This window comes from Papaver somniferum, chromosome 8, assembly GCF_003573695.1.
Source record: "Papaver somniferum cultivar HN1 chromosome 8, ASM357369v1, whole genome shotgun sequence".
Taxonomy (NCBI): Eukaryota; Viridiplantae; Streptophyta; class Magnoliopsida; order Ranunculales; family Papaveraceae; genus Papaver; species Papaver somniferum.
The window spans coordinates 37732020-37804108 of record NC_039365.1 but is presented as its reverse complement, the minus strand read 5'-3'; the positions used below and the strand labels follow the sequence as shown (position 1 = coordinate 37804108).

General features: G+C 37.0%; 2 protein-coding genes, 1 long non-coding RNA gene and 1 other non-coding gene across 6 annotated transcripts; 2 read left to right on the top strand and 2 right to left on the bottom strand.

Moving 5' to 3' along the window:
- Nucleotides 1-45701: 45701 nt before the first annotated feature.
- TRNAI-AAU lies at nt 45702-45775 on the bottom strand. Its single transcript has one exon. It is a non-coding gene; the product is annotated as a tRNA-Ile (tRNA).
- Nucleotides 45776-46940: 1165 nt separating this feature from the next.
- On the top strand, nt 46941-49259 carry LOC113306576. Of its 3 annotated transcripts, none has more exons than XM_026555506.1 (3): nt 46941-46983; nt 48332-48807; nt 48894-49259. In XM_026555506.1, the coding sequence occupies exons 2-3, from the start codon at nt 48484-48486 to the stop codon at nt 49038-49040; spliced, it is 471 nt and encodes a 156-aa protein (XP_026411291.1). In that variant the 5' UTR covers nt 46941-46983; nt 48332-48483; the 3' UTR covers nt 49041-49259. The 3 variants fall into 3 exon arrangements, with proteins under 3 accessions (XP_026411291.1, XP_026411290.1, XP_026411289.1); XM_026555505.1 differs by lacking the exon at nt 46941-46983 and adding an exon at nt 47400-47600; XM_026555504.1 differs by lacking the exon at nt 46941-46983 and adding an exon at nt 47400-47651.
- A 75-nt stretch (nt 49260-49334) lies between these two features.
- LOC113306577 (39S ribosomal protein L47, mitochondrial-like) lies at nt 49335-52537 on the bottom strand. Its single transcript, XM_026555507.1, has 4 exons — nt 52417-52537; nt 52062-52260; nt 51344-51501; nt 49335-49670 (listed from the first exon to the last, which is right to left on the bottom strand). The coding sequence occupies exons 2-4, from the start codon at nt 52237-52239 to the stop codon at nt 49563-49565; spliced, it is 444 nt and encodes a 147-aa protein (XP_026411292.1). The 5' UTR covers nt 52240-52260; nt 52417-52537; the 3' UTR covers nt 49335-49562.
- Nucleotides 52538-55923: 3386 nt separating this feature from the next.
- On the top strand, nt 55924-57311 carry LOC113306941. Its single transcript, XR_003338924.1, has 2 exons — nt 55924-56647; nt 56806-57311. It is a non-coding gene; the product is annotated as an uncharacterized LOC113306941 (long non-coding RNA).
- The last annotated feature ends 14778 nt before the right edge of the window (nt 57312-72089 follow it).

Genomic DNA, 72089 nt, shown 5'->3' with positions numbered 1-72089 from the left:
CGTGAATTTCCTTGATTGTCATCATCTAGTGCCTACCCCGTAACAATATCACTGTTACGTGCTAGGCAGGGGACTTAATATTGATGGTGGTTTTCAGTTCAGGGTCGAAATTGTAAAAACATGTATTTAATACGTTGTCATCCTGCAAAGGAACAAAAGCCATCTGAAAGTGATGAGTGCAAAAATCCCTTCGCTCACGGATGTATTGAGAAATTCATTATATTTGGATATATAAAATTCACTCAGAATGGTGCATATAGCAATGATCCCAAATATTTTTATTCTCCACCAGCATTATTCACTAATACATGACATGTCTAGTATTTTCCTATGCTATGTTCCCAGACGAACTCTCAATATTGGCATGACATCACAGTTAATGTTCACTCGCAGCGGAGTAACATGAATCTACCAAGTGTCAGTATTGAGACTTGCATGAAAAGACTCACGTAGGCTACACCACTCTCTGATAAACAGATTTTCGTGTCAATGCGCTTTTAATTGAAAGTTAGCACAATCGACGCGCTTAAATTCCCCAAGGAAAACCTAGACTGTTCATGTCAGTCTTAAAGAGCAATCTTGGACGCACGATTTGGCCAAACAATTCAACAAGCTTAATGATCGATTGTCAACCGTCAAATATAATTTCACTTTCTTACTTAACTACAATAATATAGTAAGTGGTAGGAAAGAGTTCCTATCCACAGAGAGGCTTTTGTTGTTAAGTAATTTTCAATTTCTAAGATAACCAAGGGGGATTTTTATTTTAGCAAATATAATAAAATAAAGTAAAGCAAAGCAAATAGTTGGAATAATCAATAAGGAGAAGATATTTGTCATGGGATAGTATCATTCACAAACATGTATTTTCATCAATGACTAGAATTGATATTTTAATCTCTCATTTATTAAAATCCCTAGGATACCTTGATCGCAAGAATATCCCGCTAATTCCCTAATTTCATCACAACCACATTAAAAGATGCATATGTGAATTCTTCCTAGAAAGTAACCCAAAGTGTAAAAGCACAATTAAGTTTAACTCCCTAAAAGCTTTAAGATTTATGGAATAAGACTAATCAAAGCAATCAAACGTGTAAAAGAAATAATTCGATTTAACCAAGGTTTTGATTCATATGTGACTAGTAGGATATATCGGTACAAGCATTACCCACAATTATGCTACTTAAAATCAGGGACAAACAAATTTTCGTATTGAAAACCCTAATATAGCTTTAGAGATGAATGCAAATCGAATTGATTCCGGACTCAACCAATCAAACAATCAAATCCTATAACAATATAGACCATGAATCAAAAACAATAAAAAATTGAGACAAAACTAATCCATAGATTCAAATAACATATTTGAGAAATCAACTTTTATCCCATAACCAATAGTAGTATTTAGTTACTCATAATAATGGAGTTCATCAGAATCAAAATCAATAAAATAAAGAAGATGAAAACAAACGAAAGTAAACCCTAGAAGAAGTTCTCTCCAAAGCTCCAAGTAGAAAATAATACGTGATACCTCCAAGTTATAGAAAACTTTCTCTTTTTGTAGTTTTTCTCCCTTCCAAAACTAGGTCAAAACTTTAAAGCCCATTAGATAAAAATCCACGTGGACCAAAAGTGAGATAAACCCATGTAAAAGCTCTGCCAAATCGTCGCCGAAAAATGGACGGAAGTTGGTCGGAAAATAGCTCAGGTGACCGGCAAAGTCAAACCGGTCACCGATCAACGGGTCAGATCGGTCGGGTCAACTGAGTCGACCCAGTCAATCACCGAGTCAGGTGAAGTCAGGTTCTAACTAGCCTGACTGGGTTTGGCATGAGCCATTGCAGCTTGCACAGGCCATGCTTCAATCAAGCACAATAATTGCTCTTCATCATTCAGTGTTGCATCATTTTGATGCAAACTCTTGCAATCCTCCCATGTACCTTATGCATGCATCTATCATCATTCATTCAGTCACAGTTCAACCAATTCATTCTAACTGCATCCATCAGTAGCGCCAGCCAACACCAACACCTTGTTGCTCCTGCAATTTCCTATAATCTCCATGACTAGCTGCTGCTTCTCAGCTTCCTCCTTGATTATTAACTGCAACATTTCTTCTTCCATGTTAGTTCCCATCTCAACTCAACTCATATCTCCAGATTCTATGCAGGATCAAAGCTTCACTGAATTCCAGCTTATTGCAGGTTGTAAGCCTCAGCATTCTCCTTCCTAAATGACAGCAGCAACTTGAACTATCCCCACTATCTATAGCCAAGCAACCACCTAGCAATTCCATCTCCCTGCAGCTCAAATCCACCATTTCAATCTCAAGTTCTGCTCTCTCGTTTTCTGCATTGCACAATCACCTCTTCAGTTCACCTGCAACAATCAGAAATCATCTTCCTTATCTGCTTAAAGGATTCAGTTAAGTCATTCGCATCCGTGATACATAGCCAATAGAATCACCATCTACACAACCTGAACCTAACTGCAGAAACCCATTTGTGTCACTGCTTCACCTGTGCCTCATCACAAACTGCTACTCCATGTGCCTTCACTTCAAGCATCACCAGTAACTGAACTGCAGCTTCAACCACCTGCAACTTCATTAAAGATCAAATACCACAACAGACCCATTCTGCTAGATTCAAACTCCATCTCAACCCATTATTCACAGACTCCATCATCTCCTCAAATCTCCAAAAGTAGCAGCCATGGAAACTTGAGTTCATGATCATCTTCAGCTGCACCTAGCAGCACCAACTTCCATCTCTATAACCTGCAATGTCAGCTCTTCTCATCTCATTCATGGCATTTGCATCACCATCTTAGTCTTGCTGCTCCATTGCAGTTGCTTAGCTGCATAACAGTCCATCACATTCATTCTTAGCTTCATCTCAGTCCCATGTCCCTGCAACATCACCTGCAGTTCATGCATTCCTCATTTGCACCAATTATCTAGCCATTAGTAACAACTAAGACACTCCATCTCTACAGCTCCAACTTGAACTCTGATAGAAACCCATTCTCCATTTGTAATTGCTTGTAACTGCAACTGCATCACCTGCACATCAGGCTACATATCTGAATCAATCAACCTCAGGCTCTCAGTCGCAGCACCAACTTGAATTGCAGATCTATCATCCTCCCTGTATCTGCTCAGCCATGTCACTAATAACATCAGTTTCATACATTTGCAGCTTTCCACTCTCCTCATCAGTTCCACCTCTCAGACTCAGGCCATACTTCACACAAGTATTGCAGCACCCTTCAGCTCTATCTTCACTTGAATCATCAAGAACTTCTCCATCTCCACTTCATACGCAGAATCATCACAACCAATCCATTACTGCAAATACAGCCCTGCAATTCCAGCTTCAACTTCAGCAGCACAAAGCTCAACCAATTTCAGTAACCTTTCAGTCCATTACCATTCTTATTCACCACCAGCTGCAATTCTTAAATTTCAGCTCAATTTCACCATTTCAGTCAACACACATCACCCAATTGTTCTTCACATATTCACCTGATTGCAAACCAAATCTTCTCCCTGTAAAATCAACAACAACAATCTTTGTTCTATCCATCCATTTCAATAATCCACCAGGTCCAATTTCTCTTTTGCATTCAGAATCTCAGCTCATCCTGAAGCAACAACACAATGCCTTCCCCGCAGCTCATTACTCTCCCTTGTTGCTCAATAACATCTTCAGATCCCATGGCATCACACGAACCCTGAACTGCAATCTGAATCCATTTTTTATTCTCGTCTGAATTCATCAACAGCTCTTTACAGGAAACCCATCTCAGAATCGTGTATCACCAGCTATCGCTCAAGACTTATCATCAATCCATCTTCTTAGAACCCAATTCAACCACCTGAATCCATTAAAACCCTTGAACCTCAACAGACTCAAAACCCTAGCCTGCAGTCTCTTGTCACAGACCCACCAGTTACAAATTCGACCAATTCCTTCTAAATCTTCTTTAATCGCCATCTTCTCCACCTAATCCTGGTTGAATTCGAGCTCAGAAACACTCAATCTGCTCCATAACATCACAGATCCCCTTTTTCTTCCTTGAGTTCATCACCACCAACTTCCATCACTTGAGCAACAGTTCAACTCATTCACCAGAAGAACTGTTGAATCGTTCGATCTTCACGAATCACAAAATCTCCTCACTGTAATCTTCCCCTTAAATCAACAGCAGTAGCTGTTACTCCTTATTCTTCTCGATCCATCCTGTAATTTGAGAAACAGTACATCCTTTCCATCTTGATTTCTTGTTCATCTCAACCTCTCAAAACCCCCCTTTCTGATTCAGACAGCGAACTCAGCCGCATCTATCAAGTGAAAAGAGTGAAAGAGAGAAATGATTATTTCTCTGAAATTTTATGTCTTCATTGGGATGGATTTAGACGCCCCTGCTCTAGGAACCCCAGACTGTAGACACCCAGCAATCAGATTCAAGCCACAAACACTGATAGCCAATAAACACAACTCAGCAGGTTGTCCCGTAATCACCGAGCTCCCTATCATGCTTGCATACGACCCGACGCTTTCGCCTTTCTTCGAAATCTTCCACCAACAGCAGACGTCTCTTACATCTCATATCCACTTCTTCTCTTCAATTTCTCTTTATCACTAAAGTAGTCGTGCTTTTCAGACAGATAATCGCATCACTAAAGCCGACATGCTTTTCAGACAGAAATTAAGAAATAGAAGAAAATAATGATAAATAGTTCGTTTCCAACATCATTTGCACCTTTTTGCCTTTTAAGCGACGTTTCTTCTTCTTTTGTTCCAAATGACTCCAAAGTACCTAAACACTCAAAACCAAACATAAAATATATAATTTACAAGAAAAATAGCAAAGAAAGCATAAATACTAGATATAAAATTAGGTGTTTTAGACACCTATCAAATTCCCCCACACTTAGACTTTGCTAGTCCTCGAGCAAATCAAACAAAAGAATTATAAAACATACATACAACTTCGTCTCGCCGAGCCTATTGATAGACGCATTTATGTGTCTAATATAGCCCCATTGTATATTGTGTTAGTACCCATTTTTGTACTTATTATGGCTTTTTATGTCCCTGTAGGTATTTCCGGAGAAATAAGCTTTTGCGGCGAAATTGGCTAAGAAAGTGGTTTTTGCGCTCGTGGGAGAAAATTACTATACGGACTCTCACTTTGGATAAGGGGTAACCTAATTACTAAGGGGTGACCCATTTCCAGGCAGCTGCTAAAGGGACACCAGAACTGGATAGGGGGAGGTCTTCTTCAAATTTCAAGTACTGGTTTTTGGCGGGAAAGGCCATGCATATCGCTGTTGAATTTTGATCCGATTGTTGGAGCTGTTTTAGGGAGATTAAACACCGGAAATTGATTGGGCTGGACGTGATATGGATATAAAATTCTAGTATGGATGATTTCATGGGCTTAATTGGGCTAGAATATCCGGGAGAAGCAATCAAAGTTAAAACAGAGAGACGTGTCCTGTTGTGCACTTTCAAAGATTTTTGAGAGATTTCTGGAGGACTTTGACGATGGATTAACATGTACACGGTCTTATTCAAGTCTAGGGAAGAGTTTGGTAGCTATTTTATAGCTAACAACACGTGAAAAAGCTCAACAGAAGGGATTATTCTCTCAACAGCGCAGAGAAGAAAAAGAAAAGAAAAAGTCGGAATTTATACGAGATATTTGGGGTCTGTGGGATATATAAGAGTGGTTTCAAGTCATAAAAATGGTTAGAAAAGTTTAGAGAGAAATAGGAGAGAGTTCAGAGCCGAAACAAGGAAGATACCATTGATTGTTGCTGCTGCTGCTGCGAGGAGGAAGAACGTGAAGAACAGACTCTCCAAGGCCGTCGTTTATCAACAGTGACATCGACTGTCCACTGCGGGTCGTAGTTCTTCAACAGTGCAAACAGCGAGCTCTCTGTGTCGTTGTTATACAACACTTGTGTTCTATCGATTATTTTCAGCACTACCCCTTTGTAACAGTGACGCTGCAACAGTACAACAGCGTTACAAACTTCAATTATCAATTATTTTCATCAATAAAAACACTTATTTAGCCATGAATACATCTTGTGAGTGTGTTTTTGAGATGAGGAGCTAAACCCAATCCCAGGGGTGACAGAGGAAGCCATTCTCACAATAATTATGTGGTAATCTCTATTTTATTAATTTATGCAATATTTTTATATGATTAATTGCATTGATAAAAAATGATTTAAATGGTTTTTATTAATCAACTGTGTTTTCCCTTGATAATGCATGCTTAGTTTTAGACTCTTGATGCATTATACTTGTGATTAACATTTGATATTTTGGAAAATCTGCTCTTGGCAATATTTAGAATCAACCCAATTATTTAAATTGCATAGTAAAAAAAAATTTAGATCACATAAGTATTGTTGATTGGTGGAATCTTAACCCCTATTTCTCCATAAAATTTTACTTCAGTTTGCTATTTTTCCTAAATTTTATTTAAATCTAGAAATTGTGTTACCTTCACAAGTCTGAAAAGACCCTGTTTTTACCACTACTACAATCACTTTTGATAAACCATCACCTATGGTCACTTTTAGCATAAATAACAAGCCTTTGAACCCCTAGGTGTCCCTAGTGGACGAGTTATAGTCTCCAGAATGTTTACAAGAGGTTTGCCTACAAAACCTATTTTTCCAACTCCATCTACCTGTAACAAATCCATGAATGAATCCAAAATGGTTGCAAGAGGAGGTGCCTTGTTATGAATCCAATTAATATATATGAATAAGCTCCGTTAAGAAATTCGAACAAGCCACAATCTCGGAAACTAACAAACCACAATCACAAATGAATAGATAAAGAAGATGGAAATAGATATAGATGGTTGCGATGTTTACTAAAGTGATCGATGTTTCCCATATCTGTCTGAAAGTCGCTGCCAATGATGACCCTATGAATCATATTGGATTGAGCTACTGGTCTGAATTCTAATATCAACACACTGGCATATACAAGGGAACCAGCAGTCAATAAACTTAAATCTAGATCGACTCACTGGCATATACAAGGGAACCAGGAGTCGATTTTATTGCACCATAACAACTTTTTTTTTTTGAGACATCATGATTGGATCTTGTGGATCCAAGCGCATGTTTCTTGTCAGCAGATTACATGATAGTTCCCTTGGATCCTGCACTCCACGCTTGCTTAGGCGATGGAGACAGGAAGAACACACACATATTACTCTATCCAAGTGTCAAATTTATTCCGTTTGGTCAATTGGTCGGTCTCTTTTTTTTCTTTTCTTTTTTTGTAGTAACTCAATCACACTATTTCATCCTAACAGCAATAACAAGTCGATGTTAGTGACTCATCAGATCACATAGATATAACATAAAGGTTGTAAAAGTAAAAACAGAAAGTGATATGGTGATATTCCGAGTTATGGTAACAATTTTCATATTATTTCTAACACTTGAATAATTTTGTCCCTTGTAGTTAATGGGTTCCTCAACTCCCGCAACCAAAACGGTTTCATCCACATAGATTGGTAGTGTCATCCTAAAGGCACATATTTCTATGTTTTGGAGTATCATTTTTGTTCTTTTTTTTTTTTACTAAAAAACATCAAACTCTAAAAACATATAAATGCTCCCCCACACTTAAACTTTACATTGTCCTCAATGTAAATTAACTCATCCAAAGTGAAGTTCAAGGTGGAAAATTACGCAAATAATATGCAAAAAAAAAGATAAAAATACTTAAAAAAAAAGATAAAGGTAAAGATACAAAACCGGTGGGTTTCCTCCCACTTAGCGCTTGGCTTAAAGTCGTCAGCCCGACTATCTCCTTGCTTTCTATGACTCCTCCAGAGGGATTGCATCCACAAAATTAACTCCTTCCACCACTTCGGAAGAGAAGTTCTCAAAGTATGGTTTCAATCGGTGTCCATTAACTTTAAATTCCATGCCTGTAGCTGTGCTACGAATTTTGACTGCACCATGAGAAAACACATTAGTAAGAATGAAAGGTCCAGTCCAACGTGACCTTAATTTACCCGGAAATAATTGCAAGGGAGAATTAAACAAAAGCACTTTCTGCCCAACACAAAATTGTCTTCTAGAAATCATAGTATCATGAAATGCCTTCGTTTTCTCCTTGTAAATGCGTGAGATTTCAAATGCATCATTGCGAAGCTCCTCTAGATCTAGGAGTTGTAACTTCCTTTGCTTTCCAGCACCATCCACCTCCATATTGCATTGCTTAATAGCCCAAAACGCCTTATGCTAATCTCCACGGGTAAGTGACAAGGTTTACCATACACAAGCCTAAAAGGAGACATTCCAATAGGTGTCTTGTATGCGGTTCTATAAGCCCACAAATCATCATTAAGTCGCATGCTCCAATCCTTCCTTATTGGATTCACCGTTTTCTCAAGGATGGATTTCACCTCTCGGTTGGAAACCTCGGCTTGTCCATTTGTTTGGGGATGATAAGGTGTTGCAATCTTGTGCCACACATTGTACTTCTTCAACAATTTTTGTAAGAACATGTTTTTGAAGTGAGAACCCCCATCGCTAATTATGGCTCTTGGAATTCCAAACCTTGCAAAAATATTAGCTTGCACAAAATCTGAAACCACTTTAGAATCATTAGTTGGGGTGACCTTAGCTTCCACCCATTTAGAGACATAATCAACAACAAGTAAGATATAAAAATTCCCATGGGAGTTGACAAAAGGACCCATAAAATCAATACCCCATACATCGAAAACTTCAATAAATTGAATAAAAGTTTGTGGCATTTGATTTCGAGCACCTATATTGCATGTTCTTTGGCACCTATCACAAGTTGTACAAAATATATATGCATCCTTAAACAAGGTTGGCCAATAGAAACCGCTTTCAAGCACCTTGTGAACGGTTCTCTTACTCCCAAAATTTCCTCTGCAAGCATAAGAGTGACAAAAAGACAATATAGAATTAAATTCACATTCGGAAACACACCTTCTTATTACTTGGTCGCTGCAATGTTTCCACAAGTATGGATCATCCCATATGTATTGGTTTCCCAACTTCTTAAGTTTTTCCCTCTCAGCACGAGACAAGTTCTTTGGGATTTGTTTAGATACCAAGTAATTAACAATATCGGCATACCATGGTTCTCCAAAGGCAATTGAAAATAGTTGCTCATCCGGGAAGCTTTCACGAAATGGGATAACTTCCTTGTTCACAGCAAGACAGCTCAAGTGATCCGCAACGGTGTTCTCAATTCCTTTCTTATCTTTGATTTCAAGATCAAACTCTTGCAAGAGTAAAATCCATCGTATGAGCCTCGGTTTCGCTTCTTTCTTCATTAGCAAGTACCTAAGTGCTGCATGATCAGAAAAGACAACAACTTTTGTACAAATTAGATAAGAGCGAAACTTTTCCAAAGCAAAAACAATGGCTAACAACTCTTTTTCAGTGGTTTTGTAGTTTTGTTGGGCCTCATTTAACGTTCTAGAAGCATAATAAATAGCATGGGGTATCTTCTCCACACGCTGCCCAAGCACTGCACCAACCGCATAGTCACTGATGTATTTTCAAAGTTGTTGTAGGAATAAATAATAGAGTTCGTTCAAGACTTGTGAAGGTTGTGCTTTTAGATTTAAATTTTAAAACTAAAGAAAATAAAGCAAATTAAAACTGATTATATTAGAGAGACCGGGGTTAAGGATTTCACCATTCACCAAAATTCATGTAATTTAATGTTAATTTTTATCATGCAATTCTAGACAATATAACTCCAATCAAAAGAAATTGTGATTCTAATCATTGCCTAAATTAGATTTTCAAAACATCAATTGTTAATCGCAATAATGAAGTATCAAAAGCCCTAAATTAAGCATACTTCATCAAGAGAAAACACAACTAATTAATAAAAATCATTACTCAATTTTCATTCGGTGCAAATAATCATAAAAGAATTGCATAAATAAATTCAAATAAATTTTACCACATAAATTTTGGAAGAATGGCTTCCTCCATCACCCCAGAAGATTGGGTTTAGCTCATCATGTTGGAAACACACTCAAAATATGTATTCATGGCTCAAAAAGTGTTTACAAGAAGAGAAAATAGTGAAACAGGAAATCTGCAACAGCACATGCGCGTTGCAGACCGACTGTTTCAACTCTCAACTGTTATGATGAAGATAACCGTTACAAATATGAAGATAAATGTTGCAGAAGAGGATGAAGAAACTGTTACAATGAAGATAAATGTTGCAGAAGAGGATGAAAAATTGATACAATGAAGATAAATGTTGCAAACCAGTTGAAGAAACTGTTACAATGAAGATAAATGTTGCAAACTAGTTGAAGAAACTGTGACAAGCATTTGAAGAAACCATTACGACGGATGAAGAAACCGTCGTTGTTTCCTTGTTCTTCACGAGCAGCAGCAACAGAGTTCTGAAAACTCTTGATTCACGCTTCCTGAGCTCTCCTCTCGACCCCAAACTCTCCCCTCCCCTTCTATGTGATCCTAAGAACCTATTTATACATCATTGCGACATAGAATCTCCCAAAATCTCTTTATTTAATCCCATTATTTCTTTTATTCTCGAAAATATATTGTTTCCAAAAATCGTTTTCCTACGCATCCGCAGCTGTATTTCTTTCCTTCTATACCTTCTTCACGCTCCAGAATATCGATCAACTCTTCCAAACACGTGCAGTACACGTTTAAATTCCTCACAACTCGTGCAAGCTCATGTTTTTCCTCCAACTCCCTGTTTGGATTAAACCAAGTTATCCAGCCAAATTTGATCGAAACAAACACCCATACTAGCTTTGTTAGGACATATCACAACTACCCATGAAGTTTCAGCGATTGAATCACACAAAAACTCCTCCAAACATTCGATCGAAATTCTTCCAGTGAAGTGAAATGTTTTCCCGCCAAAACTGGTTTTGAATTTGAGAAGAAGATGTCCTCCCCCTAATCCTGTACGGGTTTCCCTTTAGCACTTGCCTTATGGGGTGCAAATAGTAATTTTTGGGCGTAAACAGTAATTTTTTTGGGGTTTCTCCGGCACATTTTTGGGGTGCTTCCGGTGCATTTCTGTGGCGCCTTTAGTACTTTATCCTGGGGTTTAAAACACCACTTTTCGTGCCAATTTTTGCTGCAAGAGCTTATTTCTCTATAAATACCTGCAAAGACATAAAATAACAAAATAAATACAAAATCGAGCACTAACAATACATACAATTGAGACATATTAGACACATAAATGCATCTATCAACACCCCCAAACTTATTATTTGCTAGTCCTCGAGCAAAAATAAATTAGAAATAAAATCCTAACTCACTGTCGCAAGCATCGTCGATTGCATTTAGCATATGCAATAAGCCTTTAAACCCCTAGCTGTCCCTAGTGACGGAGTGAAGTCTCCGGAGGGCTTACCAGAGGTATACCCACAAAACCTTTATACTCCAGACCCTAGCTATCTACACAGAACCTTGGAAGGCACTAAAGAATCTCCTTGGTTGGCATACTTATTGACTACAAGAGGAAGTACCCTGATGCGAAATTCCAATTGTTGTACACGAGTTTGCACTCAATCATACTAAAATGCATATGAAGTGACAGAGCTCTACTCAGATAATCGCACTATGAATATCAATATCCGGAGTCAAAACTAATCACATGGATAGATCAAGAAGATGGATATAGAAAAACATAGATGGTTTTGATGTTTACTAGGTGAACGGTGTTTCTCATATCTGTCTGAAGTCCTCTGCCAAAATGAACCTATCCTAATGGACTGAGATACCAGTCTGACTAATATCAGCACACTGGCATATACAAGGGTACCAGTGGTCGATAATCCTAACTCTAGGTCAACACAACTGGCATATACAAGGGTTCCAGTGGTCGACTTTATTGAATTTATTCCAGTTGGTCTAATGGTCTGGTCTTTTTTTTTTCTTCTTTTTTTTTCTTCTTTTTTTTTGAATCTCAATCACTCTAATTCTCCCTAGCATTGGTAACAACTTGAATCGTGAGCCCCACCTAATCACTTAGAGAAACATAGTTTAAAAACAAAATAAAGACAGAAGCGAAAAGGACTCAACGAGATATGGTGAAACTATCATGTTATTTCTAACGCCTGAGCTCTGTGCTTTTATGAATAGACTCTTTAGATGTTGCCATCTAGTCAGATTGGTTCCTCAACTCCTATAACCAAAATGCTTCCATCCACTTAGATTGGTTAGTGCCATCCTTAATAGGCATAAATTTCTAGGCTCTGGAGTTTATTTATTGCAAATAAAAGCTAACAAAAAGTTTCTTCCCTACCCCCAAACTTAAATCTAACATTGTCCTCAATGTTTCTAATGAAAGAGCAATACCAAACAGTAAAGTAACATGAGGAATTAGTAAAGAGAGAAGTCGGAAAGATAGTACCTGGGTGAAGAGAGAAATCAAAAACTAATATACAACAACATACAATCGCCTCGATGGTCAATCAAGGGTAAACAGGGTCCTCCAGAGGGACCTCCTCAATATCATCTGTAGGAAAGGGATCTAAAAAGGGTTTCAATCTCTGACCGTTAACCTTTGAAGAACTACTACCATCCGGTGTCTCGATCTCAACAGCTCCATGAGGAAAGACAGTGCGAACAATAAAAGGACCCGTCCACCGAGAACGTAACTTCCCAGGGAAAAGATGCAAGCGGGTATCATACAGAAGAACTTTTTGACCTGGAGAAAATGACTTTCTTAAGATATTTCTATCATGCAAAAGTTTCATTTTGTTCTTATACTCCTTAGCACTATCGTATGCATCTCTACGAATCTCTTCCAACTCATTGAGCTGGAGTTTCCTATGGGCTCCTGCCTTGTCAAGTGAAAAATTTAGCTGCTTAACAGCCCAATAAGATCTATGTTCTAACTCAACAGGTAAGTGATGAGTGCCAAATATTGTATATATCTATCCTTTTTGTTGGCATTTAACTCATCTTTTGTGCATTAATTCTACATTTTATCCCATATTCTGTATTTTCATTGTTTTCAAGAATAAATATTTTTATTAATTAATTTTGCATTTTTAGGTAATAAATAAAGTTCGGATGAGTCGCGGAGCGAAAAGAGCAGAAAAGTAGTGAAAAGCCGGGAGAAATCACGCAAGGAAGCCGCGAAGAATGGTGCGCACAACCTCATTTTCTACACACAAAAACGCCTCCGTTCTCAGCCATCAGATCAGTTCTCAGAAGCATCCGACGGTCGCTCCTTCATAGATCATCAAAATCTGAAGTCTCTGCCAAGCACCACAGCGCTGAAATTCCAAGCCTTCAGATTAGATGGTAGTTGAATCCAACGGTTGCTCCCTTGCTGTTCATCGAAGTTTGATATCTCCGCCCTACACTACAGTACCTAACCTAATCTAGCACCGTTCGTTTCGTTGTATCCCTTCATCCGACGGTCGCTCCTCGCTTGCCTCCGCATCACCATCCGATCTACCTACCATCTTCGCATCTCGCAGCTCAGAGTCACAGAACATCAAGACTCGATGGATTCGCTCAACACTCTAGCAACCTATACCTATACCCTAAACTCGACCCATTCTTCTCTTCTTTCTTCTTCTTTCTCTCGACCTCGTCTGCAACTCCACCAAACACCATGTCCACCACCTGCTCCACCATCTCTACCACCTCACCTCTGCAGCGCCATCACGTCTTCACCCTAAACATCACCTCCACACTTCCCCCTTTCCTTTCACTCTCTCTAGCCCTCTATTTTAATGATTTCACACCATAACCCTAGGTGATAAATCATTAAAACAGATGAGTCTAGAGAACAAAATTGATGCATGGAGGTGATACAGGAGAACAAATAGAAGCATGGGTCGACATCAAAATGGAGTGGTTGTGTCAAATTGGGTGAGTAATCACAAACCCTAGCCTACTGTTATTTTGGGAAAATGGGTAGAACCCTAATTGTGTTGTGGACTATAAATAGGAACTATGGGTGTGTTGTAAAAGTATGCTTGGAGTAGCCAACATCCAGGACTTTCATGTCCTGCTAAATGATAATGTGTTCTGCTTAATATTGTTTCCTGTTAATTGTTATGCTCCTGTTATGTTTGTTATGTTATGCTATATCCTGTTGTGTTCTGTGTGTGATTGTATTATCCATGTTATGTTTGTCTTAATTAGTTTGTGTGTTTGTTTCTACACATGAGCTTGTAAGTCCCCTGTTTAACTCACATGTTCTTATTCTGAGTTTTGATGCTTGACAACCATGAGGACTCTTAACTGCAACATGTTCTAATTCCCCACTAGGGTGAGAGAACAACTGAACCATGATGGTTAGCTATTAGGATGGTTTTTGCTGAGCTTAAAATAGCTTAGGCTAGTTAGACTCCTAAGTGCCCAACAGATTTGTGATTAGTGGTGCTGTAAGAAGACCACTAATGCTAGGGGTCAGTGGTGGCTCTAAGGAATTAATTAGCTACATTAGTTAGTAAACCACTTCCTAGTTAGTCTGTGATTGGTTGTGCCTTAAACAGACAGCCAATACTAGGGGTTAGCTAAGGCTGTAAGGTTGGTTAACTAGATATTTGACAAGAACTTAACCTAGGTGAACTGGCTAGGTAAAGGAAACTCTCATCCATCTCCCTGCACTTCCCATCCACAATTTCTTTTCTATGTTTGTTCTGTTAGCTTCACCACAACCCTGCCCTTGGCCTTATGCCTTGGTTCATTCTTGTTTTGTTTTGCTTTTGTTTTGTTTTTGCTGTTTAGTTCTTCCATTGCTTTTGCCTTGTTGTTTCTTCCCTGCCCTGCAACTCTGTTGCTTCTCTGGTTTGCTTCCAATTTGGCCTAGAGCCACTGTTTACCACTCCTTGTGCTGCTGTTGCTGTTGCACTTGCCCTGCAGCACTTCTCCTTTTGCTGTTGCTTTTGGCCTTGCTGTGCAGCTCTTGCTCCTGCTGCTGCTACTACCTGCTGTGCAGCTGCCCTACTGCTGCTACTGGTGCCTGCTGCTTCTTTGCCTCTGCCAAGACTTCTGCCAAGCTGCTGCTGCTGTTGTTGCTGCCAAGCCTGCTGCCAAGCTGCTGCCACTTCTTCTCCTGCAGCTGCTGTGCAGAACTTGCTGCTCCTGCAGCCAAGCAAAGGCCAATCCAACTGAGCCCAATTCACTTCAGTGAATCCTAAGACCCAGTCCTCAGTAACCAAGCCCAGTTTCTAAAACCAAAAGCCCAGAGCACAACTTGGGCTCATCAGAAGACCAAAACCAAAGCCCAAGTTCATTATTAAGGCCCAATCCAATTCAGGCTTAATCAAAAGCCTAAGTTTAAGGCCTAAGCCCATTTGCATTTCAAAGACTAACTGAGCCCAAGCTCAGTTCATTTTATTGTGAACAAACCCATTAGTACTCAAGCCCAATTTAAGCCAAAAGGCTTCTAAGCCCAAAGCAAATCTAGGAACCCAATTAGCTAAATCACTTCCAAAACACACCCGATCTCTGTGGATTGACCCGTACTTGCACGAGCTACAACCGACGACCGTGCACTTGCGGTATTACTGTAGGCCCCCGTTTTCATTGCGCTTAATTTATACACCCTTTCAAGGCCTGCCAGTAAGTGACATGCCTTTCCATACACAAGTCGATAAGGTGACATTCCAATGGGGGTCTTAAACGCAGTTTGGTAAGCCCATAAGGCATCAGTAAGCCTAGACGACCAGTCTTTCCGATTAGGATTGACTGTTTTCTCTAATATACGTTTTAACTCCCTATTGGAAACTTCTACCTGACCACTAGTCTGTGGATGATACGGGGTAGCTACCTTATGTGTAATACCATATTTCTTCATCAAAAGCCTAAAAGGTCCATTACAAAAGTGCGACCCTCCATCACTAATTATAGCTCGCGGTGTACCAAAACGAATAAGTATATTATTTTTCAAGAACTCAATCACAACCCTATGGTCATTGGTTTTACACGCAGCCGCCTCAATCCACTTAGAGACATAGTCTACAGCGACAAGGATGTATAAGTTACCAAAAGAATTAGGAAACGTACCCATAAAGTCAATACCCCACACATCAAATACCTCCACAACTAAAATAGGGTTCAAGGGCATCATGTTCCTACGGGAAATGGTTCCTAATTTCTGGCAACGTTCACAAGTCACACAGTAACTGTGGGAGTCTTTAAACAACGAAGGCCAATAGAATCCACACTACAATATCTTAGCAGCAGTTTTCCTAGCACTAAAGTGACCCCCACAAGCATGATCATGACAAAAGGAAATAATACTGGATTGGTCACTCTCAGGTATACATCTCCTAATAATCTGGTCTGGACAATACTTAAACAAATAAGGAAAATCCCAGAAGAAGTGCTTAACCTCAGCTAAAAACCTAGAACGATCTTGTTTACCCCAATGTTGGGGCATTCGACCAGTAACAAGATAGTTCACTATATTCGCATACCAAGGTAATTGGGTAACAAAGAACAATTGTTCATCAGGAAAGTTATCCTTTATAGGAAGGGAATCATCAGGGGAACTAACAACTAGCCTAGACAAGTGGTCTGCTACAACATTTTCGGCACCCTTTTTGTCTCTAATGTCTGGAGAAAACTCTTGCAACAAAAGGATCCACCTAATCAATCTAGGTTTTGCATCCTTCTTAGACAAAATATATTTCAAAGCAGCATGATCAGTATATATGATGATCTTAGAACCTAAGAGATAGGGTCTAAACTTGTCTAAGGCAAACACAATGGCTAACAGTTCCTTCTCAGTAGTGGTATAGTTCAACTCACATGAAGTAATTTGTTTTCTCGCTTACCTAGCACTACACCAATGGCATAATCTGAGGCATCACGCATGATCTCAAAGGGTAGTTTCCAGTTGGGTGCCTGGACTATGGGGGCGGTAGTGAGTAAATTCTTAAGCTTCTCAAAAGCCTCTAAACAAGCATCATCAAAGACAAACTTAACATCTTTTGCAAGCAAATTGCAAAGAGGTCTAGAAATTAAGCTAAAATCCTTAATGAATCGACGATAGAAACCTGCATGCCCTAAGAATGACCTAATATCTCTTACGGTTTTTGGGACCTGTAAATTTTTAATAAGGTCAACTTTGGCTTTATCTACCTCTATACCCTTAGAAGATACGATATGCCCTAAAACAATTCCTGAACGAACCATGAAGTGACATTTCTCCCAATTAAGCACTAAATTCTTTTCCTTACACCTAGCCAACACTAGTGACAAATGATGCAAGCACTCATCGAAAGACGAACCAAACACTGAAAAATCATCCATAAAGACCTCTAAGAACTGTTCTACCATGTCAGAAAATATGTTCATCATGCAACGCTGAAAAGTCGCAGGGGCATTACAAATCCCAGAAGGCATGCGTCTATACGCAAAGGTACCAAAGGGACAGGTAAAAGTGGTTTTCTCCTGGTCTTCTTGGGCAATAACGATCTGATTATATCCAGAATAGACATCTAAAAAGCAGTAGTGACTATGTCCAGCTAATTTCTCTAGCATCTGGTCCATGAAGGGAAGGGGAAAGTGGTCCTTCCTAGTGACCTTGTTCAATTTCCTATAGTCAATTCAAACATGCCAACCCGTGGTCACTCAGGTCGGGATTAACTCATTGTTATCATTCTGGACTACAGTAATACCGGATTTCTTGGGAACAACCTGAACGGGGCTGACCCACTTACTATCTGAAATGGGGTAGATAATGTCTACATCTAACAACTTAAGGACCTCGTTTCGAACTACCTCTTTCATATTAGGTTTTAGTCGACGTTGCATCTCCCTAGAAGGTTTGGTATCACTCTCTAAATAGATCTGATGCATACAAACAGTGGGACTTATACCCTTAATGTCAGCTATGGTCCACCCTAAAGCTTCCTTGTTGTTTTGAAGGACGGTTACTAGCCTACTTTCCTGGTCACTATCCAAGACGGAAGAAATAATCACAGGTAAAGTCTCAGACGGGCCTAAAAACCTATATTTCAGGGAATATGACAATGGTTTTAGGTCCAACTTAGGAGGCTCTTATAACAAAGGAACTAGGGTAGACTCAGAAATTAGTATTGGTTCGACTTTAGGTTTCCATCCATTACTAGTATCTAACAAAGGGGTTGAATCTAACAAAGCATTCACCTCATTAATCACATTATCATCATCAAAATCAATCCCAAAGTGAGCTAGGCATTTCTCTAATGGATCTTCTAACGAAGTGTTTGGTAATGACTCCTCGACTAATGTTCCTATCATGTTCACCTCTTCTATGTTCGAGTCATCTAGTTCGGAGGGTAGCTTACTAATATTAAAAATGTTCAGCTCAATAGTCATATTACCAAAAGACAATTTCATAATACCATTTCGATAGTTAATGATCGCATTGGATGTAGCTAAAAACGGGCGACCTAAAATTACCGGTATCTGGTTCTCTGGGTCAGGGACAGGTTGGGTATCTAGGATAACAAAATACACTGGATAAATAAACTTTTCAACCTCTATGATAACATCCTCGATCACACCACGAGGAATTTTAACGGACCTATCAGCTAACTGAAGTGTCATCTGGGTAGGTTTCATCTCACCAAGTCCTAGCTTAAGGTACACATGATATGGTAGTAAGTTCACACTAGCTCCTAAGTCAAGCAACGCTTTCTCAACCGGTATTTACCTATTGTGCAAGAAATGGTAGGGGACCCTGAGTCTTTATACTTAGGAGTAGTGGTACTCTGAATAATAGAACTCACGTGACTAGCTAGAAAGGATTTCTTCTGGACATTAAGCTTTCGCTTTCGCGTACACATATCCTTGAGAAACTTGGCATAAGAGGGAATCTGCTTAATTGCATCTAGTAGTGGAAGGTTGATAGTTACCTGCTTAAAAACCTCCAATATATCATTAAAATTGGACTCCCTCTTAGTTGGAACTAGCAGTTGTGGGAATGGGGCTTTAGGGACAAAGCCGGGCTCAATATGACCCTCATTGGTCTCTTTAGAGACTCTATCAGTCTCCTCGGTTTCTGGTTCAAAAGGGTGAACTGCAGCATGTTCACTATCAGGCATGGAAACCTTGTTGTCTATCTCTTTACCACTCCTAAGGGTTTTAATAGCATTCACATGATCGGATGGTCTTTCACCTATTTCATTAATTCCTCTAGAGTTGGGTTGAGTCTGACTAGGAAACTTACCTCTTTCTCATAAAGACTCATTTATCTGACTAACCTGGGTTTTCAACTCGGAAATAGCCTGAGAGTTAGCCTGACCTATTCTCTTATTTTCTTCTAAACCTTGAGCAACAGATTGCTGAAACTGCACAGTGTTACGAGTTAAAAAGCAAGACACTCTTCTAAACTCATAATCTTCTTATCCGAAGGGTTTTGAAACTGTGTCGGAGCTGAAGGATTCTTAGTATATCCAAAACCTGGGGGAACCTGAGCGTTACTAGACTGACCTTGATTCTGGCCCTTGGACCAAGAAAGGTTTGGATGGTTTCTCCAGCCAGGGTTATAGGTTTCTGAATATGGGTCAAACTTCTGTCGGTTATCAAACCTATTATTGTTATAAAGAGTATTGGCTTGCTCTTCAATAGCATGGCCTTCCCAAAAAGGCTCATTTCTTCCACTACTACCACTAGAATGACCTAATTATAAGGCTTCTAACCTTTTGGCTATAGCTGCTATTTTGGCATCTGACTCATCAGATCCTTCTACCCTATTAACATTTCCTCTACTTAGAAGAATTGTTTTCTGGGGTTCCCTACTAGTTTCCCATTGTTGGGTCTTATCGGCGATTTCATTCAAAAATGTCATCTCTTCATCAACAGTTTTATTCTCAAACCCACCTGTGCATAAGGACTAAACCATGGTTGTTGTTGAATAATTTAAACCCTCGTAGAGGATCTGAACTAACCTAACCTTCTCCAAACCATGATGAGGACATTGAGATATCAAGTCATTGAACCTTTCTAAGTACATATATAAAGATTCTCCCTCTTGTTGGGCAAAAGCACATATTTGTGTCCTAATAGACGATGTTTTATGCCTTGGGAAGAACTTATGTATAAAGGCAGAAGTAAGTTGGTCATAGGTTTCAATTGACTCAGAGTCCAAACTATACAGCCAAGATTTGGCTTTATCTTTTAAGGAAAAGGGGAATAACCTAAGTTTCAACGCATCATCACTTAGGTTTTTAATTTTCAGAGTACTACAAACTTCCTCAAATTCCCTAACATGAAAATAGGGGTTCTCATTCTCCTTCCCTAAAAACATTGGGAACATCTGTAAAGTCCCAGGTTTCAATTCATAATTTGCCTCGGTTTCAGCTAACCTGATACAAGACGGACGAGAGGTCCTAGTTGGGTTTAGCAAATCTTTTAAAGTTGCCATTTCTGGCACTACCAAAGGACTAGGAGTACTAGGGGTACTTTCCTCACGAAGAGACAGATTCTCAAAACTTAAACTTCCAAAAACGGGGCTCTCAAAAGAAGAGTCTTCGAGTTCCCCGCCTTCACAAGAAGAACTACTAGGTTTGTCACTAATCAAACGACCTAGAGTGTTTCTTTTCCAAGCCCGTTTAAAAACTTCGGGCATACACTAAAAAAACAAAATCAAAAAGAAAAGCCCTAAAAAGGAAGGGATGTTTTATGCAAACACAAACAAGGCTGACTCCACCAAAACAAACCTACTGATTTCTAGCAAACAAAAAGCATGATGGCTCCACTTAGATTGTTTCTAGACCAGCTTCTAATCCTTCGAACAGGAATTCGTTACAATTTAAGCAAACTCCTCTGGAATCAATCCGAGTTAATGTAAGTTGAATAGAGGCGACGGAAGCTCGGTGGAGCTTTGATACCCAAGGCCTCACCGGTATTACAAGGCGGCGCAGTCACGTATTCAACTTAAAGTAACCGTCAAGGACTTCGAAGTATGCTTAAAAGAGTAACCAATATCTTTCGAATGACTTTCCTGTTAAGCTCATTACCCTATCGGTCTCGTTCTAGTCAAAATTTTAGGCTTAGGTTCGCGTTTGATGTTGTTTTCCTAAGGCGGGCAAGAAGAGAACGGTGATGAAATCCAAACCCTTATCTTGTATGGCCAGTCCTTGCCCTTTACTAGGAAATTAAAGCAGCCGTTTTCAAGTCCTCAACATATATGAATACGAAGGAAGACAGTAACTCGCTGACAGGGGATTCGCGAGTATTTCGAAAAACTTACCTCCCGTACCAGACGGGGGATGAACCTTTGTAGTCGACTCGGGCCACGACTCCTATGTCATGTACGAACCCGAGGGGCCGAGGTGATATCGTAATCACCGTCCTTCTCTGCAAACAGTTTATATATAAACCACACTTCCATAGGGTTTAAAAAATAATGTCCCAAAATTTAAAGTCCAAAGTCCAAAAATATAAAGTGCAAAAGAAAAAGAAAGTCTAAAAAAAAAATCTATAAAAATGTCTCTTTTTTTTTTCTCTCTTTTTTTATAAAAAAAAAATCTTCTTCTTTCGCTCCTTTCACTTTGCCTTTTACTCCAGTCTTTAAGTATTCACCAAAAGCTTTGGAAAAATTTTCTTTCGCTCCAAATTCCAAAATCTGAAAGAAAAAGACAAAAACCCAAAAACGTAAAGAAGAACAAATAAAAATAAAAACCTAAAAAAAAAAATCTAAAAACTCTAGCTTAAAGACAAGTCCGCGTCGGCGGCGCCAAAAATTTGATGTATTTTCAAAGTTGTTGTAGTAATAAATAATAGAGTTCGTTCAGGACTTGTGAAGGTTGTGCTTTTAGATTTAAATTTTAAAACTAAAGAAAATAAAGCAAATTAAAACTGATTATATTAGAGAGACCGGGGTTCAGGAGTTCACCATTCACCAAAATTCATGTAATTTAATGTTAATTTTTATCATGCAATTCTAGACAATATAACTCCAATCAAAAGAAATTGTGATTCTAATCATTGCATAAATTAGATTTTCAAAACATCAATTGTTAATCGCAAGAATGAAGTATCAAAAGCCCTAAACTAAGCATACTTCATCAAGAGAAAACACAACTAATTAATAAAAATCATTACTCAATTTTCATTCGGTGCAAATAATCATAAAAGAATTGCATAAATAAATTCAAATAAATTTTACCACATAACTTTTGGAAGAATGGCTTCCTCCATCGCCCCAGAAGATTGGGTTTAACTCATCATGTTGGAAACACACTCAAAATATGTATTCATGGCTCAAAAAGTGTTTACAAGAAGAGAAAATAGTGAAACAGGAAATCTGCAACAGCACATGCGCGTTGCAGACCGACTGTTTCAACTCTCAACTGTTATAATGAAGATAACCGTTACAAATATGAAGATAAATGTTTCAGAAGAGGATGAAGAAACTGTTACAATGAAGATAAATGTTGCTGAAGAGGATGAAAAATTGATACAATGAAGATAAATGTTGCAAACCAGTTGAAGAAACTGTTACAATGAAGATAAATGTTGCAAACCAGTTGAAGAAACTGTGACAAGTATTTGAAGAAACCATTACGACGGATGAAGAAACCGTCGTTGTTTCCTTGTTCTTCACGAGCAGCAGCAACAGAGTTCTGAAAACTCTTGATTCACGCTTCCTGAGCTCTCCTCTCGACCCCAAACTCTCCCCTCCCCTTCTATGTGATCCTAAGAACCTATTTATACATCATTGCGACATTGAATCTCCCAAAATCTCTTTATTTAATCCCATTATTTCTTTTATTATCGAAAATATATTGTTTCCAAAAATCGTTTTCCTACGCGTCTGCAGCTGTATTTCTTTCCTTCTATACCTTCTTCACGCTCTTGAATATCGATCAACTCTTCCAAACACGTGCAGTACACGTTTAAATTCCTCACAACTCGTGCAAGCTCATGTTTTTCCTCCAACTCCCTGTTTGGATTAAACCAAGTTATCCAGCCAAATTTGATCGAAACAAACACCCATACTAGCTTTGTTAGGACATATCACAACTACCCATGAAGTTTCAGCGATTGAATCACACAAAAACTCCTCCAAACATTCGATCGAAATTCTTCCAGTGAAGTGAAATGTTTTCCCGCCAAAATTGGTATTGAATTTGAGAAGAAGATGTCCTCCCCCTAATCCTGTATGGGTTTCCCTTTAGCACTTGCCTTATGGGGTGCAAATAGTAATTTTTGGGCGTAAACAGTAATTTTTCTGGGGTTTCTCCGGCACATTTTCGGGGTGCTTCCGGTGCATTTCTAGGGTGCCTTTAGTACTTTATCCTGGGGTGTAAAACACCACTTTTCGAGCCAATTTTTGTTGCAAGAGCTTATTTCTCTATAAATACCTACAAAGACATAAAATAACAAAATAAATACAAAATCGAGCACTAACAATACATACAATTGAGACATATTAGACACATAAATGCGTCTATCAGTCACTTGCATCACACACGAGCTCAAAAGGCTTGCTCCAATCCGGTGGTTTAATGATAGGGGCTGAAATCAAAAGCTCTTTCAAGCAATTGAATGCCTCCACACACTTTTCATCAAAGTTAAAAACCACATCTTTCTGCAATAAATTACAAAGTGGTGACGCTATCTTGGAAAAGTCCTTGATAAACCTACGATAAAAACCTGCATGTCCAAGAAAAGAGCGCATCTCCCTCACCGTAGTGGGAGGGGTTAGAGCAAGAATAAGTTCAATCTTAGATTTATCAACTTCCAAGCCTTTAGAAGATATTATATGGCCTAAAACTATGTCATGAGTTACCATAAAATGGCACTTCTCTAAATTAAGCACAAGATTTGTTTCAACACATCGTTCAAGGATTAGTGACAAATTGTTCAAGCAAAGGTCAAATGAATCACCAAAGACACTAAAGTCGTCCATGAACACTTCGATTTTGTTTTCAACATATTCTGAAAAGATACTTATCATACACCTTTGAAAGGTAGCTGGAGCATTGCACAAGCCAAAAGTCATCCTTCTATAAGCAAAAGTACCGAACGGACAAGTGAAAGTAGTTTTCTCTTGATCCTCCGGTGCTATCACAATCTGATTATAACCTGAATAGCCATCAAGGAAGCAATAGTAAGAGTGTCCAGCTAAACGTTCAAGCATTTGATCAATAAAAGGTAATGGAAAATGATCTTTCCTAGTGGTGGCGTTCAATTTTCTATAATCAATACAAACCCTCCAACCGGTTTGCACACGAGTTGGGACAAGTTCATTCTTATCATTCTCTACCACCGTCACACCTGATTTCTTTGGTACCACTTGCACCGGGCTTACCCACTTTCTATCGGATATGGGGTATATAACACCCACTTCCAAAAGCTTGAGTATCTCCTTTTTCACAACTTCCATCATGGGAGGATTCAAACGACGTTGCGCTTCCCTTGTAGGCTTTGCATCGTCCTCCAAATGAATCTTATGCATACAAACGGTAGGGCTTATACCCTTGATATCAGCGATTGTCCATCCAATAAACGGTAGGGCTTTGCGATTGTCCTCCAAATGATTTCTTTGGTACCACTTTGCATCTGTCTTGTACTTCCTTAGCACCCGTATAAGTTTTTTCTCCTGTAATTCACTAAGCTCGTTAGAAACAATCACAGGTAACTCTTCCTTGTCACCCAAGTACAAGTACTTTAAATGACTCGGGAGAGGTTTCAATTCTAATTTTGGAGATTTAACAATAGATGGTAAAAAATTTTAATCGCTTCATGGTAAAGAAATAAAAGAGATATTATGAGTTTCCGGGCATCCTTGTAGTGAATTAAGATCACCAAGGGATTCCTTGACTTCATTACCACACTCTACACCATTATCCATGGATGTAGTTAAAACGATTTCCAAGGCATCATCACCATTCAATTCGAACACTTGTTGTGCCAATGTATCCATAACATCAATGGAGAAACAAGAGTGGACATCACTAGGATATCTCATCGTCTCGAAAATATTGAAACGTATTATTTCTCCATCAAAATCCATAGTCAACGTTCCCTTATCCACATCAATAATGGTTTTCGCCGTTTTCATGAAGGGACGCCCAAGTAGCAATGGAAGAGATGAGTCCGGTGAACCTTCATTCATCTCTAACACGCAAAAGTCAGCTGGAAATACAAGTTGATTAACCTGCACAAGAACATCCTCAACAATACCCATTGGGTAAACATTAGAGCGATCGGCTAATTGCAACACAATTCCAGACTTTTCAAGAGGACCTAACTCAAGTGAATTATACATGGATGCAGGCATAACATTAACGGATGCACCTAAATCCAACATAGCTTTGTTAAATGTAGTGTTACCAATTGTGACGGGAATGTCAAAGCTACCCGGATCCTTGCATTTCAGCGGGAGTTTGTGTTGTAAGATTGCCGAAGCATTCTCCCCCACACTTAGTACTTCATTGTCTTTGAGCCTTTTCTTGTTGGTACACAAGTCCTTCAACACCTTTGCATACTTTGGCATTTGCTTTATAGCATCAACGAGCGGTATGTTCACATGAATCTTTCTTAGAACGTCTAAAATCTCCTTTTCTAGTTCCTCCATCTTGGACTTTGCGAATCTGCGAGGGAAAGGTAAAGGAGGAACATAAGTAGAAACCGGATTTTTAGAGTTAGAAATAGGTACCTCATAAGTTTGGGGAGACTCCACATTTTTCTCCTCCAAAACAGGTTCCTTTGGTGTTTCCACCTTGCCCGAATCGGTAACTTCGGGTTGCACAAGTTGTGTACCACTTCTTAACGTAATAGCCTTCACATCCCCTTTTGGGTTAATAGGTTGAGAAGGGAGTTTCCCACTATTTTATGCCTTTAATTGATTCAACTCAATAGCCATAGAACCAACTTGAGTTTGCAACTCCTTAACCTTGCTCTCCGTCCTTTGCATAAAAGTTTTCAGCAACTCTTCCATACTTGACCCCTGATTTTGAGGTTGTTGTTGTTGTTGTTGTGGTTGGTGAAATTGTTGACGCGGCTGGAATTATTGTTGTTGAAGTTGAAATCCACTCGGATGGTTGAAATTTGGTTGTTGAACCGCTCCTTACTTGTTCGCATAGCTAAAATTGAGGTGATCTCTCTATCCCGAATTGTAAGTGCTGGAGTAGGGATCATGCCGTATTTGCTGATTTGGGAAGATCACATTAGCTTGTTCATTGGATTCTTCATATCCTTGATAAGAACTTGGTATCACCGCGGCTGCAACTTGTTGCATCATAGCTGTCATGTTACCCATTTGTTGACGAAGTTCCTCCACCTCGCTCACTTCATTTACTCTCTTAAGAAGCACATCCGAACCACGACTCAAGAATTGTTGGGAGTTTGCTGCCATGTTTTCAATCAATTCTCTAGCTTGTGCCACCGTTTTGCTCACTAGTGCACCACCACTCGCAGCGTCAAGAAGATTCCTATCACTTGATTGGAGTCCTTCATAGAAGTATTGGATAATCATCGCCTCGCTGAATTGATGGTGAAGGCAGCTTGCCACCAATCTCTTGTATCGTTCCCAACATTCATATAAAGATTCTCCCACATTTTGCTTCATCCCGCAAATCTCCTTGCGAATTTGAGTAGCCTTTGATGCAGGAAAATACCTCTCTAAAAAGAGTTTCTTCAACCCATTCCATGTTGTGATACTTCCGGGAGGTAAATAACACAACCAATCCTTAGCACTATCCATCAACGAGAATCGAAAAACTTTCAACATTGCACCATCCGCTTCAATATCCGCTGGAAGCATGGCCATGAAAATGGTGTGGGAGTCCATAAGATGCTTGTTTGGTTCTTCAGTCACCATGCTATGGAATTTTGGTAATTCTCTAAGCAACCCAGGCTTGATATCAAAAGTAGAGTTTGTTTGAATACACCCTTGTTGTGTATCCAACTTGTGAGATGCCAAGTCCTTGAGTGTACGATTTGCATCACCCATTGCTTCTTCTTCTTCAAAAGGTGGTTCTTGTTCAACCGGTTCCTCTTGTTCTAGAACTTCTTGTTGTAATTCTTCTTCCACTTCTAACTGTTGTTCTTCCGCTGTACCTTGACTTGGTTGGAGTATTGTGCCTCTTCGAGTGGTTATTCTGCACCTTGGATAGTTCCAATCTTTAGAAGCCAGGGAATAGGTACCTGAAAACAATTCTCGCAAACAAGTGAGAAACAAGACAAGAAACAAAAAGAAAATATGGAAGCGGAAGTAATGATAAGAAACTAAAAAAAAACTTAATAACAAGCCGTATGCCTCCCCGGCAGCGGCGCCAAAATTTGATCGATTGTCAACCGTCAAATATAATTTCAGTTTCTTACTTAACTACAATAATATAGTAAGTGGTAGGAAAGAGTTCGTATCCACAAAGAGGCTTTTGTTGTTATGTAATTTTTAGTTTCTAAGATAACCAAGGGGGATTTTGTTTTAGCAAATATAATAAAATAAAGTAAAGCAAAGCAAATAGTTGGAATAATCAATAAGGAGAAGATATTGGTCATAGGATAGTATCATTCACAAACATGTATATTCATCAATGACTAGAATTGATATTTTAATCTATCATCTATTAAAAGCCGTAGGATACCTTGATCGCAAGAATATCCCGCTAATTCCCTAATTTCATCACAACCACATTAAAAGATGCATATGTGAATTCTTCCTAGAAAGTAACCCAAAGTGTAAAAGCACAATTAAGTTTAACTCCCTAAAAGCTTTAAGATTTATGGAATAAGACTAATCAAATCAATCAAACGTGTAAAAACACTAATTCGATTTAACCAAGGTTATGATTCATATGTGACTAGTAGGATATGTCGCTACAAGCACTACCCACAATTATGCTACTTAAAATCAGGAACAAACAACTTTTTCGTATTGAAAACCCTAATATAGCTTTAGAGATGAATGCAAAGCGGATTGATTCCGGACTCAACCAATCAAACAATCAGATCCTATAACAATATAGACCATGAATCAAAAACAATAAAAAATTGAGACAAAACTAATCCATAGATTCAAATAACATATTTGAGAAATCAACTTTTATCCCATAACTAATAGTAGTATTTAGTTACTCATAATAATGGAGTTCATCATAATCAAAATCAATAAAATAAAGAAGATGAAAACAAACGAAAGCAAGCCCTAGAAGAAGTTCTCTCCAAAGTTCCAAGTAGAAAATAATACGTAATACCCCCAAGTTGTAGAAAATTTTCTCTTTTTGTAGCTTTTCACCCTTCCAAAACTAGGTCAAAACTTCAAAGCCCATTAGATGAAAATCCACGTGGACCAAAATTGAGATAAACCCATGTAAAAACTCTGCCAAATCGTCGCCGAAAAGTAGCTGGAAGTAGCCCAGGTGACCGGAAAAGTCAAACAGGTCACCGGTCAACGGGTTAGATCGGTCGGGTCAACTGAGTCGACCCAGTCAATCACCGAGTCCGGTGAAGTCAGGTTCTAACTAGCCTGACTGGGTTTGGCATGAGACATTGCAGCTTGCACAGGCCATGCTTCAATCAAGCACAATGATTGCTCTTCATCGTTCAGTGTTGCATCATTTTGATGCAAACTCTTGCAATCCTCCCATGTACCTTATGCATGCATCTATCATCATTCATTCAGTCACAGTTCAACCAATTCATTCTAATTGCATCCATCAGTAGCGCCAGCCAACACCAACAACTTGTTGCTCCTGCAATTTCCTATAATCTCCATGACTAGTTGTTGCTTCTCAACTTCCTCCTTGATCATTAACTGCAACATTTCTTCTTCCATGTCAGTTCCCATCTCAACTCAACTCATATCTCCAGGTTCTATGCAGGATCAAAGCTTCACTGAATTCCATCTTATTGCAGGTTGTAAGCCTCGACATTCTCCTTCCTAAATGACAGCAGCAACTTGAACTATCCCCATTATCTACAGCCAAGCAACCACCCAGCAATTCCATCGCCATGTAGCTCAAATCCACCATTTCGATCTCAAGTTCTTCTCTCTCGTTTTCTGCATTGCACAATCACCTCTTCAGTTCACCTGCAACAATCAGAAATCATCTTCCTTATCTGCTTAAAGGCTTCAGTTTAAGTCATTCGCATCCGTGATACATAGCCAATAGAATCACCATCTGCGCAACCTGAACCTAACTGCAGAAACCCATTTGTGCCCCTGCTTCACCTGTGCCTCATCACCAATTGCTACTCCCTGTGCCTTCACTTCAAGCATCACCAGTAACTGAACTACATCTTCAACCACCTGCAACTTCATTAAAGGTCAAATACCACAACAGACCCATTCTGCTAGATTCAAACTCTATCTCAACCCATTATTCACAGACTCCATCATCTCCTCAAATCTTCAAAAATAGCATCCATGGAAACTTGAGTTCATGATCATCTTCAGCTGCACCTAGCAGCACCGACTTCCATCTTTATAACCTGCAATGTCAGCTCTTCTCATCTCATTCATGGAATTTGCATCACCAGCTTAGTCTTGCTGCTCCATTGCAGTTGCTTAGCTGCACAACAGTCCATCACATTCATTCTTAGCTTCATCTCAGTCCCATGTCCCTGCAACATCATCTGCAGTTCATGCATTCCTCATTTGCACCAATTCTCTAGCCATTAGTAACAATAAAACCTCCCATTTTCTTGACCTTGTAGACAAGCTCATATCCTTGCACAAACAGCATCCAAGTTCTCCAGCAGCAACAACTAAGACAATCCATCTCTACAACTCCAACTTGATCTCTGATAGAAACCCATTCTCCATTTGTAATTGCTTGTAATTGCAACTGCATCACCTGCACATCATGCTACATATCTGAATCAATCAACCTCAGGCTCTCAGTCGCAGCACCAACTTGAACTGCAAATCTATCATCCTCCCTGTATCTGCTCAGCCATGTCACTAATAACATCAGTTTCATACATTTGCAGCTTTCCACTCTCCTCATCAGTTCCACCTCTCAGACTCAGATCATACTTCACACAAGCATTGCAACACCCTTCAGCTATATCTTCACTTGAATCATCAAGAACTTCTCCATCTCCACTTCATACGCAGAATCGTCACAACCAATCCATTACTGCAAATACAGCTCTGCAATTCCAGCTTCAGCAGCACAAAGCTCAACCAATTTCAGTAACCTTTCAGTCCATTACCATTCTTATTCACCACCAGCTGCAATTCTTAAATTTCAGCTCAATTTCACCATTTCAGTCAACACACATCACCCAATTGTTCTTCACATATTCACCTGATTGCAAACCAAATCTTCTCCCTGTAAAATCAACAACAACAATCTTTGTTTTATCCATCCATTTCAATAATCCACCAGGTCCAATTTCTCTTTTGCATTCAGAATCTCAGCTCATCTTGAAGCAACAACACAATGCCTTCCCCGCAGCTCATTACTCTCCCTTGTTGCTTAATAACAGCTTCAGATCCCATGGCATCACACGAACCCTGAACTGCAATCTGAATCCATTTTTTTATTTTCGTCTGAATTCATCAACAGCTTTTTACAGGAAACCCATCTCAGAATCGTGTATCACCAGCTATCGCTCAAGACTTATCATCAATCCATCTTCTTAGAACCAAATTCAACCACCTGAATCCATTAAAACCCTTGAACCTCAACAGACTCAAAACCCTAGCCTGCAGTCTCTTGTCACAGACCCACCAGTTACCAATTCGACCAATTCCTTCGGAATCTTCTCTAATCGACATCTTCTCCATCTAATCCTGGTTGAATTCGAGCTCAGAAACACTCAGTCTGCTCGATAACATCACAGATCCCATTTTTATTCCTTGAGTTCATCACCACCAACTTCCATCACTTGAGCAACAGTTCAACTCATTCCCCAGAAGAACTGTTGAATTGTTCGATCTTCACGAATCACAAAATCTCCTCACTGTAATCTTCCCCTTAAATCAACAGTAGTAGCTGTTACTCCTTATTCTTTTCGATCCATCCTGTAATTTGAGAAACAATACATCCTTTCCATCTTGATTTCTTATTCATCTCAACCTCTCAAAACCCCCCTTTCTGATTCAGACAGCGAACTCAGACGCATCTATCAAGTAAAAAGAGTGAAAGAGAGAAATGATTATTTCTCTGAAATTTAGGTTTATGTCTTCATTGGGGTGGATTTAGACTCCCCTTCTCTAGTAGGAACCCTAGACTGTAGGCACCCAGTAATCAGATTCAAGCCACAAACAATGACAGCCAATAAACACAACTCAGCAGGTTGTCCCGTAATCGCCGAGCTCCCTATCATGCTTGCATACGACCCGACGCTTTTGCCTTTCTTCGAAATCTTCCACCAACAGCAGCCTCTTCTTACATCTCAGACCCACTTCTTCTCTTCAATTTATCTTCATCACTAAAGTAGTCGTGCTTTTCAGACAGATAATCACATCACTAAAGCCGACATGCTTTTCAGACAGAAATTAAGAAACAGAAGCAAATAGTGAGAAATAGTTCGTTTCCAACATCATTTGCACCTTTTTTCCTTTTAAGCGATATTTCTTCTTCTTTTGTTCCAAATGACTACAAAGTACCTAAACACTCAAAACCAAACATAAAATATATAATTTACAAGAAAAATAGCAAAGAAAGCATAAATACTAGATATAAAATTAGGTATTTTAGACACCTATCACTTAACCTTTTCCTAGCGGAACTAGGAAACCTCCATAATGTCCACCAACGGGCCCACTAGCATCCCAGCCGATCGGAACCCATTTATCTCATCTGCAACACCCCTGACCGTTAGCCAGAACTAGAGTGATCGCGCTATTGAAAAAGAACTCAAACGAGCTAAGACCGATTATAATGGTCTCAAAATTCATCATATCCGCCCAACTTAGGTTGCCTAGTTGGACGGTTTGGATTTTCCTTCGAACGATCAAAGAAGTGCTGGCGTGTTCAACGGCGATCCAGCTACACCCATGGTCGATCGACTTGCCCACGGAAAGCCAAGAGTGTATAGAATTGCTTGCCCAAAGTAGGGTGAACACGTTGCTTTAGAAATCCTAAATTGCGTTTGCGACAACGAGCTACTGTCGCAAATCGATCACAACCGTCCATCTTCGCTGGCCAAAGCGGGTGGGATTCAATCTTAGGCGGCCCAAAATATGTCAGCGCGCTCACTGGAAACCCTCCTTTGCATAAGGCCGATCGGCCTGCTCAAACTAGCGTCCAACTCTTTCAATCGATCAGCCAAAATGGGGTTGGCCACACGATTTCTAAACCCTAATTTAGATCATCGACAGTAGGCAACTGCAGCAAATCATCTCGTCTATCCAACTTCGCTAGCCTAGTTGGATGGTTTAGATTTATTTTCAGGAGGCCAACAGGGTAACGTGTGATCATCGGCCACCCCTCCTCCACATTCTCAAACGATCGCCCAAAGGCGGCCGGTCATGCTACTTTTTGAGACGTTCAATTCACGACCAATTTGAACGAGCTCTAAAACAGCGATGCTTTATGTACATCGATTATAAGCGATGTTTTTTAAATATTGATTTGACAAATAATTTTATTATTTGACATAAAAGTACTATGTGCTGCTTTTAGCGGCGAGTCTCATGCTTGACCTATTTACTCGAGACATCAAACATTGGACGCCCATTACGAGAAAGTGTCAGGAAAGGTAGGACGGTTAACAACAACGGGAGTAGTTGGTGAAAGTGTGACCAGTTTTTCCTCGTAATGGAAACGTGGTGATCACCACTTTTTACACAACCCCACTTCTCCACTGCTTATTCACCTCTACTTCCTACGAGATCAGTGTGTGCTCGAACATGACTTATATAAATATGATTTCAACCTATTTCAAAAAACAACACGAGTGTGATCAACACAAGTATTCAGAAAACACCAAGAACTGGTAGCTTACATTTTGCAAGCCAGTTCCACATTCTGATGCAAGTCATAAAACAGACACACCTTCATAATTCAACATTCTGATCTCAAACACCTTCTTCGCTTCCCTTCCTATGATCAACCCTTCTCCTTCACTTTGTGACCGAATTGAATCTGGAACGACCATTTCTTGGTTTAGGCCAGAGTCTTACAGATTGATATCTCGAATCTAAAAGTACTCCTGTGTATTACATTTGGTTAGGGTTTGAATTCATTTCTCATCAACACACCCAAATTCACCAAAAACAGCAGAATCAGTTTTTACCCCAAAACAACAAGCATCCCCTTTAAAATTCCACAACCACACTCCCCACAAAGATATAGCAATTAAGCACAAGTTCATTTAAAAACTCTCCGCCATTAAATGTTATTCCAAAGAAAATAACATGAGTAACCTTGCTTTCGTGAAAAAGAAGGATTTTGGTGGACATTAACAAATCAAAATGATTTGTATCCATAGTATCGACATAAATTAATCTCAAGGCCAGTTATGAACAAAGAGACAATTTTACTCAATTTTACTCATCATAAGAGATTCTTACGGAGTGTGTCAAGAAGAAAAAACACAAAAGTGTGATCACAAGAAGATCAATACTGCGAGAAAAATTATCAAAGAGTTTGTTCTATTTTCCGTATATAAAAACATAATATATTTAACTTCTGAGCATATATGAAATATTAGCTCGACTCACGAGAATATAAATGCACAAATATTTCATAAGAATTTTGCAATAATTAATCCAATAATGATTACATACTGGGAGTTTATCTTCCAAAAACTCTAGAATTTAAATAAATAAACATAAAAACATGCAAGATGAAAAACATAGGAAATAGCCATGTGTAATCATAATTTTTTGCTGTACCAAACCCTAGTTATCCTTCTCAAGAAACAAATTCTCAAAAGAAGTTTCTAGACATGCATCAGGTTTTTAATATCCTGAGCAGAGAATTCCTTCTCATTGTTGAAAAACTCATTAATGATATGATCATTTGGTTTTTCTAAGTCTTCAGAGATGTTTGTTAACTCACTAAGTTTTGCCTTCAGTTTACTCATAGTACTTTTTGACTGATCCAGCGAGTGTTCATAGTAAGTGTTAGAGCATTGCTCGGTCGAACTCCCATGCGTTGCCATCTCAAGCATGTTTGTCAATGTTTAGGATCAAAACTATAAGTCTTGTTTTCTAGTGTACTATAGCTAAGTCTCGGATTAGGATAGAAAGTGTAGTTGAGCTCAAGAACTCCATGGTGGATCATCATACAAGACGAAGAACTACTAAAGGAACTGGTGGAACTTCATCGACAAAAAGGTATGTGGAGACTTGAACTTATCTATCACTCAAAAGTCTATTCATCTCCTATCTTGAGACAAAAGTCGTTTTGCTATATAGACTTTGATTATACACATTTGCTATTTCGAGCCGAGTTTATCTCGCCTATCTATTTCTCGAAATATGTGTTAGTAAGCTTTCGCTTTAGCCAAATTCATCTTTACCTAGTGAAGAAAGTCATGTTATGTTCAATCACTTTGAAAAATGCTCTGACGAAAAATGGTTTGTGAATAACAACTATATAACGTCCTTTGAGAATGTTTCAATGATTCAAATGAGAGTTTAGATTATATAACCATTGATGGATATGAGCATTGTTGTAGAAACACATATATGTATAAGTCCTTATTTCTTGAACCAAAGTTTGCGAACTTTGTTGATCAAGAGAATCGGAAGTTTGCATAGTTTGCAAACTCAGTCCGCGAACTGGCGGAAGTTCTCGAACCGAGAATATCTGCTGGAGTTTGAGAACTCACTCAGCAAACTAAGTCCGCGAACTGACGATAGTTCTCGACCCGAGAATATCTGCTGGAGTTTAAAAACTCTTTCCGGGAACTTTAGTCCGCGAATCCAGTCCACGAACTTGAGTTGATTATATCTAAAAACGATTGTTTGTGAACTCATGTTTATATAAACCAAGGAATGCTATTTGCAAACCGTGTCTATAAAGTTCATGAATGGATTCGAGTGAATCAAATCGTTTTTGCTTCAATTGTGTATTGTGTAGTACATAAGATTTCCTTGCAATTGAACAACTCTCTAACTAGTTCATTTGAGTCATTTGAACTAGTTATGGTGAAGAAGAAGATGGTTGATATGAAAGTTCTCATATGGCTAACCATTTGGTTAACTATTGTTGAACCAACAAATGTACATGTTTGGGTATGGTTACACAAACCTAGAAACGTGCATTTCATTTGTGTGTAACAAGCTAAGTTTTCGATCCAATGTTTGAAAGCTATTAGCTTGAATCTAATCAGTTTTTCATCTAACGGTGAATATTTAATGCTTTGTTACTAAGCTAACATTGATTGCATACCCTAATTTGAAAGAATATATAAGGGGTAACTCTAGCGACTGGGAAACCTAATCCCCACACCTTACGTGTGATACTAGTTGTGTAAGCTAAAGTCTATTCTCCTTTAACCTTTGGTTTTCTTTTATCAAACTGGGTTAACGACTTAAAGACTTCATTGGGATTGTGAAGCCAGACCGACACTACTTTCTCTTAGTTGTGTGATCTGATCTTGCATATTCTATCGTACGAGTACAATCGCAAAGATTGGCTTGAGATTTATATCTCTCATAGGCAAGATATAAAAGTAGTCACAAACATCTTTGTCTCATCGTTTGTGATTCCACAATATCTTCTTTCATCGCGTCGATTAAGATTATTGTGAGGTGATTGATAATACTAGGATGTTCTTCGGGAATATAAGACCGGGTTATCAATTGGTTCATGTTCACCTTGATTTATCAAAAGACGGAACAAAAACTCTTGGGTATTTCTGTGGGAGACAGATTTATTCAATCCTTTAGGCTTTTCTGTGTGATACAGATTTTTTTATTAAATCTTCGACTTTGGGTCGTAGCAACTCTTAGTTGTGGGTGAGATCGGCTAAAGGAATCAAGTGCGTAGTATCTTGCTGGGATCAGAGACGTAGGAGCATAACTGTACCTTGGACCAGTGTGGGATTGATTGGGGCTCAACTAAAGTCCAGACCAAAGTTAGTTTGTAGTAGGCTAGTGTCTGTAGCGGCTTAGTACATTGTGCGTTCAATCTAGACTAGGTCTCGAGGTTTTTCTGCATTTGCGGTTTCCTCGTTAACAAAATTCTGGTGTCTTTGTTATTTCTATTCCGCATTATATTTTGTTATATAATTGAAATATCACAGGTTGTGCGTTGTTCAATCAATTAGAATATTCGACCTTTTGGTTGTTGATTTAAATTGATTGGCACTTGGATATTGGTCTTTGGTACCATCCAAGTTATCTCTCTAGTATTTGATAAAGACTCGCAGATTTCTATTTTCTTGAGTATAGATCAAATTGAGAGATTGAGATATAAACTCTTTGATATGATTTTTATCTAGATTGAGTCTGACTGTCTAGTTGATTCTCTAGAAAGTATATTAGAGTTTGTCCATACATATTGCTAAGAGAAATATTGGGTGTGGTTGTTGTACCCCCGCTTTTTCAGTAAGTTATCTCATCTAAAGAGCGACTGATTCGACTTAAATCATTCCTGTTATATACGAAGTTCTTCACCTTAGCCTAAAATCATTATTTTCTCGACAAAAAGATAAAAGAAAAGTTGAGGAAGAACCTTTTTCACCTCCGGTTGACATCTTATTTAGGTTCCTTGATGATTTAATTCCTTCACACAAGTAGACGTTAACAACTTCTACTGCATCCTTATTGTGTCCTCTTGTCACATGAGCCATGGAACCGAAACTTTATTAAGAAGATGAGAGTAATTGTCAACCCTAAATAGAAAAAATGATTTTCTCTATTATGGTCCGTGAAACAGTGAAAATATAATAGACGTTCCCTTCCATGAGCCCAAATGATTACGCACAAACCTTGACCAACATATTATGCAAATTGTGGCTACTCAATCCCAAAGGTTTTCATATAAGATTGAAGCATCTCATTAGCTCGAATAAATAGGGTTTAAAGCACAAGAAATAGCGAATGAATCAAGTCGAATTAAAAAACGTAACCTAGAGTATTTGGAGCTAGCTCAACAAAAATCATTTGTACTGACTATCTTATGAAATGAGATGAGTCATACAAATAAATATGGTTAGTTTATACCTGAGCAGCCTTGTCATCACAGAAGATAATGTGATGAAATTTTACGCAACCCCATTTTCTCAAGTTGAATATTTAGGCTGAATTTATTACTACAATTAAGCAGTAATGAGGTGAGTGGAACACTCACCGCTTGTGTCACTAGGTGACATTCTGAGGAAATTTGTGCAAGAAGGATTGTTACCTTTTATGGTTCATTTACTCCTCTGTCTTCTGGGTTTTGAAGTTCTATGATTGTTCTTAAATAGTTGACTCATTTTTTGCATATCATTATGAAGTTTAACAATTCTTGAGTTATTCTTCTTGAATTTCCAACATTTTTCCTGAACATGTCCCTTGCATCCACAAAAGGAGCAATGCAATGTGAGATCAACTTTAGAAGATTCGGCTACCTGTTGATTACAACCAACTATTTTCTCTTTAAGCGAACAGGCAGGAATGAAACAATTGTCGGTGATGGAGGTATTGCCGGAGAATCCAATACAACTAGTGTTACCAGAGGACTTTTGCTCAAACAACATAGCTGAGATCTTGTCTGAACTGCCTGAGAGTCTTTGCAGATCACACATGAGGGTATTAATCTCATTCTATTTAACAAACAAAGTTTCAATGAATTTCTCATTAAGTTTGTCTAACTCAAGTTTTTTCACCTTAAGATATGATTCGATTTTTTCCACAGTTCTCTTCAACCGTAGGTTTTCTCAGTGAATTTCTTCACTTTTCTTAAAGAATTCTAACAACTCTGTTTCTGACTCAGAATCAGAATTAATAGTATTTCTGCACATGGAGCAGAATTTATGTCTGATGTTCGAAAGTAAGCTCATCAATGTGGTCAAAAGACACAATAAGAACATTATTTACTTCAATAGAACTTTCTTCTTGAACAAATGAATCATCTTGAAACTTGGTTCGCGAACGTCGCTTCCCAGTTTGTTTGTACTTTCTCAGGATTTTTCCGACTTACTGTGTGGACAAGGGTAAGGTCTCCTCATCATGATCAAAACAACATTTGTCAGCCCAAAACAAGTTTTCCTTCGAAGAAGTCATTCTTGTGTTGGTTGTGGCCTTAAGTGCACCCGTGCTATCTTTAGCCATACTATGCTTGTGATCAAAGATCTTTAACTTCCTAATGAGTCTGTTTCTGGAAAGTGTATCAAGGTTATTTCCTTCCATGATGGCATGTTTCTTAGACTTGTATCTTGCTGGTAAAGATGGGATAATTTTCATCACAATGTTCTTTTGGGAGATAGTCTTCCCTAATGCAAAACAAGCATTAACAATACTAGACACCTTTTGATTAAATTATTCAAACGAATCTTCATCAGACATATAAAGGTTTTTCTAGTCAGAAGTTAGGTTTTGAAGCCTAGCATCTTTCTCTGAGGTATCTCCTTCGAATATGGTTTATAAGATATCCAAAGCATATTTAGACTTAGTGCACGAAGTAACATGGTGCTGAAGATCTTGGCTTATGGAATGGATAATAACGTTCTGCCCATCAGAATTATGCTTTTGCAACACTTATCTGACTATATTCTCTTAATGGCTTCGGAACAGTGTTTATCTATACAACAACTGTTGGTGCATTGTATCCAATAATTACAAGTTTCCATGTCTCAAAGTCATGGGCTTGTAAAAAGAAATTCATAGTGATTTTCCACCTTAAGTAATTTGTGTCATCAAATGTTGGTGGCACGTTTATAGAGATGCACTCTTGTGCATATAGTCAGACTGCTTCAAACACAGACTTATTACGTCTTAGCGTGTTTTCCTGCTCTGATATTAATTGAAAACACTGGGGGTACCAAAATACACCACCAACTTTTTCGTAGGCAATTTGTATGGACAAACCAAACACAACTCCGAGATTAAAAGATCAGTTAAGGAAAGTGTCTAGAGTTATATCTCTATATCTCTTGTTGTTAGAACGTTTACATAACTGAATCCGTGAACCTAACTAAAAAAATAGATCTTGGACGGTACCAAAGACCAATATCCAAGGATCAGTCAAGTCGTATACAACAAACTAGGTCGGACCTATCTACTGTGATTGATCAATGCACAACCTCTGATATTTCAATTATAAATATAAACAATATAATGCAAAAAAAATAAATAACAAAGACACCGGAAATTTTGTTAACGAGGAAATCGAAAATCCAGAAAAACCCTGGGACCTAGTCCATATTGAACACCAAACTATATTAAGCCGCTACAGACACTAGTCTACTACCAATTAACTTCTGTTTGGAATGTAGTTGAGCCCGAACTCAGTCTTCCGCTGATTCAGGTACAGTCGCGCTCCTTAAGCCTCTTGAATCCCAAAAGGACTTCGCACAATTGATTCCCTTAGATGGAGTCCCACCAACTAAGAGTTGCTTCAACTCAATTGAAGACTTTAAACCAAATGTGCCTCTCACAAATTAAGCATGTATAATTGATTTCCTGATTTACGATCGAAAGGGATGATCATAAGATCAAGGTGATTGAAATCGAAAGCAACTTGACAGAAGTTTCGCTATCCTCAAAATCCGGACTTATGCAACCCAAAGTGCAGCCTAGATTATTATTCACCTCACAAGTATAAAACTTTCAGAATCACAAAGTTTGAAACGAAGAGAACTTTGTGATTTCTATCTATCTTGTTCAAGTGATAAATTAACAATCAAACAAGATCAGGATATTCAAGTTATCAAGATAAAAGATAACTGCACCTGGCTTCACGAATCCCAATGAAGTCTTTGATAGTCGTTAAACCCTAAAATGGTTTATGGAGAGGACGACTCTAGATACAACTAGGACACACCAAAAACTAGTGACAGGATTCAAAGATCCAAGTTGCCAAGAGTTCCCCTTAGCTTTGAAACAAAGCAAACAATATTCACCGTTAGATGAACACTTTGAATCTTATTTACATAAACAAGATATACACTCTGGTTAGGTAAACCGTAATCGAACCATGTATAAAGACTATATCCAACATGGTTAGCCGTAACTAGACGATTTGAACTTAAAAGCTTAACACTCATTTTCATGAATACAAAGACATTGATCTTGAGTCACAATCATGTGATCAAATAAGTCTATTGTATTTATAGATAATTGATCAAATGCAAATTATCTCATAGAAATTAATCACAATTGAATCATAATCGACATAGTTGGTAAATGCACAAAGTAAAAATACTTGATTTGTTCGTGAGTCGGCTGAGTCAAGGTACGTGGACCGGTTTACAAACTTATAGGAAAAACCGAGTTCCGGAGTTAACAAAAAAAATTCAATTCACGTACCGGTTTGCAAACTTAGGTGCAACTCTAAGTTCTGGAGTTGACAGAACTTTTTCAGTTCATGTACCAGTTTGCAAACTTAAGACTTTTACTGGTCCTAGAGTTCACAGAACGTTTTCAGTTTGCCTACCGGTTTGGGTACTAAACTGGTTCTAGAATATAGATGTATTGGTTCCCATACCGATTTGAATATTTAACCCAGATCCCTTACCGCAGTTCCAAAATGGTTTGCATAAGAATATGCATACCTATCTGGATTACGAAACAAACAGATTTTCCCATGATGTACATATGAGTATGTGTATCACACAAATCTGAAAGTCAATATATAGCTACTCCGCTACGTGTACAAGTACATGTAATATGACTTCAGACATATAACAATTTTCTGAGCTTGTAAGACTGATAACAATGTCTTATATTCTGAATATAGTAGTTCTATATTTCTCTAAATCATTTCAAAACATTCCTGAATAATATGAATGACACATATCACTGTTCCAGACTATTTTTTAATGATAAACTTGAATCGTGATTTGGTTCCGAACAATAAATTATTCTCCAACGAAATTAATCAAGTATGAACAAATGTTTATTAAGCTTAGTCATTATATTTCGAGAAATTTGTAAACTAAATAATTAGTTCTCGACTCGAAATTCTTGTCTGTGCAAGCTAGTCTAATTAGTTATGCGACAGACATCTCAAGGATAGAAAAGTAAATATAACTTAAGAAATAGGTGGTTCAGTCTTCACTTACCTTTTGTTGATGAAGTTCTCCAAAATCTTCAGTTGATCTTTGCATTCAAACGGTAGAACACAAATGATGAATGGCTCGCTTCTCAATTACACTATCCTAGACCAAGACTTAACTAACTGTAGACTAGAAATCAAGATATAGTTTTGATAACTAAATTTGACAACAAGCTTGATATAGAAACACTTGTGAGATCGACCGAGCAATACTCTAACAAGATGTATTAATAAGAATATATACATGGAGATTTTGAGATGAAGGTCACCAACAAATGATACGTAATTATTTTTTTAATAGAAGTGTCCACTCTGATGAGGATTTTCAACGTCGCTACCGAACGCCGCAACACTTGGTCATTCGGGTTATTGGATAGTTTTGTCGGGTATACCTTTAATTTAACTATCAATTTGATGCAAGAAACATACGAGGGAATAATCTTGAACAAAAGGTCACCGTAGGCCTTAGGATTCTAGGTTATGGGGTTCATGTGGATGCTTGTGATGAGCACATTTGTATGGACAAATCAACTGCATATGATAATCTCAAAATGTTTTGCGAAATTGTAGTCAACTATTTTGGTCCATGTTTTTTTTTCGGCAACCAACGAAAGATGATGTCAATCGACTACTAGTTCATAATGAGGAGAGAGGATTTCCTGGAATGTTAGGTAGCCTTGATTGCATGCGTTGGGTGTGGCGTGGATGTATTTATGCTTGGCAAGGTCAGTATAAGGGCCACCACACAAAACCAATTATGGTTTTTAAAGCGGGAGCTTCTTATGATTGTTGGATATGGCATGTTTTTTTTTTTAACTACCGGGTTGCAATAACGACATCAATATCTTGCACAAATCACTGTTGTTCGAAGAATTGAAGTATGGAAATGCTCCATATACCAATTTCACCATCAACGGAAATCAGTATAACATGGGGCATTTTCTGGCAGATGGAATTTATCCGGCATAGTCAACTTTACGTCAAGTTTACGATGAAATATCTATACACGGAGAATATGTTCGTGCTTAACGGTTGTTTAACAAAAGACAAATGGTGTGTGGGAAGGATGTGGAACGAGCATTTGTAGTTTTGAAGAGAAAGTTCCATATAATTTGTGGACCATATCTTTCGTTTAAACCAATAGAAATTAATAGAGTTATGCTCACCTGCATCATTTTGGACAATATGGTAATCGAAGAAACTTGAAGGGATAAAACCTAGGTTCAATATCCAGATAAAAATGTGAGAAAAGATGTTCAACCCGCATGGGGTGTACCTTCACGAGAATATAGATTGGTGAAAGAGAATTCAAAACAAATGTTTACATTTAAGACTAAGGGAGGATCTCACTGCTCACTTGTAGGCTGATTTTGGAAGAAGAAACCCTCACAGGATTTAGTTCTTTTTTTTAGTGTACTTTGATTTGTGTACTTTGATTCGGTAGTTTAATTCATGTACTTTGATTCGTGTACTCTGATAATTTAAATGGCAAGTAAGGATTAAATTGAAACTAAAACTAAAAGGATTACACATAACAAGTTAAACTAACAACTAAGTCATGAATTTAAAATACTATGCCAATTTGATGGCATTATCGATATCCTCCTCATGGATGTCTTCTTCATCATAAGAAGATCTGTCAGCTGGTGTTGATCATTGTTGGGCTTTTTGTGCTTGAATTACATAAAATTCATCTTGCCAGCATCGAAGTTGTGCCTGATCCATTTTGGAAGTGTCCATTCCCATAATTCCTCGCTGTGTGCATTAAATTTTTTTGTTTAACTGTCATACGACCTTTCTTCATTTCCGAAGCCATTTTATTATGTGTAACTATTTTATCCATATATTTTCTTTTCTTGTTTTTCAAAATAACCTTGAAGGTTGAACTCGGCTGAAGCTGAAGTTGATGATTGTGCAGCATCTTGAGCTTCTTTTTTGAGCTTTTTTTTTTCCACACTGACTTCATCGTATACATTAGCCTTTCCATTAACATTCAAATTATAATTACCATGAACTGATGCACAAGTGTTGAGGTGAGGGTGTGAGTTTGTTTCTGGTGAAGAATAAGGAGAACCTGGAAAACCATGTTGGGATCCACCATGCTGGGATTGACTACCAGGTTGGCATCCACCGGTCTCGTAAGGGGATTCCTTTGGTACAACATATCCATCCAACAAATAAGGGTTGTATCGGTTCAGCTTTCTGTGGATGTGGAAGCATGCTTCGTGCTTGAAACTAGAAGTTCTGGTTTTTTGCATTCCTCTCTTGTTTTTCGTTGTTGCAGTTTCGACAGTATATAAACTAGCATTTTGCAACAAATTAATAAAATATTTAAAAATCAATTAAACAGTATATTAGTGCAACTTACCACATCGACATCAGTATCACCACTTTCCCTTTTTCGTTTCATCTGCATCATCAAAGCAACCCAATTGTTCATGTCTTTGTTGATTGCACCAAAACGATGTGACAACCCGGAAGCATCACGGTCTTTTGGATTCCCTGTTTCCTAACAGAATTGTGCAAAAATATTTCCCCAAAGCGTATGATGCGGTTGTTGAACACCATTGATTGGATCGAGCGTAAATGCTACATAAGCTCTGCAGATTGCTTTATCTTCGTCCAAACTGAACTTCGGACCGCGAACTCTTTGTGATGCAGCATTTTGTGTATATGCTTGAGTTGCCCTTTTATCTGAGAATGTGTTTTAGAAAGTGAAATTACAAAGTGGGTGAAGAAGGTGTGAACGTGAAATTTTAAACTTTTGTAGGTGTTGAATGAGAGATTGAGATGAATTGTAAGAATTTTCTAAATATAGAAGATGGAGAAGGTGTGAGTTTTGGAGTTGATTTAGTAGTCGTTTGATGTAACTAACCGTTGTCGGCTCAGCAGGAACCGACCAGCCCAGTATGGTACGAGCTTCAGCTTTGTTGAAACCGAGCCTCGGCTCAGTACACACGATCGGCCTTGTAGGAACCTGTCGTCCTTGATTGAGTCGATCAGTTCAATCAGAGACGAGATGAACAAACCCTAGTATTTGGAGCTTTAATGATTTTTCAGCGTAAAATCCAAACTTTTTTTTTTTGAAATGAAAACAGTGTACTCCATCCAAATCTCAAATAATGAAACTTGGGAAACTAAACAATCTGAAATCATGATCCCCATGAACCACAATTATAAATATGAAAAAACAACTGTGAACTAATGAACAGTTTCCTTAAATATGCTGAGCAATAACCTTTTTCATTAGAGACTTCGAGTATGGGTTTGCTACCCCTCTAGCTCTTTGGACTACTTTAGCGTGAGTGGGATACCATTTTCCCCCGACAAATGAGAGACTTATCGCACGCTCCTTTGGGGAGCAAAAGCAGTCTCCTAATGGTACTACTGCATTTATTCTACGGCAAACATACTCCACAAATATCTGTCCTCAGATGGCAAACTAATCAAATCAAGCCTCATCCAACAGTTGATATCACGAGGCTGATGAATTCATAACACCTACATCACCATTTGATCATTTTTTTACCTACTTTTCTGATTTCTTTATCTTATTGTATTTCTCTCTTCTTTTATGATGTGTTTTTCAGTTATGCTCATCATCATCATTTAGTAGTCCAATTCACTGACTTGACTCCATTTTCTAAGAGAGAGGAGGGAAAACCAGAAAGAAAAAAAAAAGAGTAGGGATTGGATTTGAGGATGATAATAAAAGTAAATGGAAGATTTGATCAAGGGCTTAGGACTAGACTATCTAGTTTAACCTTATAGACATTGATCTTATCTTTTTCTTTTTTGGTTAAGGGTCCATGTTTTGCTCGTCTTTCATCAAAGAAATCTTTACAAGTTTACATCACAACTCTTTTGTTTGGGTTTCTTTTGGTTAGAATGCATCTTTTTTTGTCATTTTGGTTTCTCTTGCTTTTCTCAAAGTTAAGACAAGGATAATTAAAAGCTAAAAGGATTTCCTTCTCAGCTTTCATTTAGTTGCCTTTATGTTTTGCTATAGACCACCAGCAAATTAACCCAACCGCAAGGTAAATTTGGAAAGTTAAGTTTTTCTGGCATGCAGTAAACTAGCCAGGTGCACTTTCAAAGTATACGCTCCATGCTAAAGAGACCTTCAACTTACCTTAGTCACATTGGCATGTTTTAGGACACTTTGTGTTTATTAATTTTCTACTTTCCGTTAACATGAAAATTGGCAAAGCAGATGTATTATTTGCAACCTTCATGTTCACTGAGTGAAGAGATAACATTTCTTTCATTCTTTATATCCCATCTGCTATGCTGTTTGTGGGACATTTCTTTCCTTAAAAAATTGGCTTTAAGAGCCAAAAATCTTCTTTTTGGGGTGTGACAGAAATGCATCATACTAGCTTTTATTGAAATTTTGGTATTTGGTACCAACCATGCACTGAGTTTTGAGTTTTCATGTTTGTTTTGCCAACAGGCGTATTCCATCTTCATTAAAGAGAACTAATGAGCTGCTGCTTCTTTCTTAATCTTCCAAAAAAAAAAAATGGAAGAAAAAAAACTGTTAAAAATGAAAAGAAAAAACCTGAAAGTGGCCCATGCAGGTCTCGAACCTGCGACCTTCGCGTTATTAGCACGACGCTCTAACCAACTGAGCTAATGGGCCAATTTGTGATAGTGATTAGAAAGAATCGAACCAAAACCAATTTGAACAAGTCTTATTCAGTTTCTGATGATTTTGTTTTCCTTACAACTTCTTTGATAATTTAAGTGAAAGATTCCAAAACATAATTTTTGCAAAATGCATTGTAATTAGAGTCTAGAGACGGGGTTTTGCTTGGATTAGGTCTATTAGTATAGGTTCCATATATCTTTCTCAGACATTCATTGTTTGGTTGAAAAAAGGACCATCAAAATCTATTGAATTGCATATCACCTTCTTTTTCTTTTCTTTCAAGTACCCAAATTCTTTCTTTTTTGCCTTTCACTTATCTTGTGATTATTGCTTCTAATGGTTTCTAAGTTAATTTGATCATTTAACTTATAATTCTCTATTGGTCTTATCTTGTGATTATTACTTCTAATTCTATGATGGTGAGCCTAAGAAAGTGAATGCCTAACAACAGTAAAAGAAAAAAAAAAGTGATGTTATTATTAGATAGCAACATTGTTGTTAGTTCACTTCTATAAATTTTCTTTCACAACTTTTCTTTTTTTCTTTTGTGTGTGTGTGAGGAGTTGAAGCCTGAAGGACTTGATGATTTTACCATATTTGAATTCAATGTACATAGTTTTATTTAGGTTTTATTGTACTGTATTTTGAATTGTACATGTGTACTAGTTGCAGCAGCCTTAATATTTTGTTTATGTTGTTTGGCAGCTTTAATTTTCTTTTTCATGTAGTGGGAGATAGATTATGTTGGATTCTACTGCCTTTCTCCATCATAACACCTAGATGGTCTTACAGCTACTTCTATAATGGACAAACACGAAACCTATTTGAAATACCTTTGCATAATAACTGCCCATTTCCCCTTTGTTCATTTTATTGCTATGAAGTAAAACATATATATCAACCTTTTATTGACCAATGACTTTACCACTGTATCACAGTGACATCGGCTAACTTTCACCCGTTTTGTTGTTTACCACCTCGAGTAGAAAATTTTTCTCTACCTGTTTTATGTGTGAGAACGAGAGACTGGGCGTATTTTCGGATCAATCGAGCTCAATCCGTTTTATCGACCTTCCAGGATGTGACCTTTTCTAGTTTTTCGGCTCTTTTTCTTGTTTTCTTCTCCTTCTAAAGAATAGGATTCTTTGAGTACACGAGAAAAGTTGGAAAATAAGATAAAAAGAAAGTTGTACTGATGGGTAATGAGAATCTTAAATATTTGCCTTTTCTTTATTTTCTTCTTCAGACCAATTATAACTTATATGAATTTAAGTAAGAGCATCATCATGGTTTAAAACCAGAAGAACTAGTACTAGTAGTAGTATTTGAATTTTAATGTAATTGTTTTGTACTTTGTACAAAGTAGTGGGGGAGAACACTGTAGAGCTTGAGACTAAAAAGAGACTCTTGCAATAGATTTCTGCTTTTTCCTTGGATTTGGAGTGTTGCCTGTCAGTGTGTCTCTATATTTTGCCAACTTTATACAAAAATACTGACATTGGAATTCTTTGCTAGATACTCTTTGTATTTACAAATATAATCCTGATTTGTCATTTGGCGACAGAAATACGGAGTCTTTTAAACCCGTGTATGTTGCATTATTGGGTTTGTGAAGCTGTAACTTCTGTCATTCTTTCTCATCATCTGCTGCTGCTGCTGCAAAGATATATTTCACTGAGCTGCTTTTTTGTTCAGATATTAAGACTCTTCCCATTTCCTAGTTTCATAACTACATCATTCTTTTTCTGTATCTACACAAGTTGCTTTCAGAGAATTCAGTTGGTGAAAAAAGTGTTTATTCACTCTAGCATTTCAGGTTCTATTATTGTTTTCTGACCGGTTGCTAGTAATCCTCGGTTAAGACTGTGTAATCTCTTGCTTGCTTTGTTGCCACTTTGATTTGTAATTCAGTTTTTTCATTTTTTTCATTGATCATAGAAAATATTGACGTCGTTACGGTTTTATAACCGGAAAACACCATTTACAGCACTTTGGCACTCTCTCTTCGTTTTTCCATTCAATGTTCTTGGCATCTTGGGTGTTTTGATGACTTTGAGTTGTGTAATGCAAGTGAAGATTAGTTTTCTGCAGCATGAAGAGTTTTGCAAAATGCAGTTAATCCTTCAAGTTTCATTTTTGTTTGTCTTTTAACTCAGTATTCCTTTTAAGCTTCATTTCTTGTACCAATTCTTAAGTTGTTAAATAATTTACCTCTTATTTATTTCTTTTATTGTTCTTTGGAGGGTCATTTTCAGTACTTTTTACTGTACCATGTACATAATTCAACTCTCTAAAGGTGTCAATATAATTGAAAATTTTACATCAAATTTTATATATAAAATAAAGTCTAAAGTTGTTGGGGATTAAAATTTCTGTTATAGGTTGCTGAGATATGTATGATGAGTTCATTATAAGTTACTGCTCTTTGTCTAGTAGAAGATTCATGATTTTTCTTATTTGAGAACATTATCATTCTGAAATGAGATATATGTACTATGATTTTCTATTTCACATGATGCTGAATCTTCCCGTCTTTCGGTTTTGCAGGTCGACGAGATGAAGCATTGCAATCCTGTGCACTTTTCCTTATAAAAGCTAGCTCATCTTCTTCATCTTTGAAGTTTTGATATTTTAAAGCTGTTTTAGCTCATTACTCTCTGTCTCACGCACACATATACAGAGATAGACTGCAACCCATCATGAGTAGCTTCCATGCTGAAAGACCTAAGCCATGGTACGATTATACAAGCTCGAATCCAACGCCATCACAATCTGGTGGTGGAAGAGGAGGATATCAAGAAGTGCCTTGGAAGGGTTTTGGGACTTCAGTAGATGCTATATCTTTTGGTTTTGTTGCTACAGCAATTCTAGTCTCTATGTTCATTATCATGGCCATTTTTGAACATCTGATAAGGCCAAAACCAACTTTCTCGTCACCTCAAGATGCAGCTCAAAGATCCTTCGAAATGGGTGAAATGAGAGTTCGGATTCATACGCTCGAGAAGCTTGGTAATTCGCAAAATGTAAGTAAAGTTTAGTTCATGCTTCTCTCCCAGTTTTGGGTTTATCTCTGTAAATGCTGATATTATTAGTGGGGTTCTGATGACAGGCGCCAACATCATACACGCCAGGCTTCTCAGTTCTGATGCCAGGAGAACATTGCCCGACATTCATTGCCCAGCCTGCTCCCCTTCCTTGCCCTAGAGAAGAGATATACTGGCCTTCACATGGGAATGCTTTTGTTGTTGCTCCTTAGTTATCATTCTAACATAGTATTATATTATATGCACATAAAATACCTGTTTAATGCAATGTAGCTTTTAATGGAATTCCAGCTTGTCTCTCATGTAAACAACAAAATGTAGTTTATCCAGCTTTATTAGGTATCTGGAATTATCTACCTACTAGTTGAGGCCCTTTTTCAACAACAATCTGAAACAATGCTGTGAATTGTGATAATATAACATTCTAAATTTCTCAAACCAGACTTCATGGGTTCAGTTTTTCGTATGTTCTGCATAGAAATGGATTTAGTAGAATCTACCCATCGTGAGTGAAAATATAATTCATTTCTGTAACAAGAAACCAGACAATCAACTGCCATTATATTGCAACCGAATTAGCAACAAAAACCAAATACCATTTTTTCCACTTGTAACCTAACTGATATAATCTGCAACTTCTACAATATAACCTACAAAAGGGAACAACTTATTGTCGCTACAAAATAGAAAAACACTCCATGAAAAGGAAATGGAGGAGACCAAACTTGGAATCATCACAAACCATTTATCATCCTCTTCATCTCTGCGGACCTTCTTGGATCAGCTTCTTCAATTGCTCTCTCAGTAAGCACATGCTTGATTCGACACATTGACTTCCTTACCTGCATTTATTCCAGTATGAGCCAACCCACATATATACCCAAAAAGAATTTGTAAATCCTAACGGTGGCAGTTCAATAGGTTGATTCAAAGTCTTGAGATGAACTAGGCGAGGCCTATTCGTGACATAGTGGGGATAAAATCATAAAAAGAAAAACAAGTTTTCTTGGTAACCAAATTCAACTTCTAGAGGCCTACGGGAAAAATATCCTGTCAGAACAACAACATCGCCAATGAAAGACAAACGGAGGATACAGTTTTTGCAAACAGAAGATAAAAAGATAAGTTATCAATCCCCTACAAAATAAGCACAATGATGTATCCATAGTTATAACAGACCCAGAATTATTTAGAAGGATTATAATGATTTAGCCTTAGAAGGCCAAACAACTTAAAATATAGGAAATTTAAAAGACAAAAAAACAAGTCCGGACAGCAAAATCTATCCATTATTTGTACAAAGAATAATTGAACCTTCAATCAGATCCATTACATGCACACTTTAGTCGGGGATTAGGTAAGCAAACAAGTGTACAGAAATGCTGAATGAAGATCTAATGATCAACCTTGGGATTAATGTGGACAATTATTGCTTTCTAACCGGCATATGCAATGTCTTGATAATTGAAGATACTTTAAAATACTCAAACTACAAATGAATGGTAAAGACATAATAGCATAAAATCGACTGACTGATGAAAACAAAGAAGCACAATTTTATTGATGTATAACTTGTAGGCATGCTAGGAACCATAAGTTCATATACAACACTTACAAATACCAGATCAAGGTGTGGTCATAGCTTTTTGACGTGAAAATATTTGGTGAAAATCAACTTTAATAGAGACTACAAAAATTTAAACCATTTAGAGGTTTCTGACACCTCCAGGTATTAACAGAAACCATGCAGAAGATACTATGTGGAATTTTGTATATAAAATAGAGTGAGGCTATCACGCACTCAACCTTATAATAATACTTAAGAAGTTGCACCAATATCACTAATTCGTCGATTATAAACTACGATATCCAGTTATCTAAACCAAAGTCTAGTGATTTTGGTGCAACCTCATAAGTGTTATTATAAGGCCGATTGCGCAATAGCCCCACTCTAGAATACAGTCCAACACAATAAATGAGGTGTTGTTGGATAATTCATTTGTTAGATCTACCTTTCAGCAAAGTTAGAATTCATATCAAATGAGATCATCACTCACATACCACATTCAGTGTTTTTACTCATGGCTGTGATTGAATATAATTTGCAACCACAACAACCAAGTAATGAATTTTTTGAAGGGAAGTATAATCATCAGAAGACTACTACTACAACCCTAGCAATGTCAAACAGTTGAGTACAAGCTCCACAAGATATTGACTAGCAGTCCATGGTTGCAAGAAAACTAATATACTATGTGGTTTTAGTTTAATCCCCCCCACCCCCCACCCCCCACCAATCCTACCCTGGCGAGTTTTTTTGAACTAAGGTCGCTGGTTTTACTGAAAACTGATGAGTTGGTTACAAGAATTCTTCACCTGAATTCAGACAAATGATCCAGATAATACATGGAATTGCAGCTTCAGGGATCGGATAGAGATCTCTTATAGGGATTTCAACAGCGTATTAATGGAATTGATTAACTTAGTAAGTGAGATCAGCACGAGGCAACAGTACCTTAGGGATACGCTCTGGGTTGGGAAATCGTAGGTTCTGTGCGTTGAGCATTTGGCGTTGTGTCATAAGCATGTTCTTCTCTTTCAAAAGCACATACCATAGCTTTTGAAGGTCATCCCAAGACTTGAGACGCAATTCAGATGCCTTCCAACTTCGACCTAGACAGAGCAGAACATTCAAAATTATTAAGGGACACAAAATAGCAGAAGACAAACTACTTAAGAGAAAACATAAGAGAAAACAAATTAGATGCTTTTTCTTTTCAACATGTTTCGCTCCGCCTCCAACTTAAGTACTAGGGGACATTTACCAAATGAAAGGTCTAGCAAGCTAAGCAAATCCTAAATTCTACGCAACAATATCTATTCAATTATGTATGAAAAGAAATACAAAATGTCATGAATAGGTGGCAACTGATGATGTTTATGGTCCAAGCACGTGAACCGCGAGAACCATTATTGAAACAAGTTCCTTCTTGGATTGACAAACCTCTATATCCATGGAAGGAAAACCCCATCACAAATATTAAATCTCTTTTTCTCATTTCTATGCTTTCGTTTCTTAACTGAATCCAAAACATAACTAAAACAACGTGGTAGGTTCCCCCACAAATGAAAACCCAAAAAAAATGCAACCAACACTGCTTAAAAAAACATTGCTCGAGGCATTTACTCTCCAAAATCATATACTCAAATGAATTCAAAAGTCAAAGTTATACCGTAAGTATTTGGTTTGTCCTCTTCTTGACTCCTAGTAACCTCAAAAAACTCTTCTAAAGGATTGTGTGATGTCTTGGCTGAAGTTGCAGTAGCTGCAGCAGTAGTAGTTGAATAGAATGAACCATTTGATCGAGTACCCAGATAGAGTGCCCTATTAAATATCTTTGCCACGAACATTCTCAATAACAAAACCCTTCTCTGCAATCACCAAAAAAAAATCCTGATGAATCAATAAACCCTAACAAAAACATATATTGGTCGGGGAATTCGTCGAACAAGTAAAATGCACGTTATATATGAACCTCATTTCCTATACGAGCTGGTAAATTAGAGATATATCGTATAAAAACATACCTAATTTAAGCTTTTGATCAGAAATTAGGGTTTGTTTCAATGGTTTTAGGTCAGCTCAAACAGTCTGGCTGATTGATCCAGCAAAAGAAGAACAGTGAATCGAGCAGACCCTAGAATTGGGAACCAGAAAATGATACCTCTGTTAAATAAGGTTCTCTAAGTTCGCACGTGCTTTGCACGTGATGCTGATAAAAAAATTGGCCTCTTGTTAACTTGTACTCCCCCGTACCACATATACAGGCAGGGGACACAATCTATCTATCTACCTATATATTATAAGGGACAATGGTGTTTTCCTATTTGGACGGAGATCTACAGTTTGGACACATAAAAGACGGTCCAGATTGAGGCACATATTTAAGCTACTCAATTACATTTTTGGGATATAAAGAATGATCCAGATTGAGCTACACATTTAAGATTTTTAATTTATATGTTAGGTTTATAAAGAAGGGTCCAGATTAATCCACATATTAATTTTACCTAAGACAATAAATTTAGACTTTTAATGTGCATTGGTAACTCATTTATATGGGAGTTATTCCTCCCATTTAATGTCAAATCATTTTTTTATTCTATTTTAAATGTCCTTTAACTTTGCTCTTAACTTAAACCCTTTATAATCAAATTCCTTTTCATGTTGTCAGATGTTCATCCTTTGCATAACTACTTCTCAAGGTATGATTCACTATTGCTTTGGTTGATTGAGATAATTGTTATTAGCTTTTCCCTTTAATTTTTTGTTTAACATCAATAGATTTATGGAGTTTGATTTCTCTTTGTTTCTTTTCATTAATATTGTATTATGTTATCTCAATTTTGTTTTAATTACTCAATTACATTTCTGGGATATAAAGAATGGTCCAGATTGAGCTACATATTTAAGATTTTTAATCTATATTTTAGGATTATAAAGAAGGGTCCAGATTAATTCACATATTAATTTTACCTAAGACAATAAATTTAGACTTTTAATGTGCATTGGTAACTCATTTATATGGGAGTTATTACTCCCATTTAATATCAAACCGTTTTTTTTATTCTATTTTAAATGCCCTTTAACTTAGCTCTTAACTTAAACAATTTATAATCAAATTCCTTTTCATATTGTCGGATGTTCATCCTTTGCATAACTACATTCTCAAGGTATGATTCACTATTGCTTTGGTTGATTGAGATAATTGTTGTTAACTTTTCCCTTTAATTTTTTGTTTAACATCAATAGATTTATGGAGTTTTATTTCTCTTTGTTTCTTTTCATTAATATTGTATTATGTTATCTCAATTTTGTTTTTTCATCTGCACTCAAAGGATAATGATCATATATGATTGTCATCTATTCATTTTTATTCTAATGTTAGTTTTTTTTTCTGTTTTTTAATACCATACCATTTAATTTCTTTTTGTTTCTATTTTTTATTTTATATGGACAAAAAAATTGTCGAACCAGACATTGACTTTTTCAGGACAAAATCAGAGGATTTACATGGAGTGAAAATCCATGACGAAGAACACGATGGTTTCATTGTTATACCCTTAACTTGGGTCAGTAAATAACATTTTTTAACTGTATTGCTACTGTTGTTGGAGAGTTGAAACTCTTAGTTGGATTAGAGTCGTGTACATGTTGGTATCAAATGGATTAAAGTTTCTTGATTATATTTGTTATTCTTCGAAAGTTCGGACACTGGTGTTTTTCTATTTGGACGGAGATCTACAGTTTGGACACATAAAAGACGTCCCAGATTAAGAAACAAATATAAGTTATTCAGTTGCATTTCTGACATATAAAGAATGGTCCAGATTGAGCTACATATTTAAGATTTTCAATTTATATGTTAGGCTTATAAAGAAGGGTCCAGAATAATTCACTTATTTATTTTACCTAAGATAATGAATATAGACTTTTGATGTGCATTGGTCACTCATTTATTTGGGAGTTATTCCTCCCATTTAATGTCAGACCGTTTCTTTTAATCTAATTTAAACGCCCTTTAACTTAGCTCTTAACTTAATCCCTTTTAAAATCAGATTCTTTTGTCAGATGTTTATCCTTTGCATAACTCTATTCTCAAGGTATGATTCACTATTGTTTTGGTTGATTGAGATAATTGTTGTTAGCTTTTCCCTTTAATTTTTTGTTTAGCCTAAATGGATTCATGAAGTTTGATTTATCTTTGTTTCTTTTCATTAATATTGTATTTGTTATCTTAATTTTGTTTTTTTCATTTGCAGTCAAATGATACTGATCAGATATGATTGCCATCTGATCATTTTTATTCTTATGTTAGTGTTTTTTTAATATCATACCATTTAATTTCTCTTTGTTTCTATTTTTTATTTTCTATAGACAAGAAATTGTCCAATTAGACTTTGACTTTTTCAGGCCAAAAACAGAGGATTTACATGGAGTGAAAATGAATGACGAAGAAAATGATGGTTTCATTGTTATTGCTAATGTTGTTGGAGAGTTCAAACTCTTAGTTGGATTAGATTCGGGTAAATTTTGGTATCAAATGGAATAAAGTTTCTTGATTATATTTATTATTCTTCTGATTCTTTGTATCATGTGATCTCCTTGAAATTACATCACTTCATATTTATAAACCTTTTGATGGTTTACAAAGTGAGTATTTGTGTATCTTAAATTCTTCATGCATAGTCAAATAATGGTTGTATGCAGTTGACATCAAAAAATGGTTAGTAGACCATCTTCTAATTTCGGGTGATTGTTTTTAATCAATGAAGAAAGCGGCTTAGGGAGCAATGCAGTGATGCAAAATGTCTTTTTGTGGGATGCGTCATTATACCTATATGTTTGGGCTACACAAATTTTCATTCCATGTATTTTATCATTGACGCAGATGAATTTTTTTTGGTATTCCAGATAGGTACAAGTCTAATTTTTGCTAGAAGATATGGTTCATATGCACATATGTGATTTCCATGACAAAATTGTCGAGTTTTCTAAAAACTATCTTGGTTTAAGAGAGCTTAGTGAATAGGAACCCATCTAGATATTGCATCTAAAGATACCATGACTAATACTTGATCAGTCACGTACCTATATTTTATTCTAAGCATATCATTTACTACTTAGATACACAAACTCTTATAAATATCTTACACTTAGTAGAAGTCTGTAAAGACCCTCAAGCTCGTCAACGCTATTAGACCAGTCAAGAAACGATTAAGCCGCTAATGACTCGATTAATTTGAGACGAACTTTAATTAATAGAAATTAATTTAACAGCGATTTAGATACGAAATTAGTACCTTCAGATAGATCTCGAAAAGTTGTGCGAGATGGATTACTCGAACGTGCCAATCGGATACCGGACAAAGAAGATATTTTCAGATATGTACGAAGGGTAAAATTGTAATTTCACATCAAAAACCGCCTGCCTTCCCTTAGCTTCTGGTCGGGTGTCTTTAGAATTTATCGGTCGGCCTTATCTAACCAGATTGGGAAGAGAAACTTATTCCTCTCTGATTCATTCTCTTTTTTTCTTTTCTTCTTCTTCTTTCTTCTTCTCTTTTCCTTTCTTTATTCGTTCTTCTGCCGGTTTCATCGAGGGTTAGTGATAGAATTAGTCGAAGGCAGTTAGTTGATGAGTGGGTTTGGATGATGGAGGAGATGGTGTAGTGGTAATTCATTAAGAAAATCAATTAGAAGTTGACGAATTAGAACAGAGAGAACCAAGTTAGGGTTTTGGTGATTATGTTGGTTTCTTAAGAATATTGATGAGTAATTTGGGTTGTTGTTAGATGGAGAGTGAACGGGTTGTAGTTTAATTGAAGTTCTGAAGTTATTGGAGATAAATTGAGAAATTAGGGTTTCATAATATGAACTCAAAGAAGGATTAGAAGATGAAAGTAAGGTTCTAATAGATTGATTAGAGATAGGGTGTTGATTGATTTGAAGATTTGAATGGAAGTATTAGGTTTGATTGAGAGAAGCGAAGATTGGAATTTGAATTAGGGATCCTGTGGATAAAAAAATTAGGGATTTGGAATTCGTTTTAATGATACTAAGAAGGAATTGAAGATGGGTTTTCCCTGAATTAGAATAAGGTTGAAGAAATTGATAACTGGGGTTATGATTCTGTTGGAGTGAAGATTTTAGGAATTGGCTGTGATGAACTGTGGTTTAAGGGTTAGACGGTGATGAGCTGAGTCGAATCAATCTAAATAAGGAGTTGATTTCAATTGGGGGAGAAAGTCTTTTGAGGTAATTTACTTTTGAGTATCTCAGTAAAGTTTTGATTTCATTTAAATGAGTTATAGATGTTTAATGATGTGGAGCTGTAGATGGTTGAGCTGATGATATGATAATGTTTAATTGTTGAAGATATTGTGTTTAGTATGGATTGAATATTGTTGCTGCAGATATTAGTGGTGGTTATGTGTTGCTGTGAACAATAAAGGACTTGATTGTTATGGTGTTGCAGGTGATGTTGAGTTAAGAATTGTTATGGAGGTGAACTGTAATGAGTGAAGATGAGGATTGTGTTAGAGTGGAGTGTATGGTTGTGGTAATGGAGTTGAAATGAACTTGGAGGTAATGGAACTGAACTGGTGGTGTTGACCGTTTTAAAGTAATGATACTGCATTGAACTGTTGGAATGAGAAGTGTGATGGTTTGGTACGGTAATGAAGGGTATATAGTTGTGAGTTGAATTGGTGGTTTTGATGACTTGTATTGATGAATCTAAGGTTGGGCTTAGTTTATTAGTGATTATAAAATTGTAGATTGTATTCACGTGAAAGTTTGGAAGCTTGCAACTACTGCAATTGCAGATAGATATTGATATTGATGTTGTAAATGATTTATGAAGTTTAAGTTAAGCTTATGTATTGTTGTATTGATTGATTGTTAGAACTGATTTGAGATAGATATTGATATTGTTATAAAAGGGATGGAATGAAGTCTGTAGTAGAGATTTGGTCTGTCTGACTGAGCTTATTCAGTCTGACTCAGATTAGTTCTTGTCTGACTCAGTATCTGACTGAGTTAAATCGGTTACACCGAGTTTACTGTCTAGACCCGAATTGACTCAGTTGACCGATTTCTGTTTGACTTATTTGACCACTGACCCTGGACTTTGACATGATGTTGACTGTTAGTTGACTCCATTGACCGTTAGTGACCGTTAGTTGACCCAGTTGGGTCAGCACTTGTGTAATGGGGTGAGTCTAGTGGACTTGGCTTAGTATCTAGTATTCTTAGTTGATGTTTTGGACTCTTATAGTCTAAATTAGCTTTTGGCTTCTTCTACAAAGTTATATATATTCATAAGACTTAGCTATGGACTATAGAATCAATCTAAATGGATTAGTAAACTCTTAGCTATGCAAGAGATGGATAATGAAGATGTGTAGAACCATTAATGGGCTTGAACCGTTAGATAGATTTGTATGTTTCTTGTGTGAGTCTTTTGGCTAGATTCTTAGACTTCTTGTGTGATTAACAGTTAGTCTATATTAACAACGATCGATTCAAAGGATGAACCAGCAGATCGTGGATCTCGAGGTAGGCGTGGATTGTCATCAAAAGATGTGGGAATACATTTGACTCTTTTGTAACCATTGTTGTTTCTTTTACAAAAGTTTATGCTTAAAAAACTCATGCATTGTCTAATGTGCATTCCATGTTTTGTTTAATTTGCATTACTATACTTCTGTTGATGTTGTTAATCTTTCCATGGTTTGGAAAAGACTTGTAATGTTTGTTTTTCATATGAATTGTTATGGGAAATACGAATTTCCACTTGTGGTATATAGGATACGCTCCTTCACATTTATAACTACATGAATTCAGCTTTTATGTTTATATCGGTCGACAGTTTGCGAGTTCGGAATTGTCGACATCCATATTTACGATTAGGTGTGGATTTGCGAGTTCGTAATTGCACAACCATAGTATACATTGTTTGAAGAAGGAGTTTGTCCATATACATGTTTGTTTACTTTTGTGAGGATATGCTCTTTCACATTTATATCTACATGAATTCAGCTTTTATGCTTATATTGGTCGACAGTTTGCGAGTTCGGAATTGTCGACATCCATATTTACGATTAGGTGTGGATTTGCGAGTTCGGAATTGCACAACCATAATATACATTGTTTGAAGAAAGAGCTTGTCCATATTCGTGTTTGTGTATCTCAGTGACTTGGTCACTATTTAATGTCCGGGAAAACATTATTTTTTTTCTTAATCTTGTTTATGATTACTTAGAAGTTAAATGTTAATTATTTCCACTTTCAGTTTTCAGAGACAGATCAGAGTTGCGGAGAGAAAGCCACAAGTGTTGACTCTGTTAATTAGTTAACTTCTGCTATGTTTATTATGTTGTTTATTGTATCTGTAAACCAATTGACTATTGTATATGTATCATTTGAGAGAAGTTCATGTATATATATTCTGAGCGGGGTTAGTTTCGGGATAAGTTTTGTAGCAGATTTCTTAATTGAATGTTTAAGTATTTGAATTAGATTCGTAGTGCCTCTTTATTTAGTTAATCTCTTGGATTAGTCAGCTACTAGCTTAGGGGGCGCTACAAAGTCGATTCAGGAATATTTTAATATTCAGTTGTAAAGTCATGTTCAATTTGTGCTAGCAATTATAAAATTATAATTTTTTTAGGTCTGTTATGTACTCTTGGGTCTTATATCTTGGTGTAATATCAGTTCCGTTTGCAACTTTTCATACCATTGGTATTTAGACTGAGTCTCTTATTCACTTTTAGGTCTCAAACGCATATGCTGACAAAGAACGACTCTCCTACACATGTATCATTTATCGATTCATGTATTAAAAGGGGAGATTTCTTATGTATGGATTTGCCACTTTATTTAATGCGAGTCTTTCACTATTTAGTAAGACAATAAATTTGTGTTATTAATTTGCAAGGAAAAGCATACTGGACATATGATGTATGCAATTTCATCACGCGCATCACTTCTCACTGCTAAGAAAGATTCAATTCGCTTCACATTACTAATATCCAAGGGAATGACGTAGGATTCAATGTTTTACATTTTTATATTTATTTTTTTTGTGTATTTTTTGCTGGGTGTTTTTCAGATGTTAGTTTAAACCATAAATGTACAGTCTTTATAAGGAGGCTTCATAGTATAGTGTAACATCTCCCGAACATGTTTAATGCAAATGACATGTTTAATGGTCGTAAAATGACTGGCATAAATTATATTAAACAACAGATTAGTTTTTTTTACCACAGGTTCGAGTATTACAAATGTGTAACCATGCCAATTATACATTGATACAAGAACACAGTCAATATTTGTTTATGAAAACAGTCAGCGGTTCCAAGAATTAATGCAAATATAACAATTTTTAGGGATACGAAAGAAGAGTTATCAACTCTGATTCAACTTTTCAAAATTTCGAAAATAAATTTCACTAAATTTATTTTTAGCACAAAATGACAATCAATTTAAATAATATATAACCTAACACCAAAAACAACCCATAGCCCCGTGCCGTTATGACACGAGTCATATCCTAGTTCTCTTAGATTAAGAAAAGAACATTCAGTTCATAATTTTTTTATGTTTTTTCATGTTTTACCCCTTGTCCTATTAATTACGCAATTATCTATGCACCATAGGGGCTATTTGGTACCCATTATTTTAATGGATTATCTGCCCATAATCCATTATGCAGATTATAAAGGATTTTATACGCGTTTGGTAACCATTATAATAATTGCTTATTTTAATCATAATTGAAAAAATCCATTATTTCTTTAAACAGGAAAAAGTTGTTTTGAAAATTTATTAGAATCAATTATTTTTTCTAGCAGATTCAAATTGAATTTTTTCTTCTTATTTTCTTCAAACTATCGAGAAAAAGGCAAAAAAAACAACACAAGACTAAAAAAAAATCCTAAATCACCGTTCTTTCTTCTCCTTTTCGAGATCATCATTCTAAGATAATCAATTATTTGAAAAAAGTGTTTGGAAAAAAATATTTTTAAAATGATTTATCAAAAACATTTATCTATTTATGATTATCTATAATCATAAATTTTATCAAACAAAGCCATAAATAAGGGTATATGTGAAAATATTCATCTAAGAAATAGTTGTTCGTTTATCTAATGGGACAAGCAAAAATCAAAATTCCGTAACGGAGTATTAAATAGTGTACTTTTTTGCAATGATATTAGTTGTTTTGGTTGGAAATGTAAAATCCTTGATTAAATATATTTACAATAATAACTTGATTAAAATTCCATGAATAACCCTAACACTAAACAAAAGAATCAAACACGTAAGTAAAAGGAAAATGATTGACGTACCGCAAAAGCAGCACCGAGCTTGCACCGTGAGAGAGGGTGGTGGGATCCATTCATGCCCCATTTATATCCCAATGCAGAGAGAGTGATATTTCGTCTGTCAGATCCTCTCGGTGCACAGCTCGGTATAAACTTTCGGTGGATGTATCACAGCCGTAAGTAAAATACCCCACTTTGCGTCTAAGAACCATTGAACGCCGAACACGTCAGTTATACTTGTGACACGTCATACTTAGATATCAAAAATGAAATAAAAAATTTTAAAGCTATTTTTTTTTTTATTGACGGAGCACTGAGCTGATGATGATGAAAATCTTCCAATAGAAATTTTAACTTCTTTTGCAAATTAAATCGAAAACCATCATTATGGATCACATTAGAGTCATAACCATGTTAAAATTTTGATCCAATGTTCAGTCTTACTACATGAAGGTGTCTGTTTTTGGTATTGTGTGTTGATGGATATGTCTCCATTGTTATTAGAAGGTGTCTGTTCTTGGGAGCAGCAGTGAAGTTTGAAGTTAATTACAATACGTATATCAGATCAATGATACTGTGGGTTGATGCAAATTTGATCAATTGTTCACATGTTTGTAGATCTATAATTAAGTTGTTTACATACTGCTCGATGAATTGTTTCAAAGAAAAAATGATGTATACGCATCTATTTATACAAGGAGGTGGCGCGAAGACGAAGATGACGACTAAAAAATTGTGCGGAACCAAAGACAACTAACTTAAAAGCTTTGGGATCCTATAAAGAGAAAGGGTACTAATGTAATATAATCTCATTTATTAGATTAAATTTATGCAACCAAGAATCTTCCGATTCCAACAAGAAAACTGCTAATCCCAATATAAAATAAAACTAATAAAATTATATACCCGTATATGGTTAATAGGATCCATAAAAATTCATGACACCTTCTTTGTTTGAGTGCGGCTCGGCCCAGATTACTATATTAAATTCTTATTTTTATTTTGATGCACGAAATTTATTAGATTAGACTAGAATTATATGGGCACGTGTAGACACCCCAATTTCGTACATATTTTGAAAACGTACTTCCCCGGAATACGGTCTAGGCAAACACCGTTTGTTTGCCCACAGTTAAGGTTCAAGGATAAACATTTTTACGTCCATTAGGTGTCAAACGTGAGCTAACAGCAACTGCAATGAACGAGTAAACCTATAATTATGATCCAGGGACGAAACGCAACGGGACGGAGTAAAGACTAAAATCTGAACCAAAACCAAATTCCAGACCATATTTGGTCTGGGACCAAGACCAAACTATATATAGTGGAGCGGAGGTATAATCACCGTTTGGCATCGGGCGTATATATAATCTACGCCTGTTGTGAAACGTACGTAAAGTCACCGCCCCATAAAGAGGCGTGTATATAAGTTACGCCCGGTTCAGGCGTTGATAAAATGTTCGCCCGTTGGGACGTTGATAAAGTTTACGCCCCACGTCAGGCGTTAATAAAATGAACGCCCCATTCAGACGAAGATTATACAAACGCCCCAGCTCGGCGTTGATATTCTTAACGCCCCACGCCAGGCGTTGATAAAGTGTACGCCCCATTCAGGCGTTGATATAGTTAACGCCTCACGCCAGGCGTTTATATAGTTAACGCCCCAGACAGGCGGTGATATAATTAACGCCCCATGCCAGGCAGTGATATAATTAACGCCCCATCCCGGCGTTGATATAGTTAACGCCCCACGCCAGGCGTTTATATAGTTAACGCCCCAAGCTTGAGTTTAAAAAAAAAAAAAATACTTAGACAAAATTGATTTTGAAATTTTTTTATACCGTTGGTAATTCGACCGTTGAAGAAAATGGAACGTTGAAGAAAATGGAACGTTGGATAATTTGGAACGTTGGAAAGTTTGGAAGACATTTCGGTTTTTTCGGAAGAAACACCTATATATACACATGAGTTCCTGTGACATTTTCCCACGACCAATACTTCAAACTATCCACACCAATAAGAAGAAATATTGTTTCTGCTTTCAAATCAGTTGGAAAATTTTCACGGATTCGCTTACAATGGCACCAAGAGTAGCACGAGGTCCAAATTTTACGACAATCGAAGATGTAACAATGTGTAAAATTCATTTATCTATATCTCAAGATTCTAGTGTTGGAGCTGATCAATCAGAGGCGACGTTGTGGACTCGTATCAAGGATGATATTGAACTTCATTTACCTAATAATCCAGAGCGGTCTTGGAGTTCTTGGCAAAAACGATATCAGGGAATAAGTAAAGATGTGGCGTTATTTTCGGAAAAAGAGGCAGAAGTTGAAGGTGAATATCATACTGGATGGGGTCCTGAAAAGAAGGTAAGCATTCTTGATTTTTCCAACCATTGTTTTCTAATATTTAATAAGCGCACATGTACTTAAGTGTTTTTAAAAACATTAACAGCTTGAAGAAGTTAACAAGAGGTTCAAGGAATGCAACGATGGGAAAAAATTTAAGCACGAAGAGTGCTACCAAGTTGTGTTAGAAAATATAAAATATAATCGACGATCGACTTTTGTATTCGATACGACGCATGATTTGGACACTTATGAGAATAACGAGGAAGATGATGAAGGACCGCAAATAACAACTCAAGGAGAGACCGGTAACGACACAGATGGGGGAGACATAGAGAACACATATCTTCGTAAGATGGGGAAAAAAGCAGCAAAAAGATTGAAGAAAACAGGGAGAGAGAAATCCAGTCACCAAGAGGAATTGATGGGAATAATTATTAAAGAACAACAAAATTTCAATACTCATTACCAAGCACAATCAAGATTCAAGATGGAACAAAGAGCAGCAGAGTTTGCAGCAAAACAAGCTGAACATGCTGCAAAAATAGCCAAGCAAGCTGAAGACGAAGAATTTCGCATCATTATGATGGATCTTGAAAAAATGGAACCTGTACAAAAAGAGTACTTCCGACTTCGCAGGGCGGACATAGTTCGGAATAAAAGAAACCAATCTTAACACAAAGGCGGAATAGTTCAAACCTTAATTATTTCTCCTATTTAGTGATTAGTAGTATTATGTTTTAAATTTCTTAGTATCTGAACAATTAGCATTATTATTATGTAATTTTTGGATTTTAAATTTACTTCCGTTGATTTGAATTAAATTTCTACTTTTTTGAAACATACGACCTTAATTAAAACTTGAGGATGTTTACATACAAAGAGATAATAGAAAGGAAATGACAAACGACAATTTTTAATTCCCATATTCTGCCCATAAATATTCGATCAAGTCATCACGCAAGCGAATATGTGCATCTTTGTTACGCATTGCACATCGGCGTTGCTGAGCTCTAATTTGGGAAAACTCGTCACTATTGCCTCTTAATATATTAACCGGTGCTGCGTTGCTACGTTGTTCATAAACATGTGGCCAGTCACCGGGTAGACGCTCATCCTCGACTATCATATTATGTAAGATAATACAAGTTTTCATGATATAGGCAAGCACATCTGGATTCCACATTCTTGCAGGTTGTTTGATGATTCCAAATTGTTGTTGAAGTACACCAAATCCCCGTTCAACATCTTTTCTTGCACCCTCTTGCATCGATGAAAATATTTCCTTTTTCCTACCCACCGGATGTTTAATGGCCGTAATAATAGTAGGAATCTCTGGGTATATTCCATCACCTAGATAATACGGAATATCATATGAATGTCCGTTCACCTCATAGCTCACCGACGGTGCTTTTCCTGTTACAAGACTTCGAAAAACATATGAACGGTTCATAACATTAATATCGTTGTTAGAACCGGGCATACCAAAAAAAGCATGCCAAAACCATAGGTCATACGACACCACTGCCTCCAACACGATACTTTCGCTCCCTTTATACACGGTGTAAGCCCCAGATTCTGCCGACGGACATTTATCCCATTTCCAATGCATGCAATCTAGACTACCCAGCATCCCAGGAAATCCCCGGTCTTTGTTTTTCTTGAGCAACAGTTCAATATCACCAGCCGTTGGTTCACGCAAATATTCTTTCCCATACAAATTCACAATCGTCTTACAGAACCTACGAGTAGCTTCCAGCACAGTTGTTTCTCATATGCGTAAGTACTCGTCTATTGCATCTGCCGCACATCCGTAAGCTAACATTCGTACTGCTGCTGTTACTTTTTGATGAGGGTTTAATCCTAAAACTCCACAAGCATCGGGCTTTTGAACAAAATATCTGTTTGCATTGGTAACACCTTCCACTATCCGGTTAAACAATTGTCGACGCATTCTAAATCTTCTGCGAAAAACATTGGGTGGTTGGTTTGGGTACGGAGAGAAATAGTCGTTCCATAGAAGTTCAACCCCTGACTCACGATCTCTTGGTATTCTGATACGAGTTTGAGGCCATTTTGAATTTGTAACAAGGACTCCCAAACTAACGGCCATGTTATTTTGCATAATTGTTATTGCATCATCATCCGAGGAATAAAAACTACTATTAGAAGAAGAAGATGAAGAAGAAACAGAAGAGCAATAATGAGCGGTTTTCTCATATTGTTCCATTGCTATATGAAGCAGAAGAGATGTATTGTTATTCATATATTGAGTGAAACCAGTCTTTAATTTATAACTCATTTTCAAGAGCATTAAAAAAACCAAAAATAGATATTTTTTTGGGTTCACGCAAATGTGTTTTCCAAAAAAGATAAAGTGTTTGTCAGTGACCTGATATGACAATACTATATATGATTAGACTATACTATATATGATATGACTATACTATATAAGATAAGAAAAGATAACTCCAAAGACAGTTCATCTAAATAGTCATAACAAATTAACCCTTCATATTATCATTATCCGAAGTGGACGATCTTGGTGCCACAAAAGGCATGTGCGTTCTCGGATTAGTATTGACTGAGGACATTGTTGAAGCTGATCCCTGATTCATACCACTCCAAACTTGTGATGGCAGGGTTTGGGAAAAGGAACCGTATCCAAGCTGAGGTTGGACAGTGTGCGGCATACGGAAAAGAGATAGTTGTTGCTGCAAATCAACGTTCGCATTATTTAGCCTTTGTATTTCTGCTTCTTTCGACATGATAACGTCCATCCTCTCCTTCGTTTGTTTTAATGTAAATTCGCGAAATTGTTGATTAAAATCAGCATTTTCTTGAAATAATGTGTAAGCTTCATGCTGTGAAAATAAAATAAAATATATAAGTACAAATATACCAACAAAAATCGAACGTACAATAAAAAGTCAAAAGTACACTTACGTGGGATAATAGATGTGGAGGAGGGATATGTACATGTTCAACAGGTTGTTCAATTGGGACCGTATACAAGTCACCGACATACCCATATGTTTGGGCTTCCCAAATAGGATGAGTCACGTAATCTTTGGAGTTGGTTACCATTGTCCAGTATTGTAAATATATATCATAATTTTTAACAACTTGCACTATCTCTGTTGCATCGACCAAACCTTCTTTTTTTAGGCGTTCGGCTTGAATATTGCCAATATCCCCTATAACTGTGTAGTCTTATAAGAACAGCGAAAGTACAATGGTTTTGCCGCCAACACCTTTCACCAAGATACATGTTGTGTTGTACAGTTAGAAAGGGAATAAGAATTTAGTAAGTATGTTATATAGGAAAAAAGTATGTTATATAGTAAGTATGTTATATAGAAAAAAAGTATGTTATATAATAAAATTTACAAATTAACTCACAATGCCCATGTAAGAAAATATATATCTCGAGTCTGATAGCCGCGTAGCCGTGCATCCCATATCAGATGCAAGAACTTCTCTGTATGATTCCCATGGGCGCCATGTCACTTGTTCAGCAGTAAGCTTACTTAGTAAATCCCTACAACGGAAAATATCATTTGTATTCTTCGGTACATTCCATTTAGAAGATACGGGCCATTTTTGTTCTGTACTCGCCTCTGGGATTTCTGGTCGACATATGCCCAGGTATTCATACCCCCAAAACTACTCCATCAAAATAATTAGCCAATTTAATAACTTAGCAACAAAATAAACAATGAGAGGAAAAATAACTAGATTGAAAGAATACCTCTAATACTTGGAATGGACCACATAGTGCCTTCTGTCTCCTCCCAGATAAACGGAGTGCCGCATACAATTTCGAAAACGCAGCACCTCCCCAGTCATACGTGGATACTACATCAAGATTTTCAAAAGCAGCTAACCATCCAGCATCAATATAAGTCTTTGCATTAGAAAAGAAAAAATGTCCCAAAACATACATGAAAAAGGCAATTGCTACTCTATGAGCAAGGGTGCTATCATTTTCAGCCGCAACCAACTTGTCTTCGATGAAATATGACCTTAAATATTTAATTGTAATTGAATTTGAAACCCACGACGGTGCTTTTGGACAGAGCGTGACATCTTGGATATCCGGAAAGATATGCTCACGAACATGTTCAAATTGGTACTTCCCCGAATCATAAGGAACATCAGGCCCATCACCGATACTCAGTCCAGTCAACATGAGCCAATCTAGGGGGTGAATCCCATCTCACCAAATGGGAAGTGAAAAGTGTTTGTTGTATCCCAAAACCGCTCAGCAATATAATCAACCATTGAATGGTTGGTTTCGCTACATTGTATGTCCAGTAAATTTTGCCATCCCGCTTTTTCAATAATATATTTAGCTCTAGGACAGTGTTGTGAAATAGTTTGATAGTGATGAATTACCGATGCCAAAGATCCACGATGTTGATACTTCAATTTGTGCTCCCCTGTAAATGTGATGTCCGTAGTAGCGTGCGGTTTATCATCTTGCAGTATAGGAAACCTCCCTAACCGGGGAATATCAACCTCCTTAATTGTACCAGTAGCGATTAAGTTATAATCCTTTTCGGCTACAGATTTTTGTTTCTTGTTCGTCTTCACGCGACCATTGAAACGCGCTGTGAATTTGTTCAACATCTGTGCACACACAATATAGATGCAGTTACATTATTAAAAGACCAACCCTCATTAACGAATATTTTTATTAGTCCATCACCATTTATATTCCAAATACTATAAATCCTTAACACAAACCATATCAATTCCAAATTCTATAATTCCAGAAACACAAATTAAATCGTCACCGATGCATTTCCAAAATCACTTCAAGATTCCATAAAAATCACTAAAAAATCAATTCCATACTCACGCAATTAGCTCTTCTACATATGTAACTCCCAAAATTTACATAACTACAATTTACATAACTAAAATTAATCACCTCAAAATTCAATAAAAAACAATACAAATTCAATTATTGGTAACCATATTCACATACAACATGCAGAAAACCAATAATTAATCCAATAATTTACATAACTACAATAATTTACAATAATTTAAAATTAATCCAATAATTTACATAACTACAATTATTGATAACCATATTCACTAAAATTAATTACCAACAGACAACATGAAGAAAAACAATAAAAGGAAGCTCTCAATTGAAATAGGTTGATTGAAACAGTTGAAGGGTGAGAACTATTTCCCACATAATCTACATAACCACGGATTTTTACAATACCCAAAAATCCCATCTCATCAAATTTTTACAATAACACTGTGGAAGCTCTAATAAATTTTAGTGAATAGATTATAAATCAAATAAAAATTTACAATACCCACAAATCAAACTATTACAATACCCACAAATAAATTTTTACAACCACTGTGGAAGCTCTAATAAATCTAACTATTTTAAAAAAAATTTAACCAAATTTACATAATCATCAAATATGGTTTTTTTCACATACATATTAATCTCTAAAAAAACATAAAACACACATACCCAATTAAATTTAACCAATTTCATATTCATATTTGTTCGTTAAAACCAAATTTTAGATAAACTAATTTTAACAAATAAAACCCTAAATAAATTATACAACAATATGGATAAAACAAAAGAGATTAAGAAAAAAAAAACATACCTCTTTTGTAACCCGGGTTCATCAAGTATCTTGGTTTTTTCTTTTCTTTTACTGCTCGTCACTGTGATGTTTTTGTTAAGAAGCTGTGTTTGTGGGCGGTAGAAACAAAGAAACAAAGAGGAGGTAGAAAAGAAAAGAAGAAGACGGAGAAGATTATGGTAAAGGGAAAGTGAACACGTGGGCTATACGTGGTGGTTAGAGATTGGCCGGGCTTTAATGCCACACGTGCTAGATACGTGTGTTAATAGAAGTCCAACACTATACGTACGCCTGCCATGAGGCGTTGATTCCTTCATTCGCCTGAATGAAACCAAGCGTTGATTATACGTACGCCTGAATGAAGAGGAGGCGTTGATTATACGTACGCCCCACGTCAGGCATTGATTATACGTTCGCCTCAAACAGGCGTTGATTATACTTACGCCTCAAAACAGGCGTTGATTATACGTTCGCCCCACGTCAGGCGTTGATTATACGTACGCCTCAAAACAGGCGTTGATTATACGTTCGCCTGAAACATGCGTTGATTATACGTCCGCCTCAAAACAGGCGTTGATTATACTAACGCTTCATTCAGGCGTTGATTATACGTTCGCCACACCAGGCGTAGATTATACAAACGCCCCTTCTCCGAGCGTGAAATATATGTACGCCCCACAACAAGCGTATTCTTTACCAACGCCCCACAACCAGCGTTAACTATATCTCCGCGCGGCCCAAACGAAGATTATACCAACGCTCCACATGCAAGCGTGGATTATACGTCCGCCCGACTGAATATACTCCACTGCCTTAACGTGACACTACAGACTAAACTCAAATTTGATCGTTTGTTTTGGTCTTTGATCTTTGGTTTTGATCGTACCACTGTGGACGCTCTAAAGTGATGGTCCTAGCTAGTTCCCGAGTATCCGCTAAAAGTCCACCAAGCTCATGTCCACTTTAGGATATCCCCGACTAGCACTAGTCCAAAGTTGGACGTTCCCCATGATAGCAAAATGAGTATTTAGTGTCGACACTTTATCATGGTTTCGTCCCCAAGACATTCCATGTTAGCAAGATCTTGGATTAAATGATATTTTGGCTTTTTTAGTAAAGAAATTAAAATGATTTTTAAGGATTTTTAATAATTGGAAATTAATAATTTATTTGGTTAGAGAATTTAAGGTCCCGTTTGGTATAGTTTTCAAAAACAGTTTTCTGTTTTTAAAAACAGAGAAAACAGAAAACAGGAGAAAACGCGTTTGGTAAGGACATTTTCAGAAAATGTTTTCTATCTGTTTTCTATTTTTAAAAACAAAAAAAATGAAAACAACAAATTATTGTTTTCTGTGTTTTCTCTTTTTTTCTTTTCTTTATTCTTTTCTTCTTTTCAGAACAAAGTAAGAGATGGGGAATGACTGCAAGTGAGTCATGGCTAATATCACTATCTCTTAGACGAATCTTTACATTTGATCCGATTTAGTTGGTTTTCCTTGTTTTCAAAAACAGTTTACCAAACAATTTTTAGAAAATGAAAACAAAGAAAAAATGGTATGTTTTTAAAACAGTGGAAAACTATTTTTGAAAACTGTTTTTCAAAACTGTACCAAACAGGCCCTAAATTTTTAATATGATCCACCGATTTAGGTCATTTTAACCTTATGGTAATTGTTGATGGAAGAAAGCTATAAATAGGATGTCATTTTTAAGTTGAAGCGGGAGGAAAAAGAAATTCTGATAGCAGCTATAGAGAGAAAACTAGAAAAAACTTCCAGGTGATTTTTAGTGAACAAATAGGAGATATATAGGATTCTTAGAGGGCATTAGAACCGTTGGTGTTGGGTTGTTCTTCGATACGATCGTGTTCGCGGAAATACTAGCTCATGTTGATAGTTCTAGTCTAAGTAACATCGTGATCACCTACTTGCGAAAACAGCTAGTTCCCACTAGTCATGAAGTCTACTATATGGACGTACACCAAAATCACAAAGAAGTGTAATGATGCTGATCTACTCAATTAATCAATCCAATTTATCACAAGATAAACCGATTATACTTGGATCCCTTTCCAGCCGAAACAAGTATTGTGCACATCAAAGATTATGAACCCAAAAAATCTTCCTGTCTTCAAGTATTGTGCACGCCAAAGATTATGAACCCTAAATAAACAGATGTGCCTGTGAACTTTTCCGACGGTGGGTTTTACCACGATATCCTTTTTTTTTTTTTGAAAATGGATGTGGTGGTAGTTTACACTTTAATAAAATCGGCGTCTGCCACCTAAAATAATCGAGCAGGTCGGCAATGCTGCTAATGGGTGGTACCTGATTCCATAGGAAGGTACTAAAATGCATATAAGACGAGATAAGAAAATCGGGAAAAATATTGTTTGGTCCTTTTTTTGGTGGTCCCAAGTCAGTTTGGTCATTTGGGAAAACGCCTTTGGTCCATAATTATTTTAAAATATTAAATGGACAAAAGTACCCTTTCATGTTAATTTCTACTTATGTTTTTGTAGCAGTTCATTCGTCAAAATGAACTACTGATAATTTCTTCTTATTTTTTCAGAGATCACCTATATAAACCAGAGTTCATTCCGGAAATGAACTTCATATAAAAACCTAAAAAAGCAAAGTTCATTCCAGAAATGAACTCCATATAAAAACCTAAAAAAACAGAGTTCATTCCAGAAATGAACTCCGTATAAAACCTAAAAATACAGAGTTCATTCCAGAAATGAACTCCACATAAAAACCTAAAAAAACCAGAGTTCATTTAATGAACTTTCATATAAAAATCAGAGTTCATTCCAGAAATGAACTCCATATAAAAACCTAAAAAAACCCAGAGTTCATTCCAGAAATGAACTCCGTATAAAAATCTAAAAAAAAAAAACAGAGTTCATTCCAGAAATGAACTTCATCATAATCATTATCTTCATCATCTCCAGCAGCAACAACAACAAAAAAAACGCATAAATCTCCATCATCTTCATCGACTTCAAAAACAGCAACAACATCAAATCGCCTTCGTCATCTTCGTTTCAATCTTCATCTTCTTTGACAACAACAACAACAACAACAAAAACAAATTTCATCTTCATCATAAAACAACAGAAAAAACAGAGTTCATCATCTTCATCTTCAACACGGGCAGCAGCAGCAAAAACATGAGTTTCTTGTGGAGACGCCATTGTTTCTTGTGGAGACGCCAATATGGGTTTCTTCTTCTTCGCCGCCTCCATTGCTATTCTGTTAAAGTTCAATTTTTTTGTTCAGAGTCTCTAATTAGGGTTTCTCTTTTCCGCTGCTACTGTCTCAAATTTCTTTCTAATCCGGATCTCTTCTTCTTCGCCGCCTCCATTTCTACCCTATTGAGATTAAATATT

Excerpts from the sequence above, each read along its gene's own strand:
- LOC113306576 (XM_026555506.1), top strand. The coding sequence starts at position 48,484 with ATGAGTAGCTTCCATGCTGAAAGACCTAAGCCATGGTACGATTATACA. Across the intron at positions 48,808-48,893 it reads AGCTTGGTAATTCGCAAAAT|GCGCCAACATCATACACGCC; the intron begins GTAAGTAAAGTT and ends TTCTGATGACAG.
- LOC113306577 (XM_026555507.1), bottom strand. The coding sequence starts at position 52,239 with ATGTTCGTGGCAAAGATATTTAATAGGGCACTCTATCTGGGTACTCGA. Across the intron at positions 51,502-52,061 it reads GGACAAACCAAATACTTACG|GTCGAAGTTGGAAGGCATCT; the intron begins GTATAACTTTGA and ends TGCTCTGTCTAG. Across the intron at positions 49,671-51,343 it reads ACCCAGAGCGTATCCCTAAG|GTAAGGAAGTCAATGTGTCG; the intron begins GTACTGTTGCCT and ends GAATAAATGCAG.